Genomic DNA, 72,089 nt, shown 5'->3' on the forward strand with positions numbered 1-72,089 from the left:
CTAATGTTTATTTGTAGGGTTATAATTTTCATTTATACTCCTCATCCTACCACCATATCCCTTCTTTGTACCTCAACAAATCCTTCAAAACACTGTTCACCGAGAGTACATTTTTAGTTTGTTGAAGGCCACCATGTGCATTGTTCCTTGTTCAAGATGGGCCCCTAAAGGGTAATAATATTGGAAAGGGCCTCATACAACCATATTCTACCTTCCATTACCATCTCCCAACTTTAGATCACCTTTTTAGCCCTAGTAATGCTCACAAATTCAATCCTGTAGCAAAACATGGCAATCATGTAACATCTTGTAGCACAATGTAGAATCCCTCCAAACTTGACCAAAATTGTACTTAAATATTGATTTTTGTCTCATAGAACTTAATAATGCCTCTCAAGCTCTGAGACCATGATTGAGGAAGACCAAAGACCACTTAGGACTTCAATTTCCACCACTACACTTCATTTTAATGATTAGGGTTAGTAGATAGGTTCATGAATTGAATAACATAGTAATGATTTTCATGATTCATTTATGAAGCACCTAATGAACTCCATTGATATAATCTCTCTTTAATGTAGTGATTGAATGATTATTTCATGGTATTTACTTTATGAAATGTATATTACGTTTTCTTTCTTTGTTTTATGCTTCTTAAGCTAGGGTTTCTATTTCAAGCATTGTTATCTCCTATGCATAGATTATGTCTCCCTTTGATGTAATATTTACATTTTGCAATAGATTAATGTCTACATTATGCAAGTAGAGTATCTTTTACATTTCTAAAAGTAGGTTAGCATTTACATCTCTTCGAAGTAGAGTATCAGTTCCATTTCTGAAAATAGATTAACATTTCCATTTTTGCAAGTAGATTAGAACTTTCCTTTTATGCAATATCTTCTTCTTCCAAAATCTAAATTCAATTGATAAAGTGGTCTCTATATACCTTGGTTTAGTCCATTGCCTCAAGGAAACTTAAGTAGATCTTAGCCTACTGTGCATGTGGAACTACCACCTCTTAGGTTTGTATGAGTCACGAGTTTATAATTAAAGTTGGTAGCCTTGGGAGTTGTAACACTCTTGTTACAATATTGGGGCTCATCACTCATAACTTTGGCATACAATCTTTTTTTGGCATGCACAATAGCCTGGTAGAAAGGAATATTCAAGGAAAATGAATTTCAAATGCAAACACGAGGTCTATCATTTGCTTGTTTCCCCAAAAAATGTTGTTTAGGGCCTCAAACCAGCTCTGAAAGTTCACGACTGGAAAATTTTCCAAAAATAGAAAACTATTGAAATAGGAAACTGTGCTAGAAATTAGGAAATGAAAGGAAATAGTGTTGGGGGTCCTAGTGGAATAGGCAGGTGTCGACCAATATCCACTTGAATCGGTCCTCCCCCCTTAGGAAGAAATGGTCCCCATTGCGTTGAGTGCCTCCATGAGATGGGGAAACATTTGTTGAATTTGGTCCCTAGTGAACCACTTTCCTTGGTGCAGGAGTTGGTCAGCTTTGAAAACTCAATACAATGAGATCCTTTGTCAAAAAGTGTTTTGAATCTGTGTTTCCGTGATCTAATCAGTTTTGTCTTGTTGATACAATTTGGATTGAGCTTTATTGATGTTAACTTCTCAACAATGTTTGATGTGTCTAAAAATGGTGGAAAGTATGGCCAAAGGAATTCCACATTGCATATGGGGTGTAGCAAAAGGAATGGAGGGATACTTAGCTTGAAATGTTGTCACACACAACCTTGGTGATGGTGTAAGGCCCATATCAAAATGTTAAAAGCTTCTGATGCACTTTGGAAAGACATTCCCTCTGTAGATGAAAACACATTTTGTCACCCACTTGAAACATATGTGGCACCTGATGCTGATCATTGCATTGTTTATGATTTGCATTAGCTTTATCTAGGATATCATGAACCTATTGGCGGATGTGTTGGATGTGCTCAATAAACCTAGTGAATTATTTTGGACTATACATGTGAAAATTCTACCTGTGTAGTTGCAAGAGGCATGATAACATCAATCGGGCACAATGGTTGAAATCCTAGGCCCAATTGAAAGGAGTTCTAGCTAGTCAAGCTATGGAGAGGTATATTACAGTTGTGTTGAAAATATGGAAGACTCTACAATGTTATTGGTGATGGCCTTCTTGTATTTAATGTTCAAATGAAATTGTTGCATATATGTGGAATCTTTCTGATGGCATCATTCTGCAACTTACCTTATGTATGTATAAACTGACGAGGTCGGTGATCTATGTGGATGACTGTTTCCTTCCCCATAATGTAATGTTTCCACTATTGACAAACCTACACAATGGAATACATCTCCAGTATTTTTGAGTCATATTAGAGAGTGTCTCACTATTGTTGAGGGAAAAAGTCCCCTAGGGTCTTGGGTAAATACCCTAGCAAAGCGGGGGTTATCTACAAAGAAAAACAAGCATTCCATACAGCCATGATGCTAATATATACAAACTATGTGAAGCGAGGTGCACCTAGGGGTCCTTCATTTGGGTAGATCCAGCCAAGGTCCAAATCCTCTTGGATTTCCTTTTAATCCTTCAACCTGCAAACAATCAATTCAAGAAAGCATAGTAGTATATGGACCAAGCATCATAAGGAAATCAACTTCATAGCATATTGAAAAGTAGTTAGTTAGTTATACAATTGAAACAACCATTCATATGTAAATCATAACATTAATATCATAAGCATGAAGAAGATTCATATCACGAAAAAGACAAGTGTTTCTTTTATTATAGATAACTAAAATACAGTAAGGAATGGTTTCACCTGAGTCTTCCTTTCGCAGGCTCCAAGTGGAATTGTCCTCTTGATTCTTCCAATCTCAAGCCTTCAATAAGCTCCTTCCATAACTAACTCAAGGATATCTCAACTAATGGAAAGACATCATAACTCAAGGAAACAAGGGTTTTTTGTAATGGGGAAAGTGTTGGAAGCACAAGGATCTTTAGACCTGATCAGGGATAATCTCAGCAGAGTGATTTTTCTCTCTCCTTTCTCATCCTTTAGGCCTTCCCATTGAAGCCTTTTTATACTTCTCCCAAAGTAGTTTTTTAGTTGGGAATTCATTGGGAATAGTTGGGCCATGGGCACTAATAGGTAATCAACAAGTAAAACCCATGATCTCCACCTGAAATTAAGGAGATTTATTTTTTTTAAGTGTTTTAAGACATATATGTAGGTTGGGTATACACAAACCCATGTACACACGCGTTTAGCTCAAGGCAATGTCGCATATAGGGAGTAAAACACTGTTTTTTAAGTATTTGGACCAGGTCTGGAAGGAGGGGTTGCCTTAGGCCATGAGTGCAACATCACAAACATCAAGAGTGAGATTTGAAGCTATAACAGATGCCCCCTAATATATGAGGCCAAAAGGGGTACATGATGGCTGAAATGTATTACGTAAGTGCATGGAAAGGAAACCTGTCAAAAACTGAGAAGGACTTCACCATAGTTCAGCCTGCCAAGCCACAAAAGGGGATCAGAAAGAAACATTGTTTGAGGCAGGCATAACCATGCTCAGAGGAAGTAAAGTATGTCTGCATATCAAGTACAAGTGGATCCACTAAGTATACAAGTATAAAAGACTGGAAAATACATAATGGATCATCTAATCACGGTCGAGCAAGTACATGTCTAAATATCACATATAAGAATGTCAATGATGTTGAAGGATGAAGCAGATAACTGATATCAAAGACTGATCCAAAAAGTACCAAATGAATATGATGGAGTAAGATGGTACTACACTGCAAACTTAGGTGCCATCATATAGAATGTCGCCATGAATGAATACAACATATAAGGTGGAGTGGTATCAACTAGCAACAACAGGAGAAATTGTGAAGTGAACCAATGAATGCTGATGCAACATGAGGTCTTCACCGATCGCTGTGGTACATTTCTACACTATGGGAATAAATGATCTGAAGTCGACCATGTGAGAAATCGTTTGATTACTGGTCATTGATGTATACCATTAACAGATGCGAGACTACTCACCGATAATGATAATGAGTGTCAAGGTACCCAGTATAATCTAACAAGTGTGAATAGATGAGCTGGAGTCGAACACCTGTAAGAATCTATCAATCAGGAGACAATGATGGTTTCCCATTATCGATAGCGAAGGATCTGCCACTAATGACTACAAACCCCAAGGTACTGCCAAATGGACTCTAGATCTTTGCACCAGAGCAATGAGTCGTAGTCGATAGGGAAATATCTACTAGAAGGAAGGCATTAAGGCATCCTTCATCAATCTAGCATGAGTGTAACCCATAGGCCAATAATGTGGAACCTATCGGACGAAAAAAGATGTAGTAACCTGACCGAAGCACGTTTCCGGTGTACACAAGATGTGGCTAGCTCACGAAAGAAACCCTTTGATCCAACCAATAATGAAAGCTGACACAAAGGTGAGGTATCCACCAATAGGGTCAAATGGAAACCAAGGTATTGCGCGAATCCTAATGTGTGATAGTATAAGATGATGTCAAACACAAGGGAAACCACTCAGTCAAATATACATGATACTGATTGATGTTAAGCACAAGGTGACTTATCAATAATGAAAATAGGGCCAGGGTGCAGCTCTAGGCCTCTCCTTAGAGAAAGATGTCGTCGTCGATAAGGACAAGACCCTCCAGCAAGAAGTCAATGGAGACCTTCTCAAACTAGCATGAGTAAAGGATCAATATAACTGATGTGATGATAGACAAGACACTGACAACCAGGGATGGCCGACTGAAAAATGAGTTAAGAGACACTGTAGAGAGGCCGACTCAGGCTAACTTCCCTTGAACAAAAGCACGACTCAATGTGACTATGTGGCAGAATATGATGACTCTGTTTAAGTTCGTCATGCAGGAGCCATGAACGAACCCTCCATATGATTGGAAGAGATAACCAATCGAGGGAGAATTAACTCAATAACAAGGTTAAGGCGTACCTAAGTCAAACTAGATCTCGCCCGAACAGAGGAGACTTTGTTTTGAGTGCTTTGTTTAAGGGCGATAAGACTAACTCTAGCTGCCAACAATAAGTGGAAATATTGTCTCGTTCCCGCTCTTTTTGGAATATATGTATATATATCTATATATATATATATATATATATATATTGTCTTTTTCTTTAAGATGGAAAAAGAATAAAAGAATGCTATATTACAGTGGAAGGAACGAGTGTCGGTGAAACAGATGATCTAGTTCCTGGGATTGGAACAATTTTATGCTCAATGCAGGGAGGTGAAAACTAGTCAAAGACACTCAAAGGCATGTTCCTTCCATGGGTCAAGGTGTGTCAAGTTGTAGAAGTCAAGGGAATGAAAATTTGATTTTGCAATCATCATGGTCAAAAGTTGGCTTAAACACGAGTCCAAGTGGAGCCGTCTCAAGGCCAAAAGCTACAAATGGTCAAAATGCAATGCAGTAGTATAACTCAAAACAAAGGAGCCTCTAGGGTATAAGGCCAGAATGAAGTGAAGAAGCAAAGAGGAATGAGTCTTCAGCGCATAAGTCATGGCGGGACAAAAGAGGACTCCCAAGCCTAGGGATGAAAAATTAGCAGGAGTGCCAGGTGACAACAAGGTACTAACTAGGGCACCCATGATAAGGTAGGCTCTACCACACAAGTCATGATACTTCTAAGCAATAAGAAGGTTTTGCACCATAACTTGGTGGGGTCGATCCTAAGGCCAAAATGAGAAAGGAAGCTGATAAGTGCACAATGCAGGTGGAAAAACCTAACCTATATGCCAGTTTTGAGAACCAATACCTGTCAGAACAGACCAACCATAAAAATTCCCAAAGCAGAAATCTTCCAAGTTCTGTAAACATAAATAGGAACACTAGACAAGAAGTTAATACATCCCACATATAAACTTCATATAAAATCTTGTGTTTATAGAATACAAAACTTGAAAATGTGCACCTTATATATACAATATGGTACAGGGAACCACACAACCTTGTGGCTTATGTATAATAGTTCTTCTGGACAAACCACTTGCAGGGATCAGGCCAAGGATTCCTTTGGTAGTCAAAACTCATGGCTTCAAAGGGTTCCTCCTGTGAAGGCAAATCAAGTTATGAGAAATCATGAGAACTACAAGGATCAAAAGAGGGAATTAAGGGGTCCCATGTCCCTATAAGGAGAATCTCTCGGTCAACTGTTGTGACCAAGTCCCAAGAAGGAGAATAATAAGTCAAAGGATCCCTCTCAACAGCGATTGAACATTGAGGATTCAATGCCACATAATTCACCCGTGGCGGGGTAGAGTCTACTTGAACACTTGGAACAAACTAAGGGGTATTCTATAGTAAGGTCGAATTAAGGTGGTAATTATCAGATGTAAGCTGATCATTAGTGACAATATTCCCTTCATGAGGAAAACACATCACTCTAAAGAGTGAAGACACCACAACATTCATAGCATACACATAACCATGCCCAAGTAGCATATTAAAGTCTAAAGCACTATAAACCACCATCATATCGATTAAGATAGTCTTCCCACCTAAAGTAATAGGCAATTGAGGAAGAACACCCATAGATTCACCAAGTCTTCTATCATAGGCTAACAACTTACTCTAAGTTGTCAACAATTTTGGGGAACCCAAAGCTTACTAAGTCAAAGAGGATATAATACTTGCAGAGGATCCTTCCTCCACCATACATCGATAGACATTTATGGAATTAACCCTAACCTTTATTTGGAAAGGTGCAGTGGAAGGAATATGAGGCTCGACAAGACTATCCCAATCAAAGGAGACACTCCTAGAAATTGGAGGGGGAACATTCGAAGCAGCTAGAATTCCCCCTATACCAGAAGACTCTACACTAGAGATCAAACAGACTCTTTTGTTAGGCACTTCACCCCCAAAAAAAGGAGTGTAATCGGCCAGAGATTGCACTGGCTCAACCACATTATCAACCAATGTTTGGTGGGATTGATGAGAAACCATATCAGATCTAGGAGTAGAAGTACTTTCAGACTCCAACCATATCCTTTAAACCTCTGGAATACTAGGGCATAAATGAGTAAGATGGTCTCCCTTACATATCTTATAAGGGAACTTAGGTTTAAAAATTTTACGTCCAGGTTTCTTATCAACCTCCATTCTACCAACATGACTAGCAGTGGTTTGCAGAAAGTCCTGAACATGACTTATAGATGATCCTGACTCTTTGATAGTATGACTTGTAGTGACTAGACTTGTGCCCCTAACATGACTAGTAGCGGTTGAAGGCTCATATCCAACATGACTAGCAGAGGTTGAAGATGAAGTGCTAGTATGACTTGCAATGACTAGACTTGTGCCCCCAGCATGACTAGCAGCGGCTGAAGGCTCATCTCCAACATGACTAGCAGAGGTTGAAGATGAAGGGATAGAATTATTCTTCTTCTTTGACTTCCTCTTTCTCCTATTTTTAGATTTCTTATTACAAGAAGGAGGAGAAAAAGGAATCCAAGATTTCTCTTTAAAAGAAGATGAACAATTAGCACCCGTGTGATGCCCCTGAAATAAAGCATTCATATGAGAAGCTTCAAGAGCATTGGGAATATTCGGAGTGGACCACATCCAAACAGGTAGTCCAACATTCAACCCAGGAATATTCAAAGTGGCCATCAAGGGAGTACCAACGTTTCCAAAGAAAGGAAAAGCACAAGGATCCCTTTTTGGAAGGGTACCTTAGTTGGTTTCTAACGGAATATTGGCCATAGTGGCTGAAGACTCATCTCCAACATTACTGGAAGATGTTGAAGATGAATTTCTAGTATGACTCGCAGTGACTAGACTCATGCCCCCAGCATGACTTGTAGAGTCTGAAGGCTCATCTTCAACATGACTAGCAGAGGTTGAAGATGAATGGATAGAATTATTCTTCTTCTTCGTCTTCCTCTTTCTCCTCTTTTTAGATTTCTTATTACAAGAAGGAGGAGAAAAAGGAATCCCAGATTTCTCTTTGAAAGAAGATGAACAATTAGCACCCATGTGATGCCCCTGAAATAAAGCATTCAACTGAGAAGCTTCAAGAACATCAAGAATATTCGGAGTGGACCACAGCCAAACGGGTAGTCCAACATTCAATCCAGGAATATTCAAAGTGGCCATCAAGGGAGTACCAACGTTTCCAAAGAAAGGAAAAGAATAAGGATCCCCTTTTGGGAGGGTACCTTGGTTGGTTTCCACAGGAATATTGGCCATATCGAGTTGATTCTCAGACCCTTCCCTTCCAGGAATGTACAAATGACTTTCCAAGGAAGATAGATATGTAATCAAAACCTTTTCCCTTGAGAAGGCAAATCTACAAATTTTGAGAGAACAACAAAAAGCCTTTCAAGATCGACAGAGTGGCAAGTCAGTCACTCAAGATACAAAGTCCAAAAAGTGACTAGACAAAAATACCTAAAGCCAAGTATATACAAGGAGCCAAGAGCACTCAACTATAAAGTCCCTAAAAGAAGTCAACTAGTCAAAAAACTTCCAAGTATTTCCGCTCTGGGTGATGAGGACCGGACACCAAAATACAAGAAAGTGAAGTAAGGGGCCTTCCGAAGATGGTTTGGGATAATGACGGCCCAATCCTACCAACAAAGGTAACAGAGGAAGTTACGCTGACCTCCTAACAACAGCCTGTGCCGGTGCAAGCCCCCTAACTTCAAAAGGATGCCCTCCAGTAGTACCGTTGAGTGTGATACAATGTCAACCTCAGGTGCCACGGGATTCCCTTCCATAGCCACCTATGTAGATCCCTAGGAGAAGCAACTAAGGTTACCAACTCGTGTCAGAAACCAGGTGGAACAGTCTTGAGGTAAGATCCGAAAATTAGGAGAGGGGGTATCTCTCTTCCTTATCTTCAAAAACCCTCATGCTTAACTCCCAGATCCAGAGCTTTCCTAGTCTTCCTAATGCTATTGGAGTTACACTCACTATTTAGACTCCTATGTTTGGCAATTTAAATGGCCTTAGAGAGTTTTCTCTCCACATGCATAATCCAAGACCCTAAAATATCCTAAAACTTGTTGATGTGTCTAAAGTGACAATTATAAAAAAGTTTTAGTGTATTTTAATTAGCGCTTGTTTTTAAATGGGTTGTTCTTAATTCAAGGGATAAGTGGAAGTGAAACTTGTGGTGTTTTGACGTAAAATAAGTTAATAAAAACCGAACTATATGCAAATGCACTCATTTTGTTCTTTGATGAAAGAAATTTCTACTAGGTTCTGAGGAACTTCTAAGAAAGCAATAAATTTTTCTTTTCTTTTCTTTTACTCAAGCTTCACACTCACAAAAATTAACAAAACTATGGATGCCCTAAAAGATGCACAAATTTATCCTAATGCAATGAGTACATGCTGATGCAAAGCTTAAGATTATTCTAAATCAAAGAATGAGAGTAACTTTTTTATCAATTCTAATTAGCCACTTAAGATGTTTAGATAGAATATAAGTTGCTAATGCTCATTTTCGTCCAAACACTAAAAGAAAATTTCAAGACAAACAAAAATGCACTTTCACTTGCAAAAAGGAAACTAAATCAAAACAAGGTCAAAGAAAGCAAAAACCAAGTTTTCAAGAAGTTTTCTTCAAAAGCAAAAACAAAAATGACTTTTCAAAAGTGCTCTAAATAAGACTGAAACTTTATGATCGAAGAATAGGCAACAAAACACTTTGCAAGTTAACAACACAAAACAGGTGAAAACTCAACAAAAAGTGTGTTTCAGGATGCTCTTAACAATCAAAAAGCAGCAAAAAGAGCTTGGTGACAATGATCGCAAGATCAAGAAAGACAATTCTCAAAATCGTCACACAACAACTTTCAAAAAGAAAGAAAAGTAAATGGCCACAAAGATGCAGTTTTGACACACAAACAAAAAGATCACCAAAACAAGATTTTCCACAAAGATTGAGACCAATATTTCTGTCCTGGAAGACTAGAACATCCAAGATTCCCAAAAATAAATCTTGTGTGCTTAAACAAAAATGGTGATGCTTGCAACAAAACAAAACAAGACCAACACTTTCCACAACCGAAGAAAGTTTGAAATCATGAACTTTCTGTAAAAATAAAGACTGACACAGAAAAGTAACTGTTTAGGAAAGATTTAGACCAGCAGACAGATCTTCAGAAACAAAAATATTTGAAAAATATTGAAACTTTTAGGGTATACGCAACTATGTCAATACACAGTTGCATGTATATGTTATTCAGTCCACAGAAACCTGCATATACTCAGCTTTATATGGTGAAACTTGCGTACATACGCGACTGTAACCTGACCAAGATGCATATATAACATATCACAAGAAAAAACAAAAAAAAAAGTCTGAAGAAACTGATCAAACTTACAGTTCAAGTTCCTACAGGAACAGACTACCCAGTCACAGCAAGAAAATAAACAGCTAAGCCTTGATTGGGTTGAATAAACCCAAACTAGGAATAACAATACTATTGTCCCCAGTGGAGTTGCCAATTCTGTTGAGGGACAAAGTCCCCTAGGGTCTTGGGTCAATACCCTAGCAGAGCAGGGGTTATCTACAAAGAAAAACAAGCATTCCATACAGCAATGATGCTAATATAAACAAACTACGTGAAGAGAGGTGCACTTGGGGGTCCTTCGTTTGGGCAGATCCAACCAGTGTCCAAACCCTCTTGGAGTTCCTTTCAATCCTTCAACCTGCAAAATAATCAATTCAAGAAAGCATAGCAGTATATGGACCAAGCATCATAAGGAAATCAACTTCATAGCATATTGAAAAGTAGTTAGTTAGTTATACAATTGAAACAACCATTCATATGTAAATCATAACATTAATATCACAAGCATGAAGAAGATTCATATTAGGAACAAGACAAGTGTTTCTTTTATTATAGATAACTAAAATACAGTAAGGAATGATTTCACCTGAGTCTTCCTTTCAAAGGCTCCAAGCGGAACCGTCCTCCGGATTCATCCAATCTCAAGCCTTCAACAAGCTCCTTCCATAACTCACTCAAGGATATCTCAACTAATGGAAAGACATCATAGCTCAAGGAAACAAGGGTTTCCTGTAATGGGGGTAGTGTTGGAAGCACAAGAATCTTCAGACCTGATCAGGGATAATCTCAGCAGAGTGATTTTTCTCTCTCCTCTCTCCTCCTTTAGGCCTTCCCATTGAAGCCTTTTTATACTTCTCCCAAAGTAGTTTTCTAGTTGGGAATTCGTTGGGAACAGTTGGGCCATGGGCACTAATAGGTAATCAACAGGTAAAACCTGTGATCTCCACCCGAGATTAAGGAGATTTAATTTTTTTAAGTGTTTTATGACATATACACGAGTTGGGTATACACAGACCCGTGTACACACATGTTTAGCTCAAGGCAATGTCGTGTATAGGGTGTAAAACACTGTTTTTTAAGTATTTGGACTAGGCCTGGAAGGAGGGGTTGCCCTAGGCCATGATTGCTGCATCACAAACATCAAGAGTGAGATTTGGAGCTATAAAAACTATGACAGTCCATTGAATTCCCTTGTTAGGTGAGAAATGCACCAATAACATAGTTGGAGGCATTTGTCTCAATTTCAATTGAGTATTGCAGGTATGGAAATGTGAGTACTAACACAAAGAAAATGTGGTCTTTCATCTCAACGAATGCCTTTTGTTATGACTCACACCAAAGAAAATTTTCTTTCATTCCTTCCTTGGTAACTTGACTCAAAGTCTGAGTGATATGAGAGAACCCCAACACGAACCTTCAATAAAAATTGGCAAGGCCTAAAAAGTTTCGAAGCTCTATTAGAGTTTTTGGGGCTGGCCAATCCTAAATGACTTGGATATTAGTTGAATCCACATGCACCCCTTTCTCATTAATGATATAACATAGATATTGGACCCGATTCATGCCAAAGGAGCATTTCTCCAAGTTGGCACATATTTTTTTCTACCACGTGGTTTGAAGAACCTGTCGAATATTTTGCAAGTAGTCTTCCCAACTGTTGCTAAAGATGAGGATGCCATCCAGATATACAACCATGAACGAGTTGGTGAAAGGTTGCAAGATGTCATCCATCAACCTCATAAAATTTGTTAGGGAATTTTCTAAGCTGAAGGGCATGGCCAACCACTCAAAAAGGCTCTCCTTACTACTTTCCCCCATTGAGTTGGTCAAGAAGATCATCAATACATGGGATTAAATACAAATTCCTGATAGTGATTTTATTCAGTTCCTGATAATTAATGTAGAGTCTCCAAGTCCCATATTTCTTCTGTACGAGTATAATTGGGCTCCCACAAGGTGAGGAACTTGGTCAAATGTGCCCATTTTGTAGTAAGTCTTGGATAAGTTTCTTTTTTTCCTCATTTTCTAGAAGAGAGCGGTGGTATATTGGCCCATTTTGTAGATGTTATTCAAGAGTAAAATCGATCGAATGTGTGACTTGACAATGCAAAGGTACCCCTGTGGGTGAGGAGAAGATGGCCCTATACTCTTCCACGATCCTGTTAACTTGCTTCTGATTCACGGAGGAGCCCTTTCTAGGGTCTATGGATGTGACCACTATATTCCACTTACTTTGAGAGAGAAAAAAAAAAGGTTCCTTGGTTTGGGAGATGATCTTACTACATTTCTTAGCAGAGATTAGAGAAATGGTGGTAGGCGGGGCTACCTCCGTTGTCCTATATATTTTTCTGCCCAAAGTAATAATAATAGTGCGAGGTATGGTCGCATGCATAACATAATGCTTCCATAAGTATGGTTAGCCTAATAAACATCACAAAAATCAAGAGGAGAAACATCACACAATACCTTGTCCATCAAGGGCTTGATGTTGTAGGGAAGTCAACACTGCTGGCTAACACAAAGATCTCATCCTTGGTGGAGCCACCCAATGGTGTATGGTTGTGGGTGTGGTGTGGTTGATAGAACCAACCACTTAATAAAATCTACTTAGATGATGTTATTTTGGCTCCCACTATCAAAAATGAACTGCAACAGAGAACCCTTCACCCACATCTATGAGTGGAAGAGGCATTCTCCCTCCTCTGGATCTTCAAGCTCAATGTTCTGGACCTTGGTGGTGGCAACAGTGGCACTTGGTTTTGCATCAATAATGATTTTCCCCTTGTCATTCCACTTGTCATGTCATGGATCAAAGTTGGAACATGTATATAAATCTAAAGCTTTTAGCCTGGCCACCAATGATCGCTTGACATGACACACATTTTTGTTGTTGGCGTGGCTCTTGTGGAATTCACACCACTTTCCTATATCCTTTTTTGTTTTCATCGTGCTATTATGTTCTTCTGGGTTTGATGGGTTGTCCTAGATCACTCCACCTTGACTCTGTCCATTGTTATACAGTTTGGCGGTGCCTTTTCCCTGCTTCGAATTCGAAGATCCAAAGTCTCGCTTCTTCTGTTTAAATTTCTACTTGATCTTGACAATATATTGGTATGTTGCGCCAAGAAAGGAGATGTCCAAGAACTCCATTTCTTCGTGGATTTACTTGTGTGGGAAAAAATGGTACTTGAGTACCAGACTCTACTCAAAATCCTTGATACCCAACTTCATGCATAGGGTATGAAAAATATTCCTGAAGTTCAAAATGTCCTTGTCCCTTTCTTGCCATACTGTGGTCCATTTTATGTACTTATATTCATATCTCTCGATAGGGTAATATTGTTCCTTGATGGCATCTCAAAAAGAATTCCAAGAGGGTGTGATTGAAAGTGGAGAGGGTTCTTCCTTGTCCCTCTACTCGCAATAAGTTTCCCACTAGTCCTTAACATGGGGGGTAGCTTTGAGGAGTGAAAAAGTAATATTTTACCTATCATAAAAATTATGGACTGGAAAATATCCTTCTAGAAAATTTAACCATATATCTAGAGAATCTCAATCTATTTGGCCTTCAAAAATAAGAATTTCAAAGTTAAATTGTACCTTAAAGGGGGTGGCACCTCCGAAGTGACTGCTAGGTGGAGATGCCTCACTCGCTGATACCCATGAAAGGATATGGGAAAAATTATCCATCATCTTGTTCCTTTGTTTCTCGAGGGCCTCTTGAAGAAACAATTTGAAATGATATCTTTCTCCCTCTTCATTATTTTATTCCTTCATGGGAGGTCGTCAGTGTCGGAGAGGTCGGTCTTCTAAGAGCTCAACCAATTCAAGTCCCAACTCCTTATACCCCTACCTTGTTGGGGACATGCATGGAAAAACAGAGAAATAGCATATTGTCATGATACCATTGATCCACATTTATGAAGGAACAAAATTAAATGCAAATTTAAATAAAAACACTGAGATACAATCAAACAAAACTTCAATTGATAAATAACAACTATTGAAATTGTTTACATGTAGAAAGGAAACAAACTAGCTCAAGCAATGGTAGCTTATCTCTAAGAAGAGATGTGACAACTACATACCTTTTGAACTAAGTAACAATGAGGCTCTCAGGAATTTTTATCATTAATAAAACAAATTAAAATGTTAAACATACAAAAAGCTAACCCTAGGAGATGAAGCACCAAAATCTTGTGGGTCCCGCTAGGGTTTGTTAGAACGACAACTCCCCGAGGTCATAACTTTGGCATACGATCTCTATTTGGTGCACACAATATCCCATTAGAAAGATCCATTCAAGGAAAACAAATTTCCACTACAATTGTAGGTTGTAGGCCTCAAGTTTTCCCATTTCCCCAAAAGATGTTTAGGGCCTAAAAATGGCTTCGGAAGTTCAAGCCGTGAAAATTGCTAGAAATGGAAAACTGCCAAAATAGGAAGCTTTGCTAGAAATTAGGAACTGAAAGGAAACAATGTTGGGGCTCCAAGTGGAATATGCAGGTGGCCACCAATATCCACCTGAATCACTTTGTGTATTGAAGGTATACCATGTATCAATTTTGGCTATTAATACAAGTTATTGAATCCCTTCCTATGTACTTTTCATTTTGTTCATTATATGTGTGCTAGTTTATTGTATGAGCTAATCTACCCTCCACAAAAGGAAATTGTCCTTGTTTGGTGGTGACTGTGTGGAGGATACAAAATCAAGTATTTTTTGGATTGGGATCCTTGTGTGGAGGCGAAGCTCTATTAATCTACATCAGGCTCAACATTTGCCATCATCATGCGAGGGATCAGGTTCCTTATTCACACATCTTATGTAATGGATATGCATAGATGAATGACATCATATGAGAAAATAAATTTCTTGTTCGATTGATTTATTGTACACTCTTATAGCCTAGCGATATTTAGAGAAAAATTCACGAAGCAACAACTCCATGTGGCTATGAATTCATGGCCATAACACTCCCCTCCACCAACCTCAAAACTTGAATACACCAAAGACTATTATGCAAACTCACACTTCTTGATTTTTTCCAACAATTGGTTCTCTTTATTTTCTCTAGCACCTGCATCAAATGTGATATTTTCTCCTCCCATATAGCATTGTGTACGAATATATCATCCAAATAAAAAGTAACAAATGAATGTAGGTTTCAGTGTAGTCTATCATTCATTAATCTCATGAATGTAATTGGTTCATTGCATAGACCAAATGGAATGACTAACCACTCATACAAAACTCTTATGGTTTTGAAGGTGGTCTTCAAAGCATGTTATTATTTAACTCAAACTTGGTGATACCCTCATTTTAAATCTAGCTTGGTGAACTATTTTGCTTACTACAACTAATCCAATAAGTCATTAATCCTAGGTATAAGATAACTATTCTTAAGTATAATCGTGTTTACCACTTTGTATTTTATGCGCATTCAACAAGTCCCACCTTCTTGCACAAACTGAAGGTTGGCTCACATGGTAAGATACTTGGTTGAATAACCCTTTACTTCAAAAACTACTACAACAACTTCTTCACTTCATTAGCTTCTAGAATTAACTGTCTATGTTTCTTAATATTTGGAAATGGAGAGTCTTGCAACAATTAGATTACGTGCTCCACTTCCCTCTTCCCTCTAGGCTCTTGGAACACTCCCTTGTATGCCTATAGAAACTCTTCCAATTGTTGTCTCTATTCCTTACTACACCCTTTCAAGGATGCCTTTATTCTCATCGACTCTTCTAAATATTGATTTTCTCTTAAGAATAATAAAGCATTGTTTTTACTGGAATTGATCAATTTCTTGGTTTTATTGGCACTTGCGAAATATTCAACTTGCCCCTATGTGTGTTGTTGATGAAGGATTTATTTTCCTTGAACAAGTGGTACCAATTACATCTTCACATGAAGATTGAATCTCTCCTATATAGGGACTTCCAAACACAACTCCACATACATAAAGCAACGCTACATCCAATTTTTTTTCATGAATATAATCAATACTTATAGCAATTTTAATTGTGTCGTTTGTTTGGTTACCTTTCTCTTTGCCTCATTGTTGATAGGTACCAATGGATATAGACTAGGATGGTCATGAACCTCTAGTCCAATTTTTTATATCAAATCTTGTAATATACCCCAATATTTTTTTAAAATCTAACTATCCACCTTAAAAAAATATTTACTTTACGAATGGAAGAGATTAATTTTACAAATCTATTTGGTGTTATTACCTTTCTATAGTTAAATAGTAAATCATATTATAAGGAGGTAGTAAGGTAACCATGTTGCTTGTGTTTATTTACTTTTTTGACATTATGGATTTGTGTGTGGTCACTCTGCCTTCGAATATATTTATTTTCTCCTACAATTGTTTGCCAACGACTATGGTTATAAATTTGCTCCATTCTCGCCTTATAGATTTATTCTTATATATATAATTAACCAAGAAATATCTAGTGGGTCTATACACGATGGTAACATTGCAAGGTATTTTGAGGACATGTATGAAAATTCCATACATGTTGTGGGGACATACACTGCTTGGGTAATAGTGCAACCCTAGAATCTATGGTTCAGATCTATTAAGTGAATTCGATGATGGTTTTTGGAAGGATGGTAGTTATGTAATTAACCAACTTTTCCTCCCTCTTGCATTGTCTAGATCATCAACTCCTCACCCAACGAGTGTTTTCTCTACTATGGATGACGGTTTGGCTACACTTAGTTTTGTTTCTCTACAAGTTATATTTCTACCAAGTATACGTCGGCCATAGGCTCTAAATCATACCTTTATTTGTTCTGTTAAGAGATTTGCTATTTTATTATAGTTGGTATTTTTTTCTGGCAACTACTGGAAATGTGTTTCTATGGTATGGTAGGTACACTTTGTTCCTTTGTATGGAGTTGCTGCGACAAAGCTTGATGTCTTTGGTTGTAGAAAGTGATGAATTATTCAACCCTTCGCTCATGTCATGGTAAGAACAAAGTTTATCTTTCTTGGAATCATTTATTTAGGGTTTTACGTAATTGGGCTAACTTCTAGAATTGTTTACATGCACACTTGAAGAGTTCACCAAGTTGCTTTGTCCTCTGGTAGGTTTCTAACCCCAGCCCGTAATTTCTGGTGTGTTTGTTTTTTTTCACATATATAGTGGTTCTCATGACATATTTCCTTTTTTTGGTGAACATGGGTTTGAACCTTGCAACTCTCATGGAAATGGGTCTTTCTTTGGTTTTTTTTTTTATAACAGATACAAATTTTAATACTCTACGACCTCTCTCCAGGTACTGTCCAATTGTTAGCTGTAATGTATTGTGTGAGAGATATCCATATGGCTGTGATTTGTCCACTAGATAGGGTTCTTATAACCTATGTCAATTATGGTCAAAACTATTATTTTCGTAACTTATTTGGTCGTGGACCTCCACTCTTGTGATATGAATTTGGCACTGTAATTAGTTTAGCCAAATTTGAATTTACAATATTTTTTTTAAATGATTTTCTCCAAAGTTTCTATTGTACATACATATTCTTAATTACTAAAATTTAATGATCCTAATAAGGGTTTTCCTTTTTACTTATTTCAAGTGTGGTTTTCATTAGTTATTTATCATTATTTTATATTGTTTAATTATGGGTATCATGGTCAAGACTCGTCCAGTACTGTTCAACGACGCAGTTGAATTTTGTTTTTAAATTTCTTGTACTTCTATACATAATCCTCCAAGAATATTTCTTTACAGTTATTATATATACCCTAGTTACAAATTGATTGATGCATAGGGTTCGTTATATAAATTTATCGGTTTAACTCCTATAGCATTATGGCCAACAATTCTTTTATATATGTTATTGATTTCCTGGTTTTTTCAGTTGCATGTTAATAACTCTATTGTATTAACAACCCTTCTGACAGTATCTTTCTGTATATTTTTGAATTGTTTGTTCTTTGATACTCTATAAGCATAGGTTCATGTTGATAGTGTACTCATTTCTTGTTTGGTCCAAAGTAAGTTTCATTGTTGTACAAGTCACTAGCACAATTGGCTATATTGGTTACCAATTGTTCTTAATTGGCTATATTGGTTACCAATTGTTCTTCTATTGTGTAAAAATGATAAATAACTAATTCCTTTGAATGTATTATCAGTTATTTTCATTTCTATATATATATATATATATTAAAGAATAATTTTCTTTTCTTATTCTTTTCAATGTAGTTTTAAAATAGTTGTGGATTGCATTTATAGTTGAAGTCTTCATGTCTGGCAAAGGACAGACCTACCCTCTCCAGTTTTTCTTGTCGGACTTGTTTTCATATTTATTTTTTGTTTATGGTATAGTAAAAATTCCAAATATCCTTACTGTCTCTTATGTGTAAAGAGTCCAATGTTAAGGGGATTAATGAGTCTTTGAATTATCAGGTCTTTGTTCTTTTAAATATTTTTGTATTATGTTACCAAATTGAAATTTCTGAGTGGAACCTATTCCTAGGTCTTGTTTTTCCAATTTGTTTTCCTTGTCCTAAACTAAGGACTATTTCTAGGCTGATGGTTACCCAACTTAGCCTAGAAACTAACCCAGCTGGCTGATTTCAAATTCAAACTTTATTGAACATAAATTCTAACTGATATTATTTTTGTAAAAAGTCATTTCTCTTTAAGAACGATGTATCATAATTCCAACAATATTTATACAGATTATGATAAAAAAATGCATTACGGATAACTGATCTAAGTACTTGTTTTTATCAACTACTAGAACTAGTCACAAAATCACCAAGAAAGGGAGTGCTCCACCAAACCACTGAGTACAATACAACCCCCTTTAATCTAGTTTCCACTTATAGAACAATTATCTGACCAGTAATCTTTAAAAAAAAATCCAAGACTCTCCTTGATCCTTACCAAGTCTTCGTCTGGAATTCAATTGAGCACCAAGATACAATTTAGGATTCCATTGGCCAACCAGCTCAAGAATCCTTTTAATGAAGCATCCTGCCTTCCCTCAAAAATGTCCTATTTGAGGTTGAAATATTACAACTTGATTATCCTCACATGGACCTCCTCCAACCAGGTACCAAGTCTTCAAAGTTTCCTCATATTTCTTCCCTCTCACCCTCTTGGCTCCATTTTCCCATTTGAGATTATTTATCTCTAAGGAGAGGAATAATTGTCTTCTAACTATCTAGTATGTGAAACCCTCATTTAACAATTCTCTCTTGATTTTATGGTGGACCATAGTTAATATTATTTATATGAAAAATAAAATAAACACTTATGTTTATGACCTAATCATACTGGGCCTTCCATATGGTCCACAATCTTCCATGTCATTCTCATTAAAAGTAATTTAAATATTTGCAACTTACTGAGGGGTATTAAATATTCCCCCCCTTACAAGTGAAACATTACCCAAGGTATTTTCTTCTAGCCTTTCAAAATAGGCTAGGATATGATTCAGACATGAAATTTTTATCTTCATAGGTTGTCTCTTCTGGGCTAAAGTGCCTCCAATGCAATTTAACCTGGATGACTGTAACATGATTTCTCTCCGATCGAGAATATAGATAGGTTCGACCAGGAGCTGTCCATCTGGTTCTACCTACATTCACATTCATCAAAACTATCATTAGTTCACATCAATCATTATTTAAAAAAAACACACACACAGATGTGTGTGTGTAATCATTTCAAACTTTATTATAGGCACCCTCAATTGTTAGTTATGTATCCAGTAAGGGTCAACCTAATCAAGGGTTAGAAACTTGCACCAAATAAGAGTTAGCAACATCATTGTAAGTTCATCAATAATAGCAATAAATCATTTTTACTTATCCAATGACTATGCCAATTGGGAAGAACCCCACCTTGTGGTTCTGGTATAAATTTTATACCATGAAAATATCAATTCTATTTGTACTATTCATCAGGCATTAATAATATTTCATAAACCATTTACTAATCTTGTCTTTTATGATGTATTACAACTAGTGTATTGTTGCACGGGGTAACATTACTGTTCTTTTCTTTTAATTTCAAATGTTACGTATGCATTATTCATGCGTGAATAAAGTTTTAAGATAACTAATTTTTCCTCTCATGTTCAAGGCAGCTATATTATTGTGTACTTTTTCAAGGTATACTTAGTTATGCCCATCTTTGACGCAGGCAGGGCCTGCATTACCCAGGATCTTTAATCTCTGTGCATATATGTATGCATCTAAGTTTTTACTTTAATCAAAAACTCCAATTACTGGCAATCTCACAACTGCACCATTTTACATGCGGAAGTTTATCTTTCATGTGGTTCAAAACCATTCACCATTGGTCTCATACTTTCATTAACGCCATCATATATGGAATAATCTCAAATGCAATATTCATCAGCATGCAAATTCATAACCTTTGAAGCCTTCCATTTAAAACCCAATGACTCAAATCATTCAAATGCTCATCAACCCCAAACTTCTTTTTAGTAACTTCATTCATTATTTCCATTTAAAATCATCCTTTAGATATGACTGGATTCAATCAAGAAAATTAAATTATGCCTTTCAACCTCAAGTGAACATGGTAAACAACACCAATATCATTTGAATGCACAAAATTAAATGTTTCAACTAATCAAAGCACCAAATATATGTGCGCCCTCTTCCCCTTCAGTGTACCCAGCGGTCTCAATTCAATTTCAATATTTCCAGTTGACTTTACCAAGCAATTCAATTTGTCTCCATACATTCTTAACTTATTTATTTAATTCAGAGAGTGATGTTGTTCATACCTGTACACGCTGTCTCAAGAGTGATGTGGCATAATATTCTTGCCCCAATATCAACTGAAGACTTTAAGTCCTCCTTTCCAACGTTCATGCTATCAAAACATAATTGGTTAATCCCATATAAATCTGTGCTTTGCGTTGAGAGTTATCAATGTTGTGTTGTTACCGTTTCACAACACATTTTGCCTTTAACATTTTCACTGATCCTTAATTCAAAACTCAACGCATAAATACATTTGCCAATTAAATGCTCTAACTGCGTTAAGTTTGTTCACGCCATCTGCATCACGTTTCAACATCTCCACAATATCAATTGAAAATTATTGCATCAATTCTCCACGCTGCCCAGTGTTTAACGCCTTCTGCACCTGCGCTGCCCAGTGTTTAACGCCTTCTGCAACAGATTCAAATCACATTAAAATTACCTCTGTTCCTCTTACAACTTGCTTTTGAATCACTGCATTTTAAACTCAGATCTGCGCCCTTCACAAATCGATTCCATAATTGAAGACTTATCGCCCCATTTTCCCACATCGACCGGATAATTAAACTTTATTATGGCTTCTGCAAGCAATCTTTTTCTATGACAATCAATTCATGTAAGATTAGAATTCAAAACCGAGTGCCCACGGAATATCGATCCATGTACATAGCCAGAACGATTCACAATTTAATCAACACAGTTTCAATGCTTGCTCTGTGTTCATTGCTGTGCAAACTACTTTGTCAATTTACCACTCTAATCAGAGTATTTCACAACAATTTAAAACTGTATTTAATTGGATTTCAAACAGAGTTTGAACCACAACTCTGCGCCTTTTTCAGCGCTTCCAACAAATTGCAGATCGATATAAATTCCATCAACATACTTAATCGATTTCTGCAGATAGCAATTATAATATGGGTCCACTAATTGACATAGAACAGTGCTTTCAATACAATTCTTCACAAAGAGAACGCAGGCTTAATTTTATGTTAGACATTTCCATCATTCTCATTTCCAGCGCAGTCAATAACATTAGTCGGCTTTTCATTAATGCATTCGACCTTCATCACTTTCTGAATTTAATTTGTAACATAAAACTTGAGAGTGAGATATAAAATCGAATCTCTATTCCACAGATACATCCAATTCATTTCAACCTAATTTCGTTTTATTCATTGAGCACATGAATCCAATCTCACTCAAACTCAATACTGGACATACAGTAAAAAATCAAAGGCTGTATTGACACACAAAACTTACAATACAATCCTTTCCTAGGCCTGATTTCCAATCATTTGGCCCTTTACAATTGTTGAAGGCTTACAGCCCTGCTATTCAAGCCTCCTCTCAATCTCACACTCTCCAACTATCTCAATGTATTTTCCTCTCAAACCCCTTCCTATTTATACAATTTTAAAAAATGATCTTAATTAAATGCTCAATCCCCTTAATATCTTAACAAATCCCTAAATCTCTCAACATCCCTAAAACTTAGAAACTAATTCCAACTTAGGCTCCCTCATTAATTCTAAATAATCTAGAAACTAATTTCTCTCACATTTACAATTTCTCACAAATAATTAATTAATCACTCAAAATAATATTAATATTTACATGAAATTTTAATATTTCTTCAAAACATGAAACCCCCTAGCTTAGGTAAAATACAAGGTGTTTTTCGGAGATGATGCTCCTGCATCAGACTCCCCATGTAAGAAAATTCATGACCACCTGGTCATAAGTCTGGATATTTCCCCCTGGATCCCAAATTTTATTTTGTAATATTTCTTTGCTTGTCAATTGCTTTACTGCTATTGTTAACTGTTGTTGTCCTCCAGGCTTCCATATTTTGTGCTGTAGTGCTCCACTTGCTCTGCTCTTGCAATATTTCGTTGTCTTTCTCTTGTTGTCTTTACTTTTCTTTTTTTCTACTGCTGGTCTCTTCCGGGTTTCTTTTGTCATCAGTCTTCTGATACTTTCAATCTCTTGGTCCAAATAATCTCCCGGCTGTTGATTTATTGCTACCTGCTGAGCTAAGACGGCTTGCTTAGTTTTTACTTTCTCTATCTGTACTGTCACTTGCTGACTTCTTGCTTCTATGCTTGTTTCTGTTCTGACTTCCACCTGATCATCCATGCCCTCTTGTCTTCTGGAACAGAAAACTTCTTCTTCCTTCATTTGACTGCTCAACTGAGTCAAATGTTCTGCAACAATACCTGCATTCACAAAACACTTATTAGAATAAAAATCAGAAGGCATCAGTGCCTTGTCCTCCTTTGCTAGCACTTCAGTATGTTGTTCTGAATTCTCCTCCACTATCAGCACATCAGTATGTTGATTCTCTTTGCCCAAAGAATCCTTTGAAGAGTTCTCAAGACTGTCAACCAGTCTTTCTCTCACATCATCTGCTTCCATGATATCTTTTTGCACTCGTTCACTGTACTGAACTCTTTCTTTTGCCATCTCCCTGTCATACTCCGAATTTTTCAACAAATATTCTAGCAATGCAATTTCTCTGTGACATTGCTAAAGCATAACATCACCATCACTTACAGTCCCTGCATTCATACATAACTTGTCAGTTTGAAAACTACAAGTCTCAACAACTTTAATCGTCGGTTCATATACCAACTCTTCCCGTTGATCATCTTCTTCATTCACATGAACTTCCTCTTGTACTGTAACAGCAAAAGCATCACTCCTTTCTTCTTTAAAGTACTTATCTCCTGAGAGATTCTTTTCCATGCTTAATATGACAGTTTCACAAGATTGCACATCCTCTTCAACAAAACCTGTAATCACATCACAACTGTTAGCTATAAAAACACAAGAGTTCACATTATCCAGTTGATCTGGATCTGCCCAGTAATTCAAGAAATCATCAATGATCTCCTCCTATGTTTGATCAATGGAAACCTCCTCTTCCAACTCAACTGCTCTGAGTCGCGTACATTTCCACTGTACATCCATCATTTGCTCGAGCTTCCTAAGCTCTTCCGTTAACTGCATGTTTATATGTCGATCTCTTTTCTATTGTAGCTTCTGCCACTTCACTTTCTTTCCCTTCAGTGGAAAGATCCATCCTCTATTCTAGTTTTCCTGCTTTTGCAGCCATTCTTCTAGTACCTACAATTGTACCTTTATTACTGCAATCTCTCTTTCTCGAACTTCTGCAGTCATCTAATCTCTGTGGCATTCCTCTGAACCTCTTCTCTGATCCTCCATGATCATCTTCTCCATGAGTTTCTCACTCACCATGAGTTGTACTAGCCTTTACGACAACAATCTCTTCGGTTGTCACTTACCTCACCAAGCTCTCCTCACTCAGTCTTTTGGTAAGTACTTGGTTCACTGCTTCTGGAACCTTTTGAGCACTTTTCTTTGCTCTCTCTCTGGGCTATCTCTTCAACACACCTTCTTCTTCAGGACACTGCAATTTTCCTCCTTATCCAGCCTTTAGCTGAATGCCAGGTTTACTACCATCATCTTCTCTGCAACTATAAACTCTCATCACAAATTTCAAATTAGAAAAATCATCTCACCTCTTAAGATCTTGCATGATCTTTTCCTCCCTGCAATCCTGTTCACTTGTTTAGTTTGCATATCAAATTTAAAACTCTGATCTTCCTTTCATCATTCATCATACAGTCAAAAATACATTTCAGTTTTCAATAAAATATTCTCGTCCTCATTCAGAAAATAAACATTTTTCAATTCAATAGAGCCAAGCTCTAGTACCAAAAATGATGCAGGCAGGGCCTGCATTACCTAGGATCTTTAATCTCTGTGCATATCTATATGCATCTAAGTTTTTACTTTAATCAAAAACTCCAATTACTGGCAATCTCACAACTGCACCATTTTACATGCGGAAGTTTATCTTTCATGTGGTTCAAAACCATTCACCATTGGTCTCATACTTTCATTAACGCCATCATATATGGAATAATCTCAAATGCAATATTCATTGGCATGCAAATTCATAACCTTTGAAGCCTTCCATTTAAAACCCAATGAATCAAATCATTCAAATGCTCATCAACCCCAAACTTCGTTTAGTAACTTCATTCATTATTTCCATTTAAAATCATCCTTTAGATATGACTGGATTCAATCAAGAAAATGAACTTATGCCTTTCAACCTCAAGTGAACATGGCAAACAACACCAATATCATTTGAATGCACAAAATTACATGTTTCAACTAATCAAAGCACCAAATATATGTGCGCCCTCTTCCCTTTCAGTGTACCCAGCGGTCTCAATTCAATTTCAATATTTCCAGTTGACTTTACCAAGCAATTCAATTTGTCTCCATACATTCTTAACGTATTTATTTAATTCAGAGAGTGATGTTGTTCATACCTGTACACGTTGTCTCAAGAGCGATGTGGCATAATATTCTTGCCCCAATATCAACTGAAGACTTTAAGTCCTCCTTTCCAACGTTCATGCTATCAAAACATAATTGGTTAATCCCATATAAATCTGTGCTTTGCGTTGAGAGTTATCAACGCTGTGTTGTTACCATTTCACAACACATTCTACCTTTAACATTTTCACTGATCCTTAATTCAAAACTCAACGCATAAATACATTTGCCAATTAAATGCTCTAACTGCGTTAAGTTTGTTCACGTCATCTGCATCACGTTTCAACATCTCCACAATATCAATTGAAAATTATTGCATCAATTCTCCACGGTGCCCAGTTTTTAACGCCTTCTGCACCTGCGCTGCCCAGTGTTTAACGCCTTCTGCAACAGATTCAAATCACATTAAAATTACCTATGTTCCTCTTACAACTCGCTTTTGAATCACTGCATTTTAAACTCAGATCTGCGCCCTTCACAAATCGATTCCATAATTGAAGACTTATCGCCCCCATTTTCCCACATCGACTGGATAATTAACTTTATTATGGCTTCTGCAAGCAATCTTTTTCTGTGAAAATCAATTCATGTAAGATTAGAATTCAAAACCGAGTGCCCACGGAATATCGATCCATGTACATAGCCAGAATGATTCACCATTTAATCAACACAGTTTCAATGCTTGCTCTGTGTTCATTGCTGCGCAAACTACTTTGCCAATTTACCACTCTAATCAGAGTATTTCACAAAAATTTAAAACTGTATTTAATTGGATTTCAAACAGAGTTTGAACCACAACTCTGCGCCTTTTTCAACGCTTCCAAAAAATTGTAGATCGATATAAATTCCATCAACATACTAAATCGATTTCTGCAGATAGCAATTATAATATGGGTCCACTAATTGACATAGAACAGTGCTTTCAATGCAATTCTTCACACAGAGAATGCAGGGTTAATTTTATGTTATACATTTCCATCATTCGCATTTCCAGCGCAGTCAATAACATTAGTCGACTTTTCATTAATGCATTCGATTTTCATCACTTTCTGAATTTAATTTGTAACATAAAACTTGAGAGTGAGATATAAAATCGAATCTCTATTCCACAGATACATCCAATTCATTTCAACCTAATTTCGTTTTATTCATTGAACACATGAATCCAATCTCACGCAAACTCAATACTGGACATACAGTAAAAAATCAAAGGCTATATTGACACACAAAATACTTACAATACAATCCTTTCCTAGGCCTGATTTCCAATAATTTGGCCCTTTACCATTATTGAAGGCTTACAGCCCTGTTGTTCAAGCCTCCTCTCAATCTCACACTCTCCAACTATCTCAATGTATTTTCCTCTCAAACCCCTTCCTATTTATACAATTTTAAAAAATGATCTTAATTAAATGCTCAATCGCCTTAATATCTCAACAAATCCCTAAATCTCTCAACATCCCTAAAAGATAGATTCTCATCCCTAAAACTTAGAAACTAATTCCAACTTAGGCTCCCTCATTAATTCTAAATAATCTAGAAACTAATTTCTCTCACATTTACAATTTCTCACAAATAATTAATTAATCACTCAAAATAATATTAATATTTACATGAAATTTTAATATTTGTTGAAAACATGAAACCCCCTAGCTTAGGTAAAATACAAGGTGTTTTTCGGAGATGATGCTCCTGCATCAATCTTTGGCTACTTTGTTATTTTCTTTTAGCGCAAAACCATGAGTCCATTTTGTAGCATTCCTTCAATTTTGACCCTTTTTCATCTTGCATTATAGGTTGTTGATGGAAGTTATACACTCATATATATATATATATATATATATATATATCTATATATATATATATATATATATATATATATATATATATATATATATATATATATATGCTTCTGTGTAAAGTCATGATATTCCTCCCTTTTCATTCATATGCATATTAACTGTCTAACACTCGCTATGTTAATATAATATAGTTCTTTTCTTATATATAGATTGACAACATATTATTCACTCCATTCAACAGCAAGTTATTTTAATACATTTAACCTATAAGGTCCTATGAAATGTTAATAGACATCAATTTTTATCCCAATATGAGAATAACTAATTACCTTATTACACCACTCACACAGTAATCATGCTTGTTATCATCCTTTTTTTTTTTATAAGTTAAAGGAAGATTTTATTATCTGGTCCCCATAATGGTTCACAAATATCTCACCATAAAACATCACCTCAATTTTTAGGACAATTGCTTCAACTTACCACTTCCACGGTAGATATTGTCTTTGTTCTTTGTTCAAGTGGACCCAGTGATGTCCACGTTAAGTATCCATCATTGTTTCATACAAAGTAATGATCAAGGTTTTGCATTTCAACTTTTTTTTTATTCCTTTCTTTTTTATCTTCCCCAGTAGACAATTGAGGCTAAAATCATAAGACAATTCAAGGACATAACCCAAAATAGTGTGACATACTTAAAATCAACAAAAAATAAAAAGAAAATTACAATACCAAATATAACAACCGTACTTCTTTGACATGCCTCAACCCCCCACGTTTCTCACAACTCTCTTCTTCGGCTTTGTGTTATTCTATTTTGCAAATTATTGATCAAGATGTCTAGAGGTTACAGGTTCTCCCTCTTCCTCTTTTTTTTTTGTTTAGGTGCAACCAATTATGGTGTCCTTCCCCCCCATGCATCTTTGTTCCTATCAATTGCCTCAGCACATCATGTTAGTGTGGTAATCTTGACATAATTATTTTGTAAGCATATATTCATTCTAATCAATCATTTCACCAAACTTCATTTGGGTTTATAAAATTCATATTGAAGTTCGTTAAGGTACTTATCTATTGGTGGCATGCTTCCCTTTTCATGTCAATGGGAATAAGTGATTGCTTCTTCCAATAGGACACCGACATACTTTTTATCACATCTTTAATTTTTTTCTTAAAATTATATGCTACATTTCCTTAGTTACCTAACTCAGCTAGGTACCAATTTCTCATTTTTTTTTACCTATATCCACCATCAATCCTTTAATTCACATTAGGGAAACAAAATCCATTGTCATGTGTATATTATCACACACACACACACACACACACACACACACACACACACATATATATATATATTATAAATTAACAAAAGGGTATTACAACTAAAAACAAGTGATCATCATGAAGATAACACTAAACTTTTCATGGAGATTCCATGTGCAACACCCTGCCTTCTCTGCTAAACATACTTATTTGATGTTTTATAATTGTTTAAAAATATAGGAATTGTTACATTACTCCATTTACCCATTTATATGTCTCTTGAGTTATCTACACATATACTTCCCTATCATTACAAATTTATTGACGGTGTTGGAAAATCGTCAACCAAGGGGGTTTCACCGACGTGAAGTCCCAATTAGACCTCAGATCGTTTGGAGTAGGAGCCCCATCCGAAGTATTGAACTGACTACCATGTGGCCTTATAGATTTTCCTTGGCTACACATTTTAGCACAATAGAGTAATACACTGGTATTTTCGGATGAGAAAGTGAGTATGCCTTGTGAAATGTTCAACTGTGGAAAGTATCAAGGATCTTCTACCAAAAGGGAAGAGAAAAGTGGCACCTTTAAAGACAAGTAATAGTACTAATCTATAAATGGCACATAAATTATAATATACATATTAATGAATCATTGATCAACTAGCGAAATAGTTCACAAGGAAGTAATGATTGATAAAGTAAATACAACACACCTTCAACAAGATAATTACCAAAGCCAATGAAACAGCTCAATCTCCTTAGCACAGATGAAAACAACATACATTGTAAACATTCAAAGAATATTCCTACAATATTCAGGACATATGCATGAAAGCATGCTGGCTCAATGAGCTTTTGAATTAAGTAAAAGTTCCAAGATACATCAAGACAGTGAACACCACTAGCCCCAATAGTGGAGCATTAGAGAAATCAATCGCTCCTCCAAAACAACTATCTTCCTCTCCAATGCTTGGTAGGAGGAGCCAAGACGACAAGTCTTTTGCATGTACCATGAGGGTGTATATATAACAAATGGGGTGCACATTCACCTCTCTAGTAACTCTTGGAATACCCTCATGATTTTTTGACTTCTTTACGGCCTTTCGAATTCCTACATGACTTTTCACATTACATGGATGACTCTTGGACTTCCACTTTACATCACATTCCTCCAATATTGAATTCATATAATCTACAAAATGATGTGGCACATGATGACTCATGACATGACATTGATGACATGAGCTTCACGATGATATGGCAATATCAAGACACTCTTTGTTGCTACTTTCTTTTTGTATTCTTGAGAGATGGAACATGTTCTTCCTCTTCCTCCTCCTCATGGCTTGAAGATAAGGAGTCTTCAATGTGATCTTAATCTTCAGTCTTCTGTTGTACTCTGGTGTTCCTTCGTCTTCTCTCCTGATGATCATCTTATCTCTTCAACTCCATAGGTGTCTTCTAGCATGGTCTCCTTCTCATTTTCCTCCATCATTATCTTGTCATGATCAGATAAAGAACTTGAAACTAAAATCCACTCATGACAAGATGACATCAGTCTGAAAACTCTTAATCTAACATGTTTCATGAAATCACTTATTAGGGTAAGAACTAGGTGAATGATTAGGTGATTGACTCATGGATTACACAGTTCCATAGGCCAAGGTCCAAGACTAAGGCTTGGCACTACACAATGCACAATTCAAGGTGGTCAGGGTCAAATGATTACACAATTGAGGGGCTTAAGAGATCAAGGCAAGGACTTGAGGCTTGATGTTGCCCAATTCACACTGATGGAAGGACAAAATTATGGAACTATGCAATTGAGGGACTAAGGAGATCAAGCTTTAGGCTTGAGCATTGATGTTTCCCAATGTACAGTTCTGAGAAGCCAGGCTAGGTGACTGCACAGTTGAATGGCTCAAGAGCTCAAGGTTTAGTCTTAAGGCTTGGAGTTTCCCAATGCACATTTATTATATGAGAACAAGCTAGGAGACTATGCAGTTGAGGGGTTCAAGGGATCAAGGTTGAGGCTTGAGGATTTAAGTTTCATTGTGCTTAGTTTTGGAGGGAGAATAGTCTCATGGATTGTGTATTTGCACAGATCAAGGTTTCAGGCTAGAAGGTTGAGGCTTGACACTGCACAGTGCACAACTGAGGCTGAATGGGAGGAAAAAATTGTGCAGTTCTAGAGCTCAAGGGTCAAGGTTGGGCACTGTGACTATGAAACGCGTAGTTCCAAGAGGCAAGGTCATGGCTTGAGGGTTGAGACTGAACAGTGCATAGTTTAGGAGGGTTGAGTGATGCCATGTTGCTCAGTCAGGAAGTTTTCAAGACTTGGGTAAGTGTGGGATCAGTGAGACCAAAGTGAATAATGATGAAACTTAAGTATGATCACACATTTAAAATAGTTGATGAAGCAACATTGATCACTCAAATACATGAACAACATACTTCCCTCAATGCGAAAACATTGCGACAACTTCCCCTAAGTGCAACATGAAAGATACACTTTGTGACGAAAGTGATGACACTTATGTGACAGTGCATGAAACTTTGTGAATGAATGTAAATCATGTCTACATGAATAGTAGGACTCATAAATGCCAAATTTACCCCTTGAAACAAGTAAAAACTCCATTTATTGTGATAATAAACACTTCCCATGCTAAAAGATGACACTTGCGATATGAAAAGAAAAGTGTGAACAACACCTATAATATGCGAAAAAAAATGAAAGTGACGCATGTCAAGGCCAAGATAACATGAAAACAACACTAATTAAGGTCAAAGAAACTGAAAAAGATAGTCGAAAACATGTAAGCGACACTCACGAAAGCAAAGGGCTGCAAAAGCTATAGTCCGGAAAACTCACCGAAATTGAAGTGCAATTGCAACCAAAAGTGAGAGACTATCGTTGAAAGTGGACATTGACTGTTGAACTAGGTGGATCATCACATAGGAGCTATCTCGATGGACTGCTCTATTCTTGTTCAATCTTTCATAAAATAATGTGCTCATGAACTTGTTGCAAACTGAGCATGTGTGAACAAGTGGCCTCGACATTTACAATCTAATAAGGGAGCTCAAAAACTTAACAAAGCATCAATCAACCAAGAAGTTTCTACAGAACGACCGATCGCAAGACCCATAGTGCTCCAAAATTCAAGTGCAGGAAAACTTTTAGAGGGTGTTTGTCGTAGCGAAAACAAAATTATAAACTTCTCTCTCTACTCACTATCTAACAGCCATAAGATATGAGTTACGAAGTAACATGTGTTAATACATAATTCATCCAAACAATTGTTTGCTCTCCTAGGAGCCCAACATATCATTTGTTGTAGGTAAGGATACCCCAAAAATATTTCAATTAATACTTATGTAATGGAATTTATTTCGGTGTGTTCATAAATTTCCAATTCTTATTTTCTAGGAAACACAATAAAATTTGTTATTATTTTCCCTTAAATAGGCCACAGTGATGAACCCTTCAGCTCTGATACTGTTTGTAATAAACCCCAATATTTTTTTTAAAATCTAATTATCCACCTTAGAAGAATATTTACTTTATGGATGACATAGATTAATTTTACAAAGCCATTTGATTTTTATTACCTTTCTATAGTTAACCATATATAAAACATATTATAAGGAGTTAGTAAGGAAGCCATGTTTCTTGTGTTTATTTTTTTGGAATTATGGATATGGGTGTGGTCACTCTTCCTTAGAATATATTTATTCACTCCTACAATTTTTTTCCAACGAATATGGTTATACATTGGTTCTATTCTCACCTTGTAGAATTATTTTTACACTAGTCTTCTTCTTTTATTGGTTAACGTCCACTGAGACCAAATTGGTCTATCGGACCTACAATTTTCTTAATTTTTACTTGTCTGGCTCCTCGTCTTTCTTGGCGAGATTGGTGTTGTAGCTTTCTTTCTTTTCTCTACGGTCTTCCAACTTCCTTTGTCTTGCATCTCCTTCATCTCTTCTGGTTCTTGGGACATTGGTGTCTTAGCTTCGCGATCTATAGTCGGAGAAGTTTGGTTTAGGAGATCTGCTTTGATGTTAAATGAAGGTTTATTTTCTGTGGTATTCAAATCCTCATAACTGTTGATTAATTAATTAATTACTCAAAAATGACTAATTAATTACTACAATTAGTACAACATGGCTAATTAATTACTAAAAAATGACTAAAATTTTCATATAAATGACCATTTTTCAATCGGTGACCAGTAGTAGCTATTTTATAGTATCTTATGACATGACCAACTTTTGGTCGTTTTGAGCTTAGTCATTAATTGGTTGTCTCAATTTTATGGTATACTAGTATATTTAGTCATAAATTTGGTCATTGATTTAGTCATTAATTGTCACAATTAATGACCAAATATATAACAAAATATATTACTATATGATCACCCGAGAAAACCAAATAATGACCAAAGAAATATGACCAAAATGTTGGTTGTGTTATAAGATACTGTAAATTAGCTACTAATAGTCATATATATTCAAATTTTAGTCATTGTTTGAAATCAATTAATGACCAAAAAAATATGACTAAATGTTGGTCGTGTTATAAGATACTATAAATTAACTACTAATAGTCCTATATATGCAAATTTTAGTCATTGTTTGAAACCAATTAATGACCAGAAAAATATGACTAAATTCTGGTCGTGTTATAACATACTGTAAATTAGCTACTAATAGTCATATATATGGAAAATTTAGTCGTCCTTTGGAATCACAAATTTACCATTTGCAGTAGTCATTTTTTTTGTAGTTTCATATTTATTATATAAACGACTAATTTAGCAGTTTATATTCATTTCATTTAGTTGTATATTCATTTTATTTGTGTTCATCATTAATCAATATAAATTACTAATTTAGTAGTTTTAGATTGATTTTATGTATTCATTATTAATCAAAATAAATTAATTAATATGATTTTGTAACTAAATTTTAAAAATGTCATACAATGTGCATGTTCATCTAATATGAAAATATAGAGTTTCATATGTTAATTACAATACTAAACAATATCAAGTGCATCTATAAATAATTTCAACCACATAAATTATATTATATGAAATGTTAAAGTATTACAATATGAGTTTCCAACTTAATATTGTTTGAACTACAATTTACACATGAAATGATGTTTCATCACTTCAAAACATTATCATTGTGTTGCCAAGGCATTACAGGTGAATTCACCAACTCTGAAGACTTGACCATTAGTCTCTATGTGTGTGTCTTATGTGGGATATTGAATCTAAGAATATCACTAGATCGGTTCTCTTCTCTCTCTCTTTTTTCATTTGTCGCTCTAGTGTTATTGCTCTCAGCCTCTTTCTTCAATTCTTGCTTCTTAGTGTCAATACTGAGTTCATTTTCTGAAAACAAAAGAAGATACAATGTCAAGTGTAAGACATGAAATACAATGAAAAATAAAATATAAACTAAAGTACACTATAAAGAGGTTATACGACATATACCTCAACATCAGTAATGTCAAATCCATTTTCCCCATACAAGCAAGAAACTTGAACAAGTTTTCTTCAATTGGGTGATAGTGGCCGCTATAATGTGGCCAGATGACCTATATAAACAAAGAAAATAAAATGTCACCATATAAAATAACACCTTAATAACTTATTATTCAACCTTTAGGAAAAGCTTAGGCACAATCATGCCAACTAAGTTACATGCTAAAAAGTTCAAGTTGTAGATAACTTGTGAAAACAAATAATCTAAGATGTGATGTTTAATCCTTGTCATTTTATTTGCAACAACATTTCATTTTCTAATGCATGAACTTGGTCAAGTATATAAACAACATGTGCTCAAATAACAACATGAAAGTAAACTTTTCTGATAGTCATGAAAATCTTTTAACACAAAATAGTTATAAGGATTCCAATCAATATTGTGTAATACTAATTTCATCTTCAAGCTTTAGTTGTTGTTTAAATTGACATGATACCAAGTATTTTCAATTTCATAGTTAAAAGACAAAACAAAACCATAAGAAACATTCAAAATACAATCAAACAATAAAGAGAGGATATCATTGAATGGACATTGCAATTATAAAAAAATTGTTTACCTATCCATCGATGTCTTGTTTGGCATTCTTAAAACATTTTCTTTCCCAAAATAACCATGAGGTGAAAGAATCACAAGATTAAAAACCATAGGAATCCCTACTAGAAACATTTCCAAAGTTGATGGCTCAGGTGCCTAGAGGACCTCTAACAGCAAATGAATCATATCCAATACATGCTCTGCATTGTCTCCCCATCCTTTTTCCAATCACATTTCTTGTAACATGCCCACAACAAAGTTAAGTAACAATCAAAAAAAGACATTGACATTTGTTTTTATCTTTTCTATCTATAAAATTTGAATCTGATTTGTTTCGAGAACATATTAATTCATATTTAAAGTCTTCCTGACATATGAGAAGGTACCAATCAAGCATGACATCAGAAAAATCGACCTCAATGAGGTCCTCAAACAATTTCTACAATATATTTTTCTTGCTATGATATCTTGGGTATAAAAAAGAACATATCTGCAAAATAAAAATCCATATATTACTTATGTTCAAACTCTGTATATGGTGTATTCTTAGGCAACTTTTTAAGATGTTCCTCTGCCTTTACCAAAGCAAACTATAGCTTGGTTAAACTCAGTATCCTTTCATTCAGCATCAATTTCTGCAAGATAAATGTCACACATTATTCCTTCCCATTTCTCAACATGCTACATATGATAAATTGAAAGTCACATAAAACCAAGAGCAAACCCTTTTCTAACCAAAACAAACAAACAATGCCTCTAATAAAACTTCATTCTAATATCAGCAGATGAAAAGAGAGTGGACCATTTTTGCCGCTTGACTTTGCCTATTTTTGTTATGAAAGTGCTCGAACTTCAGGAACCAACAAATGTGAGGGAAGTTGTAAATTTGAAAAAAATTGTGTTGACCTTTGTAGACTTCTTCAAAATGATGTGAATGATGCCATTTTCAGATGTGGTAAATATCATAATAAGAAATGGCCACATTGGATGCAGAGATTAAATATAAAAACTTGTGGACATGGCATGTATTCTAATAAATTGCATTGCAATGACTACTATGGGCCTCCATGGGTTACAGCTCCTCAATATGTTAGTCTTGATGATGAAAGAGAGATGGAAATGATAAATGTCGGTGGTCTTAGTTTGTATGGTGTATATCTTCAAACCAAGGTCGTCATCTTAATGAACCTAGGTTCTGACATGGTAAACCTGGATCTGGTCCTCGCCCAAGATGTGTCAAGGATATTTTCACAGGAGTATCACAATTTATCTAGTAAATAAACAGTCAAATTGTATATTAAAACAAATCAAAGCGAACTTCTCAAAATCCTCTTAGGTGGGTTATGGTCAAGTGGTTAAATCAAAGCACTTTCAGTGCACAAAACTGGGTTCAAAGCCACCCGAAGACATGTTACTGAATTAATATGGCCAACGAAGTTATCTACCTCATCCAAAAGTGGGTGGAAGTCTTAACAACCTTGATGGCCCATGGTTGTGGTCTGTCTCAACAAACGAGGAAAGATGCAAGTATTGGATGAATTTAATGTGGCCAACAGAGTTATCTACCCCATTCAAAAGTGGGTGGAAGTCTTAGCAACCTTGATGGCCCATGGTTATGGCATATCTCAACAGACGAGGAAAGATGCAATCTTGGATGAATTTAATGGAAGAGATACCCTTGGCCATGGCCTCTAAGAAAAGGTAGAGCCCAATTCATTAACAAATTTCCATTTTCCAACTGCAAAAAAGAATATCACAAGATCCTGAACTGGATGGAAAAATACCTTTGCTATTGTAGCCGTCAAGTCATGCATGGAATGTGCGGCCTCGTATGATTCAAAGAAAGATGCTTCTTCAGACTTTTCTATGGCACTTAAATACACCTATGCAAAAGTACATTAAATCAACTTTGAATATCATATGGAAATAAAGCAGAAATATCAACTATGGTGTTAATATCAATCCCAACAAAAAATTATTATTGGCTAAAAATGAATGTGTTACACACACAATAGTGTCAGCTCCTTTTCTTGCAGAAAAAAGACAACCAATTGGATCAATTGAAGGTTGAGCACTGATGCTAACTAATGTCCACGACAAATTTGGGCAAGCCAACACACCCTCAAATTATTAATTCAATCAAAATGGGAAGGTCTAAGCCCTCATCCAAAAAAGAGAATCAATAAAGAGAATCATTTCTATCTATAGTTCAGATATTGTTATTTCTGGGGTTTATTTATATTCTCATATATTTCTGGGTTAGATCTATAACAAGTGGTATCAGAGCACTTTCTTGGGCAAAAAAATCGAGATTTTTTTTTATTTTTTGCAGGGTATCGGGGGCGACAAGTTTGTAGATCAGTACAATATGTGTTGGTGCAAGATCTACAAAATTTAATTGCATATCTAGATTCTATGTGAAAAAATACCCGATTTCAAAAAAAAAATCAGTCAAATCGGAGTTCGTATGAAGGAGATATCGCTGATCTAAAAATCAGTGGTGTTGTAGACAATTTTTCGGGGCAGTGAGTTTGCGGCACTGATCTAGACGTCTTGGTGTAAGATCTACAAAATCTAATTGCAGATATGGATTCTATTTGAAAAAATACCCGATTTCAAAAGAAAAATCAGTCGAATTGGAGTCCGGATGAGGGAGATATTGCTGATTTAAAATCAGCTCTTTTTTGCAGAAATTTTGATGACAGCGGGAGAGTTGCAGCACAGATCTGAAATTCCAGTGCCTGGATCAGGATTTCTACCACGCGATATCTCCCTCATCCGGACTCCAATTTGACTAACTTTTTTTTTTGAAATTGGGTATTTTTTCACTAAGAATATAGAACATCAGGACGTCTAGATCTGTTCCGCAAACTCGCTGCCCCAAAAAATTGTTTGCAACACCATTGATTTTTAATCAGCGATATCTCCTTCATCCGGACTTCAATTTGACTAATTTTTTTTTGAAATCAGGTATTTTTTGACATAGAATCTAGATCTGCAATTATATTTTGTAGATCTTACACTAGGACATCTAGATATGTGCCGCAAACTCGTTGCCCCGAAAAATTGTCTGCAACACCACTGATTTTTAGATCAGCGATATCTCCTTCATCCGTACTCCGATTTGACCAATTTTTGTTTTTTTTAAATCAGGTATTTTTTCACATAAAATCCAGATATGCAATTTTATTTTATAGATCTTGCACCAACATGTATAGATCTTATCTACAAACTCGCCGCCCCCGAAATCCTGCAAAAAATAAAAAATAAAAAAAATTATCCACTTTTTTTGCCCAAGAAAGTGCTCTGATACCACTTGTTATAGATCTGATCTGAAATTATAAGATAATACAGATAAACCCAAGAAATAAGAAGATAGAAATAGATAAAACTTCTTTATTCATATCAAAACCCTTAAGGTAGGGAAACACCATACTTTCTATAGTATTTTTGGGTTAGATCTATAACACGTGGTATCAGAGCACTTTCTTGGGCAAAAAAGTGGAGAATTTTTTTTATTTTTTGCAAGATTTTGGGGACGACAAGTTTGCAGATCAGATATGTATGTTTTGAGGCAAAATCTGCAAAATCTAATTGCATATCTAGATTCTTTGAGAAAAAATACCCGATTTCAAAAAAAAAATGGCCAAATCGGAGTTCGGATGAAGGAGATATCGCTGATTTAAAAATCAGTGGTGTTGTAGACAATTTTTTGGAGCAGCGCGTTTGCGGCACAGATCTGTACGTCCTGGTGCAAAATCTGTAAAATCTAATTGTAGATCTGGATTCTTTGTGAAAAAATACCCAATTAAAAAAAAAATCAGTCGAATCGGAGTCCAAATGAGGGAGATATCGCTGATTTAAAATCAGCTCTTTTTTCATAATTTTTGGTGACAACGGGAAAGTTGCAGCACAAATATGAAAATCGAGTGCATAGATCGGGATTTATACCACATGGGAAGATGTAGAATGATTGTTCCATTTATGAAAACAGGTCATAATATGGATTCTTAGCAATATTGACAAAATTGTGGCCATTTCAAATTTTTGCCAAGTGACTTTTTTTTCAAAACCTTCTTCATGGCGGTTCTATATTTTACAGGAAAAGATAAAGGTCCTACTATTAAAGAATACATAAAAGAATACAAGAAGTTATGGAAAAACAATTGGAAATGGTTTGTAGTGCAACTATTTAGAGATGATGCAGCCACATGATGGGGATTACTTAACCAAAAGAAGTGTTACAACCTCCCTGATGAAGAATTTGAAAAATTCCTTTTAGACCGATGGTCTCATACTAGAAAACAAGATAAGGAGAAACATAAGGGGTTATTTCCTACTGGTATATCTTTATTGCAGGTTCATGGATTGATTCAGAAGGAGAAAATCGTTGTGTCTATAAATCCTAATTGCAAGCAAAATATTATAAGTGTTAATTTGACAAAAAGATTGCAAGTTCCAGCAAAACACATTGAAACCGCATAGATTGATAATGAGGATGTTCAAGTTTATAAAGATTTGAAGATTTCTATGGACAAGTATGTATTGCATTCTAATTTTTATGCTTCAGATATGGCTAATGTGGATGTTGTTTTGGGATACCCTTGGATGGAAGAGGCGGGTACTATCAATATTAATGTGCAGAAGAAATTCCTAAAGCTCTGGTATAAAAAGAAGAAAATTACATTACAGGATATTTCCATTAATAAACAGGTAGAGTCCAAGGAGGCTGAAGCAGAAGATGTTCCAGGGATTGACATATCAGATGATGAGCTAGTGATGATCGACAATCAAACACAAACAGAGGCTAAAGCAGAAAAGGTTATAGGTGCTGATACATCAGATGAGGGCTCAATGGTTGAAGTAATATTGGAAGAGAAGACACCACAACAGGCACCACAACATGCACCAGATCACAATCAGGCTCCAGTAAGGGGTGAATTAAATAAAAAGACACCGTGGGTTAAAACTTCAACATATTATCACCCACATCACCCCGCAAGACAACAACCAAGAAGATGGCAACCAATTAGCCACAAGGACAACAACCCCCACATGACAGATAGAGAGGAGCAAAGATCCACCTACTACACATCAACACAGAAGAGCTGCTACGGTCAACTTCCATCTCAAGCGAGCGAAGCACCAACAAGATCGAGGGTTCACCTTTCTCTTGGATGGCTAGATGCACGTGCATGGTAACAGTGGACTATTCTTTTGAGTAGATCTTATTATTTGTGTTCTTCCCATGTTTCGGAGATGAAACATGCTAAGGGGGGTGGAATGTTATATACCTAGGGGAGATAATATGGGGTACAAAGGGAGGTACCCAAGGTAATAATGTAATAATGGGATGGGCCATATTAATAAATAAGGTGGTTAACCCATATCATGTAAGGAACCACAAGTAGTTAGTAATAATGTAATGGGCCCATGGTATTAGTTCGATGGTATGAGGGAACCGTAGTAATGATCCATGGTATTGTATGTATGAGGCCTATATAGAGGCTAAAGACTCCACATGGAGGGATGTAAAGGATTATTGTATGAACATGCATATGGTTTGTGGGGTTTTCTCCTTCCTTAAGGAGTGAATGTATGGTGTTGCCCTACCTTAAGGGTTTGATCAATAAAGAGAATCATTTCTATCTATTTCGATCTTATTATTCTTGGGTTTATTTCTATTATCATATATTTTTGGGTTAGATCTATACCAGAAACAATATGAAATGAATGGCCTAAACAAAACCCCACCCATATCAAATATTGAAGAGCTCGGTTAATAATCTTACCGTTACCTAAAACCAAAAATGTTTCACAACTTTTTAACTAGATTGAAGCTTGGCCAACCATGTTTGGAAATTCCCATTTTCAAGAGCATATGCCTTATAAAATTTACAACATATGACTTCACAAAACTACATTGCTAATTAAGTCAAGGTGTTGAGCTACTTTATGCCTCAAAAGAAAACACATGAACTGAAATAATTATTCTGAAAGGAAAAAATAAAAAATTCCAATCAAAATTTGGCACAAAGCTTCACTTAAATCTCTACCAAATTGCATATCCATGATAGATCCTTCAAGTCTTCAAAACTAGAGATAACCCCACCTTCGCATGGTTGTGAAAGGCTTTGGTGTCCACCTCACCAGAAAGAGTAACAAAACTTTTAGGCCTCTACTCATGCTGAAGTAGTGCAGTTGTCGTTCCATAATTATTGAGGCACCCCTTAATTGTTGTTGGTGGGTCCAAAGCATGTTGAGTTCCTATGGTGAACATATTCGTGTTCCTTGAAAAGATATGTGATATCTCTCCTCCAACAACAATCCTTTTTAGAGGACTAACAATGTGCAAGTAAGATGCCTTCAAGGTATCACCCTTACTAGTTCTACAAAACATGAGTCACTTTCAGTATGACACCAAAAAACTTTCTATGCAATGCTTCATAAAAAGTTTGCAATTGCCCCTAAATTTTACAAAAAGCCCACTAAAATTCACTATTTTAGTTTACAAGAATGGCAAGGACCAAGTCTTACAAGGTCAAAGAAGAAACAAAATCAAGCTTTGAAATACTCAAGCCTTCATCATATTTCAAGAAGTTTCCTTATGCAATGTAGAAAGCAACTTCACCCCCTACAAAAAGACTCTCATTTCCAATTACTCCTGAGAAATGTGTTATTGGAGATGGTGTCAATACAATGCTTGTACTGACCCCTACATAATCATGCATATATTGAAGCTCAACCTGTCAAATTTACAATATATAATGTAAAAAAGAGTTAAAGTGTAATCCGTTTCACAAAAAAAAATTACAAAAGTATTTTTATCACTATAAAACATGAATAATGTTGTTAAGCATTGTGTTTATCACAACATACCAACATGAAATTCTACCATGTAGATAACCTTGTGACTATTGATGATCAAAATTAGGGGGCATGTTGAAGCCTGACTAATATGGATGTCTGAGTAAATGTCTACAATATTACAAAGAAAAAGCTCCAAATAGAAACAAGAACAAGATGTTTCGTTGCAATGGTTCTCACATATAAAACCAGTTATTATTTTTCATATCCTTCCAAATGGCTTATTTCAAACTACAGAACTAGCAATTTGATCCCTTCTAAGGTGAGACTGAGTGGAAGAGCACACTACAAATGAAAACTACAACATATTGCAAATATATGCATTTAGGAAAATGGCACAATTGACACAAATTTCTAATCACCTTAATTGTCATGTCTTTCTAAATGGTAAAAATGAATGCCACAATAACTGAAAGAATGTTTTAACTTATAGAATGTAGCAATGTCCCAATTAATACAAAGTACTGTAGGTTGTTACTTTACAAAAAACACCTACATTAAGCATGAAAATTGTTCAAAGCTAAATATGATGTCAAAGATAGATTTGATTGTTCAAATCCTACAATTAATAGAGACAACATCTTGCACAACTAGGTTTTCACTCTCAAGTTCTCTATTCTTAGGGGTAGCCATGACTTCCCTAAGGAGGGGTGGCTCCCTCTCCTCCTTTGATCCATCCTTTGAGGCAGCCACAAAAGCTTTCAAATATCTTGTGGCAGCTTCTTTCTCAAAAGCAAAAGAACCATAACATCAGCCAAATGATGGTTTGTTAAGAAATGGAATAAGTGCTTAAAATCATTCCATCAATCCAAGGAGAAAAGAACTTCATTGCTACCTCTAAAATTTGTGCTTCGAAATATAGATTCAATTATCAACTATAAACCCCAAAGTTACTTGACAACATCACCCATTGTCACCTTGGTGATCATCCTTCTCACATAAGGCTAGCTCTCCTCCAACATAAGGGAGGAATCCATGATAAGGCTTGAGGTAATGTCATGGATCTATCTTATCTAAGTCATATAAATGAATGCATATATTTTTCATGCATTGATATATATATATATATATATATATATATATATATATATATATAGATATATATATATATATAAATATATATATATATATATAGATATTGATAGATAGATATAGTCAAAGACAAAAAAATCAACATCATAATTTTTTGCAATGTCAAACCTCAAACAAAAAATCAGCCCAAAAAAATCATGGGATTTGGAAAACAATTGACACATCCCAATTTTTTTTAAATCAGCAGAAGTCGAGAAAATATCAACAAAAATGGAAAAAAAACACCAATCCAAATTTAATCCTCTTAAAGCGTCAATTTTGGTTTCTTTTTACTCAATTGTCTTTAGAGCTATTGGGGAATGAGAGAAAGGTGTTTACCATCATCAATAACCAAGCCCACCATTGTTCCTATCACCATTGAAGTTTTTGAAGTTTTCATATTCTCAAATCCCAAGTATTTCTTCAAATGCCACCCACCTAACTAGTTTTTTCCTAGACTTATGCATTGTAAGGCTTTCATAGTGCATGATCCTTGCCTCAAATTATCATTTTATGCATTGTAAGGCTTTCGTAGTGCATGTTCCTTGCCTCAAATTATCATTTTTTATGGCTCATAGAACCAACTCACCTTCCATGAGGACCAATTATAAAGCAACATGCATTTGAGCATTACAAAGAACAATTCATTTTTCCAATCAATGTGTGATGTTATTGCTATTGCTGGCCTAGGGTATAAGTTCCATAACTACACGTTGCAGTAGCCACTACTTCAAGGAGAAAAGAATGACATCAACATAGATAGAAGGAAATAAAGAAGTCATGGGAGGCCATCAGATGCATGGTGATATCTGATGATAGGACGACCCTTATAATGGTAGAAAAGACTATGGTATGCACTTTATCACTAAGGCAGCATGGTTTCATGTGAAGAAAAAGTTGAAAACTCCAAGAAATAATCTAGAACAAAAGGGACGAGGCATTTGAGTGATTATAATCAGCAAAAATGAAAACAATCAAGTAAGCTTCAACAAAATCTAGAACTAAAGGGACAGACATGATAGCAAGGGGGAATATGGCATGAAAATAATGACCGCAAAACATATCTACTTGATTAGGCAAACTTAATGTGACTGCACTTTCTGTATTTGAATGAAACAAAGAAATTCAAATTAGATGAAAATGACAACATTATACTTTGTTTTTTGAATCCAAAACCTTTTTCATTTAGGTTATTTCATTTTAGAACAAAATACCTTGAAAAAGAACTTCAAATGTGCATCTTACATTTCAACAATGAACAATAGAGAATACGTCAAATGCATACAACATTGATCCAAGATGTGATTTATACAGACTATCTCTCTTTATCATCATAGTGATCTTGGTACCAATCTCAAGAGAGCATCCTTTCTAAAAACGACAATTCTGGCTAAAATATGCACTGCTATAGCTCATTTAAAAGTTGTAATCTCACCCAAATGAAAGGGAGTAACATCCTTATTTAATGTTGCATGGCATCCCTATCTTCATTGAAATATATATAATTTTGTTAATCTGTTGTTCCATATACCTTTGCCAGGCTATCTGACCATCCATCCATCCAAAAAAGTGACCCCTTTAAATGAAAAGGGGCAATAAGAGAATATCATACTTGGGACCCATTTCCAAAATACACTGGCAACCCTGCACTCCCGACACACGTGTATAACAGTCTGTTTTGTGATAAATCACATGACAACAATCTATTAGACCTGAGTAGTGGAGCCAACCTTTAAGTGTTAGACTGCTGTTGAGCACCAACCATTCAAGCACTCTAGTCTAAAAGGAGTGGGATTTCCAGATGTCTTGACACCTCTTAAACCATCTGTCTTTATTGTCTTAAATAGCTTGCCTTTTTTAAGTTGAACTGCAATTGGGTGATTTGGTCAGAAACCATCAGACCTTGTAATTGGGTTCTTTAGTTATACTATCCATGATGAGCTTCTCATAGGATCATTTCCAATCATTGTAAAACAATCCCTGGACATCCAGGTTCATGTTAAACAGACAAGAACCAAAAATGATGTTATAAAGTTCTGTTAAGATGTGATTGTCCCACAGACTATGCTTTCCTTTGAAATATTTTGTTGTAAAACAAAAAGAGCTAGTTAATCAAGGCCACTCAATGGTATTTAGGATCACCTGGATATATTAATCCTAAACAATAAGCATAACAAGTACTAACCATAACCATCTAATGTTTTCACTCACACTTATTTGGCTTTGTAGATATGGAAGCCTAAAGACTCAATCCAATACAAGAATAAATCATATGTTTCACTATGAAGCTAATATTTATTTATCACTTGGAAACCACTAAATTAACTGTAACGATACTCTTTAAACTCCAGTCAATATCCAAAATTTGCAAAGAAAAACAAATGGGGATCACCCAGATGATGCTACAGAAATTATTTTACAAGTTACAGACGATTTTGGCATCTCCTACTTGAGGCTAAAATATGTTTTCTTTGTATTAAAGAAGGTTAAAGTAGATCTAACTGAGACAACATGTAATGGAGCTATCTGTGTTCTATTTACAATAGTTTAATTGATTGGCCATATGTTTATCATATGTACATGCATCTCAATAGAATGTCCAGAAAGAAAATAAAGACCTTACCTAGAAGTTTCTGTACTCTGAGTCTTTCACATAATGAATCACAGAAATGGTTACAGTTCTTTGACAACAAATCATAGGCATAGCCAGGCCACTCCCTGCTAAGTTCTTTCAAAGTCTGATTCACCTTAGTAGCAGAAAGATGGGTGTGGCCAAGTAATATGCTTTCGCGATAAGTATACATAGGATTCTATTTAGGAGGACAGCTGAAAACCCCAGTTCCATTCTCACAGAATCCAAAGGACCATTCCTCACCATAAACCTACAAATATATATATATATATATATATATATATATATATATATATAAAAGGTACTCCATTCTGAAGAAAAAAATTCATACCTAAAAAATTATATTGATACACTAAATTGGCTTTTCCCAACAAATATTCAAAATAATAATTCTTTAAACCTCAGTTAGCATATAATCAGAATTATTCATTTCCAAAAATCCAGTAAAATACTATACAACTATCATTTCTTTATAGAGACACAGTACAAAAGAGCTTTTTAAAATCATACCATTTCTACTGACGTAATACTCCAAACCAATCCACTAATTACAATGATAATCCACAAATGCTTCCTCCTGTTACCCCCTGGTTATGGTTCTGCTTGAAAAGATCTAACCTACACCTATCTAGAGAGCAACAAAATATTGTTCTTCAGCCAAACAGCAAGCAATCAATTCAAACTAATAATTATGATTTAAACTACAAGTTCAAAACATTTAGCAATAGATTCTAGCTAAAGGTGTTGACCCTCTATATCAAGCATGTCCTTTGTAAACTCATTTGACCTAAGAAAATAGGTTTTATCAAAAATCGCACATAACTAGGATCGCACTTTACCCTAGTTATGGTTCTGCTTGACAAGATCTAACCTACACCTATCTAGAGAGCAAAAAATATTGTTCTTAATTGAAACAACAAACAATCAATTCAAAAAAATAATTATGATTTAAGCCACAATATCAATTCATCTATCAATAGATCCTCGCTGAAGGTGTTGACCCTCTATATCAAGCATATTTTTTGTCAAATCATTTGACCTAAGAAAATAGGCTTTATCAGAAATTGCACTTTACCATGTGTTATGTTAGATACCTATAGTAATAGGTTTCATATTTCATGATTGGCAAGAGAAAAGCCAAATATGCTCTGCTCTGGTATCCCAAAGATCCCATATTTCCTAGAAAGCAAGAGTTGGGTAAAGTGTTTCAAGTATTGAGGACCTTATTTCAATTTTTGTGGATGATTCAACAGTCTAATCTGGATCATGCCATGTTTCAATTTTGAGTTGTAGAATAGAGAAAGAGGTCTGTCCAAACAGCTTAATCTTGGCAGACAAGTAGTTCAGGTAGAGAAGCAAAGGTTCCCAAAAGTTTAATCTGGGACCTTGGAAGACATAAGGGTAGAAGTAGATAGAGAGAAAAGGAAAAAGCCAAAGAAAAGAAAAGGCAATTGAGGGTTGCAAGTCCAAGTGCCCCTCCAAGAAGAAACAAAAAATGCTAGGCAAAATAGTTGGGTAGGCAGTTGTGGTTGCAGAAAGAATATGATCACCATTACACAGGCATCAATAGGTCTCTTGCCAAGGCAATAAATCTATCAGCAAACAAAGTGGTGAATTCCATGAACTCACAGCAAAGAGGATCACTAACTTCTTTTCTTTCCCTTTCTAGTCCATCACTAACACCCCCTTTCTAATTCCCCTCCTTCATTCATATTAACTCCTAATTCTACTATATAACCTCCCCTATCTTACCCCCACCCCTAATAATACTAACACTAAGGTGTATAAAACCCCAAATCTTATGTATATTCCCTCCCCTAGGCATAATAGCCGTGTATTGTTCAAAAGGGACCAAAATGGCATCTGGCCACTTTGGTGAACCTATTCCACCCTATTCCCCCTTTGCTGCAAGTTAATTTACCCTCAAATCACCTCTGCATTGATAAAACCCCCTCTCCAAACCCCTTTTGCCTATAAAAACCTTTGCAAAGGTTAATACCCGCCTCTGGCACGTTCCCCAATCCTTCCACATTATTGGTTAAGCGAAACATTTGAAAAACCCATAAAAACCTATAAACTTTAATCTTTTCTGCCCGCAGTATGAAGCGCGCATCTTTTTCCTCCGCCAGCCGTCGGATCAAGCCCATCAGATCCGACGGTCCACATCAATATCGGAGCGCATCCTATGGCGGCACTTTAACCTCCGGGAAAGTGACGTTGCGCCTTGTCACGCCTCCTCCACGCGTCGATCGATGAACCATCTCGGAGCCGGGTCTGACAGCTGTTGCGCCGTACCTAAACCGCCCCGAGAAACCGCGGCGGTTTGACTGCCACCTACCTGTCGCTGACTCGCCGCCACGTCCTTTTCCGCTTGTACCTGCCTTTGTTATTGGTCCACCTCACTGCTGACTGGGTTGCCACCTCACCGCCCCTTTGACCATTCACCCACTGCCACGTCGCCCGATGACGTCAGCTGACGTCACCTCACCATGACCCACCAATGACGTCATGCTGACGTCAGCAGAAAAAAGCGCCAAATTGGTAAAATAACCCATATTTGCCAATTTTCCCGTGTTTTTACCACTTTCACTGTTATTTCTGCTGAATGCTCTGCATGACCGTTTGCACTCTAATTTTCGCCAACCAGTCTATTTAGCCCGGGCGACCTCCTCAAGCAGCAACTGTGCACCTTTGCTTCAACCTCTGCTCATCGAATTACAGGTATTTAGACCGTTTCGCCCTCCATACGACCTTCATTAAGCTTGAAATTGCTCAGAGGGAAAGTAGAACCATAAAAACACTATTTGCACCATTCATTTCCATTTGTTCATCCACCATTGTCATTGTGAGGGCCAAGAAGTACCTGCAGAGCTTTAGAAACCTGCAATTCACATAAAACCTCTGTAATTCTGTGTTTTCCCGGCAGAATTCCTAATAGACATAATTCACCCGATTGGAGAGTTCAGTTAGACCACAGAGAAGTTCTGTCACTAGACTCCAGTAGTATTTCAATTGCTATTGAGAGAATTCCCCTTGGATACTCAAAACATCAACTGTTTCTACAGAGAACTGCCTCCAGACTGTGTTTTTACCATTCCACCTGTCCACCTGCAATTCTTGCAACTTGAAGAGCTATGGAGGCCCCTATTGCACTGAATATTAAGCCCATCAATGCTCCTCACCAGGAATTAGCATGGAAAGCCCTGGGAGACATGGACTACCAAATGCTGGATTGGTTCCCCATGGGAACCAAGTACAATATTCAAATGTTGAATGAATTAAGAGCCCAACACCTCAGTGGGGCAGATATCTTGGGGATTTGGGAGTCAAATTTGCCCATATACAACCTTCCCCAAGTCAATCCTATGCCAGAGCTCATTTATAGCTGCCAGGAATGCTATGACCCCAGCCAAAGAGCAGTCATGAGCCCCACAGGCCTAGTCCTGTTCCAGATCACCCCAGAGAGCATAAACCAGATGCTGTGCTTCAAAACAGCCAAGAAATTGACCCCTCTATCCATGCAGAATCTGATTAACAGAGGGATCAAGCTGTCCAGTGACCAGATTGTCAAAATCAACCAACTGTTTGTCACACCAGGCTCTGAAACAGTCAGGACCCCTCCTATTGGGTACCAATATCTAAATGAGTTGGGCAGAATGTTGGTGGATCTAATTGGCTATGTCCTAGGATTCAGGGGGCTGGAAGATGTAGATGAAAGCATAATGGCAATGCTGTCTATATTTGCCCCTGGTAAGCCTCCAGCTGTGCAGTATGATTATGCAACTTACATAGCAGAGAAAATCCATGAGCAGTTCATGAATTTGAAAAGGGAGAGACTGTTCAGGTACTCCTCCTATATATATCATTTATTCCTTTTCTACCAGCCAGCTACCTTCTCTGTTCCTTTGAGGCCACTCAATGCCCAAGGAATCCCAAGATCAGTTGTTTTATGGACCTCTGTTTTTCATTCTACCTCAGTATCACCCTATACATACTGTGAGTTTATTGATTTATTTGTTCATCCAGCCCTAACAGCACTGCAAGGTACTCCTCCTCCTAGATTAACCGATGATATGAAGAGGATTATACATTTGAACAAATCTTACAATATTGGCAACTGGTACTTCTACCAGAACCACACAGTCATTAGGATATATGGCTGTGAATTGAACCCATTTAGGTTGCCGAGGTATGTCCCCATGAGGCTATTTGCCTTAGAATATTTCAGGCAGTTTGGGAACTCAGATTACCTTCACTTTCAGAGTAGAAACAAGAAGTCACAATTGAAGGTAAGAAACCAGCTAGGTTCCTTCCTATATAACAGGAAAGAGAAAGGGTGGAAAGAGGCAGACAGCATCCTACAAGGCCTCAGATTGCAGACCAGTTTTGAATGGATTCCCTATGACCCCAATCATTCTATCTCCCTCAGGAGAATTAGATACAGATTGGGCAACTATGCACATAAAAGACAACCTGAAATTGAAAAGTATGCCAATGCACTAGATTGGGAAGAGGGTACACTAGTAGAACAAGTCACTAAGGAAGAATTACTTGAGAAAGAAGCTAGGAATGTGCAAAAAGAAACTGACTTGGAAACTTGTGGACAGGTGCCCCTCTCCTACAGAAAGCAAATTGGAACAGCTGCTAAATCTTCAGCAGCACAGCAGCAAACTACTGAGAAGACACCCCAGGCAGCAAGCAAAGACAAAGGAAAACAGGTGGAATAGCCACCTATATTGACAGAAGAACAAGTTGACACCTTGCTACAGCAGCAAGAAGAAATGGAACAGCAAGAACTGGGGCAGCAACAAGAAGAAGCACAGTCCAGTGAACAGCAGCCCTTGCAGCAAGAAAAGGGGACAGATCTACCTAGTAACACTGAGCAGCAGCCCCAAACAGAGGTGCCTCCCAGGACAGACACCAATGTAGACACCTCAGTCCTCCAAACACCACAGAAGGAGGACTTGACCAGGAAAAGGGAGAGAGAGACCCCCCACACCTCATCCTTCATCAGAGGAGAGAAGAGACAAAGACTGAATGACTCCCAAGAGGAGGACATAGCAGTAAGGCAAGCCATGGGCATGGGCCCACCCAGTGGAGAACTTTCGGCCAGCTCATCTCAGCGTGGACATGACATGACTATGGGAGGAGAGGTCAGCTCCTCCGGACAACATAGAGAAGGGCAGTCAAGTATAAAGCAGCAATTCATTGACATCAAAAGGAGGAGTGATCCCATAAAAGTGCAGTTGTATGATCACTTGTTAAAACTAGCTCCTAGCAACCAGCAGAGACTCATGTCTGCTTTCGATGTGAGCGAAGGCAAAATGATAATGAGCCACTTCATGCCCACAACTTTGCATCCTCAGTCCACCTCGGACTATCTAAGAACCAACATGGAGGTTCTTGCCAAAGACATACACCCTATGGACAAGATTGAATTACATAAGCAAACTGGTGAAATGGTGTATGCCTCCCTGGCAGATGAGACATTGGAGAACTACAAACTAAAGAGTAGCCTGGATAACACAGCTTCTCAGCTGGAATTAGAAAGAGCATCATCACAAGCCAAGGACAATAGGATCAAGTCCTTGGAAGAGGTAATTATAGAGATAGGGCATGATCCTAAAGATGTCAAAGGCATCCAAGAACTCCTGAAGATAAGGGATGCAGACATGGCGGCCCTAAGAAAGAAAATCAAACTCCCGGCCACCATCCATCCACAAACAGATGAAGTTGCCCAGCAAAGGCAAGAAAAGGATGCTACAGATCTGCTGGTATCCCTATACAAAGAGCTGGTTAGGACTCAAGACCAGCTAGGACAAACTGAAGCTGCAAAGGCAACACTACAAGAAGCACTGAAGCAAAGAGAAGAGGGCCAACCCTCCCAGCCTCCTCCTGTGATAATAAATCTTGAGGAAGTCCCTCCAAAGACTACTCCTCCTCCTCAGCAAACAGAAGCTACAGCACCAACTACAGCGCCATCCACAGCAACAACAACTACAACATCGGAACAGGATACTAGTTTAGACATGCAAAAGCTGCAAGCTGAGATCCAAGCCATGGAATTTCAAATGAAAGAGCTGGATGAACTTAAGAAAACCTTGGCTAAGGTAAATGAAAAGTTTGACAAGAGCAAACAGAATGAAGCAGCCAAGGAGAGAGAGGTAAAAGCTCTTAAGAGGAGAATTGCTGAACTAGAGAAAGAGCTTGCACTAGAAAAAGTGACAGCTGAAATGAAAGCAGTGATATGGAGCAACATTGGGCGGTCCATTGCCAACCAGTGGCAATATATTGAGACCATGGATGAGCAAATGGTGCTCATCACTAAAGCAAACAGAGAAATACAGAGAGCCAGGGCAAGCCTTGGACACATGCCAGAAGCTGCTACTAGGATGATCAATATTCTGAACTATAAGACTAGCTCTCAATTAGCTGTCATGGGAATCACCAACAGGACAGAAACAATTGCTGTAGCCAAAAGAGTCATAACATTGAGGAACTTGGTTGGAACACTGGAGAGGAGGACACAGGATATGCAGACTGAAATCAACAGATTCCTGGAAAAATTCGTGGCACTGCAGAACAGAGGCCTCCCCAGCATTTTAAGCAGTGTAGGAAGACTGCTCACCCTAGACAATTACAATAAGAGAATTGATGCCCATGCAGTAGCAGAGATTGCAAAACCGCCCAGCACTTCAGCAGAGCCAGGGCCAGCCACCGGGCAGACTATGTATGACAGGGTGGAGAACCTATTTTTCCTCATGAATGAAGTTGAGCATCTGTTTGATACACCACCTAATTTCTTCAAATTCACAGAAGCAGATGAAACTCTAGGGGCAATCTTAGCACACCAACTGCCCACACAGGATGTCTGGAGAAATTTGACACAGACAGTTTTGTCAGGCCAGAATCAGTAGCGCTAATTCTCCAGGCAAATGAGCATACATGCGCAGGCACAATTTTGAAGAAAGATATCTACAGGGAAGAGGCAGAGGCTGAGCCAACTCAGCAGGACCATTGACTCACCACAAGCAACAATCACAATCACAGGTGACAAGTCCAGGATACAGCGTACAAGCCTTAAAGACAGGTCCTCCAGCATTTATTCAGAATATCTCGACCGACTTAGCTGTTTCCAAAAGCTAAAATATCTTCTGACAGAGCATTAAAATGCCTGTACTCTGTAATCAATGCTGTATTAAATTTTGGTCATAATATCTTAAGTAGTTGGTAAGAATGTAAAATCTAAGATAACTCAGAACTTAGATATTTTGTAAATCACCGCAAGTATATATTCACCCTTCACAGCAGTTGAAAGGGGTTGTTGTAATTTTCCTTTGAAGAGCTCTCGCTCGTTGTAAACTTCCCAGAGAGAAATAATAGAAAAGGAGAATGGAATTTCCAAAGCATGGTGTATTTGGTGCATTGTGATGAATGGTGAATGTTGCAGGATTCCAGTTGTTTCATAAAACAATAAGTCTTCTCATATCTCCGTATTACATGTTTTCAAGTCTTTGTTCTCTTTCATCGTTTCAGATATTTTACACTTAATAGCAAAGTAGAAGAATAGTTCAGGACTTAATCCATGATTACCCTGAACTCAAACTGAGCTATTATCTATGTTTTCCTCAGATATAGTAACAGAAGTGTAATTCTTAGTTGCTGCACTTTGCATCTATATCTTTCACTGTGATAGACATTCCCAGGGATTCAAAGTTTGCCCCTGTGACATCTGTCTTTTCTCGTAACCAGTTTGGTGGAAACAGTTAACAACGAGTGAAAATTCTTGAATGCTTTCATTTGTTTGCCTTACCTGTTTCCTGTTTTTAATCAAAATTTGTTCTATGAAACATCCAAATGGCCCTGTAAGTTTCACCAGTTCATCTCAAAGTTTTTCTAGACACCTACAGCTACAGACTCCATTGCCCAATGACATTTGACTCTCTGAAAATCACATCACAAGAGATCTGAAGGATATTCTTCAACCAAAACATAAACAAAACCAGTGCATAATAGCTAGCCTAAAACCCTATCATAAACAGTTACAAATCATAAAGAGAGAGCCCTCTCTGATCACAGTTTGGCTAGAAACAGTGATCCAAAGATTGGTTAGTGGTTACCCCGGCCGTATTCCCTTGGGAGTCATAGGGAACAACCTGGGTGTTAACATGTTACACTTCAGGATAACTATCCCTAGAAACACACTCATTCAGGTGTGATGTAACTATTTGGATGAGCTCACCTGCTCATTTCTTCTGATTCAAGCCTATTCTTCCAGTCCCTCCATCAAATAGATATGCCAATCTGTGTCTCAAGAGTTTCTGCCATGGTATATCAGCTCCTATGCCTTACACCTCAAACGTTATGTGCACTTGAAGATGGTACTTCATGCATGATATTTACTTTAGTTGATATATATGCTCCCTTGTATGTGGATATTCTGCTTAGACATGGTGAAGATGATTTCTTTATCAAGTTGTGAACATAAACAAACTTAGGGTATGATCTAATAACACATCTTAACAATAAAGATTTTATCATTTTGTTTCGTGCACCATGGGTAGACATAATTGTCCTTAGATAAGTATCACCAAAACTTGGGTGAAGTTGTACTATAGGAGATCTAGTTGGGTTATATCTAACACTTTCCATCTTTCCCCTTTCACTCCCATCCAATCTCATAAAAAGATATTAATCCCACTCCTGTTTGACTCATCACATGTAATCCAACAGGGTCTGATCAAGCAAATTGAAGAATAATCTAAGCCAAAGTTAAATAAAGCCAAAAAATTTAAAAATGGCTAGAGGTGAAGAGCAAGTAAAATGAAAAAATAAAAAGTGAATATCTAAAGACAAAGACGTTGATCAAAGAAAACATACAAAAGGGGAAGTAAATAACGTGTTGAAGTGGTAACTCTAAGAAAAGCTCCCTCTAAAGAAGACTTAAGATTCCTAGCTTTAGAAGGCTAGTTGGACTAGTGAATAAACCTTAAACATCATTGTATATGACTTTGCAGGTCAATTCATGAAGTCCCTTTCCCCTTCCATAAGTTAGTTTGTCATTTTTACATATCTCTAACCAAGTGACCTAGAAAATACTTCTAAACTTAGGAATTAACATATGTCATAAGGGTAAAGTTGTCCCACCATGGTAACTTAAACAAATTGTAATATTAGCATATATTATGATGCTACTATAAGTCATTACTTATTAAATGTTGCCTAGTAACTTATTTTGAGACTTGATTTATCATTATAGGTCGAAGCCCTCACATTGGCATCTATGCAACATGCCTTGGGATCCATGACATTACCTCAAGATCCTTGTACTTGTGATCTCTCTTCATTTCTATTTTGGCTTTTGATAAAGGAGAGATCTAGAGGGAGTACCCTAGGCTCTACGCTGCCCTAATGGAGAAGCTCTAACGCTGACCTAATAAAGCCCTAACACTTCCCTAGCATTCATGAAAGAAATACCTCAATGCAATCATGAAGGAGGCTTCTAGAAGTGCAGCAAGGAGAAGTTCTAATGCTGTTAATTTTCCCTAAACACAGAGATCCTTATGTGACCTAAATGTTATCCTGGAGGAGTCATAGAAGACATCTAGGATGCAGTCAAGGAGAGTATCTTCGCAGCAAGATCTGGCCTTCTATATGCTACTCAAATTCACAGTCAATGAGGGTTTATACACTATCATGAGCTGGTGTTATAGCGTGCCCTAGATGCTGTCAAGGAAGAGATTTATATGATCTCCAAGGAAGAGATCTCATCCACAATCTAAGCGCAGTCAAGAGGCACTCATACGCAGCCTAATCTAGGAGCCCTAATCCGTAGTTTGATGAGGCTCCTATCTACCCTAGCTGCAGCCCAATAAGGAGGTTCCATCCTTTACCAATCAAGGATTTTAAGCTGCATTCAGGTGTGCCCTCTTCCACTGTCAAAGTAGGGCTAGTGCTGCCCTTGTCCCAGTCTTAAAGGAGGACATCTTGGCTACAACAAATAAAGGAGGAAATTCATAATTGAAGGAGCCCTTATCTATGTATGAAAGGACCCTTAGATGCTACAACTAAACCACATCAAGGGTAATTACATTACAACAAAGGATCTGTGATATTGTCACATTGTTGTAGGTGGAAACATAACTATTTGGGCATGTTAGTATTTTTCCTAAGGTCTATTTAAAGAGAATAAGAATCTACAGTAAGGAGGTGCTTGTGACTGTTGTTTGTACGTTGACTGGTTCATTGTGTGAAGGGACAAGCACAATGATATGCTACCTGAAGACTGTGTGTTAGGCCGCATGCCATAACATCACAGTCAATTTCATATGGATATTTGAAGGCTCAAATCATTAGCATTATAAAACTTCTAAGATCTCAAACTATTGGAGGGCTATATGATGTTGCTACAGCATGAGGTTGACAGAACTATTGTGATAGTGATGGATGCAGCATGGTTGGATACACGATGGATGCAGCGTGGATGCAACATGGATGGATGCAACATGGTGATGGAATCACTTTGGAGAATCAGTTGAAGAATGAGATATGATAAGTGTGCCTTCACTTGAGTGCTTTAAATTGGCATTGACATAAATTTTGACACTAATTTCACATTGAATAAGCTTCTAGAAAACCCTTACACCCTGTCTTTTATCTAAATACAATTTACCACTTATTATTTCCTCACACCTTCTTCCAGACTATTTGAGCAAAGGTATCTCCTACAAAAACAAGAAGCACTTCTATTGTGTGTGAAGCATTGTGATCTGGTTTTGTAGTCACAACCAAAAGACAGTTGTGAGCAACAACATTGTTGCACACTTTATTTCTTCACATTTTCTTCAACAACTTTTAGGAAAATGTGTTTTCTACAGCTACAACAAGCATGCTCTGTGCATTTTGGACAACATGGATATTATTGGAGGCTACATTTAATTTTTCTTACTCAATTATCCTTTCTTCTTGTGCTATTTTATATATATAGATAGGCAGACAGATATTGTTTCCCTATTTCATTTTTTTTTTGTCTTTTTACTTTTTTGATGGGGGGTGAGGCAGGGATCATCTTTCCAGCATGTACCCCTCTCCCAATACCATGCAACTTCGCTTCCAAGGATTTTTGAGATTGAGACTCAAAGGCTTTCTAAGAGATCCCACAATCAATCTCCAAGGAATTTGTCACACTTCAAAACATAATTCCAACTAAGAGTGACTTTTTAAGTTGAAATTGAGGCCCTTCAAGGTTGATTAGAAATTGGCTTCTAAGAGTTTCATTTAACGATTTCACAACTAGGGATCTTTATTCTAAAATATTAACATAACAATAATTCTCAAATGTTGATGCATCACTAGGATAACAAGATTAACACATCCAAAGCGTTTCCACAATTTACATTGAACTGAAACTCAATCAAGAAAGTATCCAACAAAATCAAGAAAGAAAAAGGAAACATATAATAAATAATGTAGACAACTGACTGGAAAAATACTAATAATACCTGTGACCTGATTCCCAAGGCTTCTTAACGCTACTTACAAAGGTATGTTCTAAGAGAACTAAATTTGTCACCACTACAACTCGTACCACCAGGTAACCACTATATCCTCTCTGCCAGATATATGCAAAACAATATAAGATTACCTGCAATGCCCTTCCATAAATTTTTCCATGTTTTCATCATATGTAGGAATAAACACATTGTTGGCCAAAGACACCATGTAATCCAGTGCAGCCATTTTAGATGAATGATTTTGGAATGGCTTTAAATCCATAGGACTAAGAAGAGTCTCCTTCCTCACCTGCAGATTTTTGTTGATCAGCATGAGTGCATGACATAAGAAAATCCAACTTCAAAGGAAAATGAGTTGAAGTGAGTGAATCGGTCAACTTACAATATTTGGATAAGTTGAATAGAGGGCAGGCATCCTTCTTTCTCCCCCATAGATTTCTTCAGCAACAATACATATCTAAATATTTCTATCAAAATCAAAAGCTTTCAGTACTAATGGAGTCTCCTCTGGTGTTACAGGACACAGTCCATCCTTCCTCTTCATTTAAGAAATTATGACCTCCTTCCACCAAGGGTAGTCATGCCTGTGAAAGAAATACAACAAGATAATAGGATCAACATTGTTAACAATAAAGATTTTGACTTGACCGGGAAAATATTGTGATTTCCAAACATGTAATATACCTCAGTCTGGTGAGTTCCTCAACTTATTCATCGATACAGTGAAGAGTGCAACCAGAAAAAACCAATATATCCATTTCATAACAAAGATGAAGAGCCACAAAAGGACCATGTTGTTGCAATATTTAAAAAAATTGACCCAATTCATCAATTTTTGAAGTGAAAAGAAGAGTGTTGTAATTCACATGACAACATAGCTTTTAAACCTCAAGTAGTAGGCTATTATTTGTCAGATGTGCATATGTCTTATTAAAATGCAAAACTTTGTGCTTTCTTATAAGGGGAAGGATTTGTATCATGGTAGGAAACTTTGTTAGTATCCTTCTATGCAAAGCCCAAAGTATTAAAGGATAGTCTTCGATACTCAACCTGATGCAGGTAATAGGACATGTTTGACCATCTCGTAGGAGGCATGGTGAAGACTACCCCATCTTCTACCTTTGCCTCCCATCTTCTGCCTTTGCCTTCAGCTTTGAAGGAAGCTTCTTTACTATCTGAAACTTTCCTCTGAGAGATGTGATAAACCAATCCACATCAAAAATGTCTTCAAATTTATTGTTCACATAAAATTAAAGATTATTTTTTGAAAAAGGAAACATGAAGGATAAACCACCCCCACAAGTAATTAATGCCATGCAATACCCAATGTTGAAATCAATCAATAAAACATACTGAAGATCTATTAACAGATAGGAGGAATACTGAAGTTAAACACCTGGGATCTTCCCAAAATGAAGCCTTGTCCAGCTTTGGGACAACCACAGTCACATTGAGATAATTGTAACCATGTCACATATCTAACATGAGAAAAAGATTGACCTTGATCAAATGATAATATATCACAAAACAGTCACAAAAGAAAATGTAGCAAACATAGTGACAACATGAAGTAAATAATTACAGAGTTTGGAGAACCATAATCAAGGCCCTAGCTAAAGGAAAATCGTGCATAATTCTAAAAGGTGGAGATAAACCAGCTTGCATATTGCAGCTCACATCTGATCTAGGCCTCCATTGCAAGAGACCATTAGGTATCCATTGCTTTTATATAGTCCTGCCAACAATTTTCATACTCAAGAATTTCAGTATAATATTCAAGATTTTCTCAAATAGATACCAAAAGGAGGGAAAAACTAAAATTAACTGAGAGAAGAGAATGTTTTTCTTTCCACACTGATGGCCAGAGAAATTTGTCCTTACAAGAAATAATGGAGTAATTACTCTGAAAATATTCGATTTCATTTGAATTTAAAGGTACAAACCATATGATGCCTAAAAAAATTCAAGTTTACTCACAGTCTAGGTCAACAACTATTACATCATCTGGAAAACCATCAAATTTCAATTAGCTTATCTAAAAGCTCGAGAGTTCTTTGTGCTAGAAAGAAACAAAGAAGTTAGCCATTACTCTAAGTAGCATTGTTCACCTAGTATGGCATAAAACACTTATTTGTTTTCAGTTTCAAAAAACTTAGTTACATAACCTAAGCACCATTCAAGTAATTTGTTCATAATTTACTAATTGTGGTTTACTTATGGGGAGGATGGTGTTCTAATCAGTTTCATTGTTTTCAGAGCTCATTGCTATCATTGGAAGACTATAAGTTCATGTTAAAAGTTTAACTTTCCAAGGCAATATATCTAAACCTGCTCATCTAGAAGTAGCTAATAGTTAGGAACTCCATAAACATAATGGAGTTTCTATTTATCTATTGTGATATCATACCTCCTACAAGTGCACTTAACAGTAAAAGTCTGCAAGTATAATCTATGTTACTCTTGGTGCCATTAAAGCAATGCAAGATTATGAATCTTGATAATCGAAAATAGTAAAGTGGATGACATCAATCCGAAACTAAACGAGCTAGGGAAAACAAGAATGGATTTTCACCTCTCATCTATAGAGGGATTTTCAAATTTCAAACTTAATTAGGTATGTGGTGGACAAAAAAGCACTTATATGAAGGGAAATAAAACTTCCATCAGTTATAACTTCCTTTGAGGTACATGCTCAGCAAAACCAAAATACCTCACAAGCGTTAGATCCCCTGAAGATAGTGATTCAATTGCACCTTCTAATACAACTAACTTGTTGCAACTTCACTCTAGTCACTAGCCATGTGTTTGCTTCTCATTCCTTGTTCTTAAGATAAGGACTCATGGCGTGAAGGCAATAGCTGGAATAAATTTTGGTAAGGTTAGATTCCTAATAAGAACTAAACTAAGATTACAGAGGGCTTATAGTGGAGAGGGCTTATAATACCCATTAATGAGAGTATTATATGTTACAATATGAGACTGAAAGCTCTCTTCCAAGTTACCTTCTCTGCATAAAGCATGAATTATTATATTGAAATTAAAAGCATTGGGAGGTATTTGTCTCTTACCCATTTCAATATAGATTTCCCAACACAGATTGATGCAATTGGACTTCAATAAACCATTCAGAATGCTATTGCAGGCAGCGATGTGAGGAAAAAAATCAATAACTTCCATTAGCCTAAATATCTGAGCAACGTCCTGCGCCCTCCCACGCTGGACATAAGCCTTGATGAGCATATCAAACACCACAGGATTCCAATTGCACCAGTTTGAGGTCTCTAGAAGCCTATCAAATACCTCATTGCAGGTCTCATGACCTGATATTGAGTGGCAAATCAGGGTTATTACATCTGAAACATTCTGGCAAAGCTCAGAATATTGACCATGACACACCAGCTCTGTAAACTGTGCCTTACTCTGTTTTTCCGTTCTGCCCAGTTGAAGAATTCGAAGGCCATTGCTAGTTCTAATTGTGTCCTCAACAGAACTTGTGTGATCATCAATGGGGGTAATGTGGAAGGCACTGAATCCTACTGTAAGAGATCCCATCTGCCCCACCTGATATCTTCGTAGATTTTATTAACGAAGTTACCGTTGTGGTGGGAAAAATGTCTTCTACCTAGAGGCCTCAGAGTCCAGCAGGCTATAAGGAAATTTTGTACAAGGAACGCTTTTGCTAGTCTAAGTGATGAATTGTGTAGGGACCCAAAAGCGGCAGAAAATAATGTGGGTATGGATTTCGGGGGTTCATATAACATGTCTTTGCATAACTATAGATGGGTATCACTGGTGTAATGTATCTCAAGAATGTTATATGTTGGTGGCAGGAAAGAATTCGATAAGGTGTAAAAATTGTGGAGGTCCTGGGGTTTTTTGAAAGAGTCCATGCATCGTCTCGGTCACTGCATTCTACGCCCTTCAAAAGCAACACATTTTGATGGAAAATTTTATGTTGTGAGATGGTTTTAGGCAAGACGTCAAGCAGCTTGGACGAGTCCTAGATCTGGGTGGCACCAGTGCTACACACAATTCCATTGTCCGAGATCTGATCATGCTTTAAAATCAATTGCCGCTCTTTCTATTGCAAAAGATTTTAAAATCAATTGACGCTCTTTCTGTTGCAAAAGATTTTGCAATTGCAGTTGGGTTTTATATGTGGGTTTCCATGTGTTAATTATATGTGGGTTTTATATAGTTGGGTTTTATGTGGTTTCCAAGTGTTAATTATGATAAGAGGGAACAACTAAAAGTGAGCGAGAAGATTCGTTGGGTTGAACATCCAATTCTATAGCAAAAATTAAATACGATAATAATATTTATAAAAAAAAATTATACATAGTATTAATTTAAAATTTTAATAAAAATAAACACAATATTAGTTGTATATAAACTATTTAATATGTAAAATTTAAGTTTTAATCAATGTAATTTGTGGTTCTATGCAATGATATTTATGTGTGTCAAAGAGTATAATTTTTTTATGTGGCCACCATTTTTCATGTATTGAGATAAATTAAAAGACTCAACATTAAAATCATGTCAAGGTTTCTTCTTGTTTCAACATAGACATAGAAATGTATGATAACATACCCTCTCCTAAAACTTTGACAATTATTATTTTTTTTGAACTAAGCTTCCTCCTATTACAATGAGGCCAATTTCCCACATTTAACATTATGAAATGTTATGAACAATGGAGAAATTTCTATTGGGGCCTTTATCTTTACTAATATTACCACATTTTGCACAGTGGGAATAATTCTCAAGGCCTTTACCAATGGACGTGAAAAGGTCCTTAGACTATGAATATGGGCATCATTACTATTCTTTGCATAATAAAAATTAGTATGGGGTAAGGAGAAAAAGGTCTCTACTTCTGAAATGAAGCTTCTCATGCTCAAGGGCCATGAATTTGACATTGAACAACCACATAGATCATCTATAAATAATTTTAAGGATAATATGGGATATCAATTCTATTAGGATTTTTTTCACACCATGTATAGGAGTCAAGGAATGTACCATGGGTAGGGGAGGTAATCAAGGGAATTAGGCCTTACAAGAAGCTTTTTGGTCTCAAGGGTTGTGAGCTAGACTTAAAAACCACATAGATCTTCTTTAATGAATCTTTGGTCTTAAGTCAATATATGGACACCATAAGAGGAATTTATCACCACATATGGGAGTTAGTGTCTATGTTATGATTAGGAGAGGAAAGCAAGGGCCTTAGTCCCTAAATTAATCTTTCTCATGCTCAACTTCCATGAACAAGACCTCTAGCTGGGAATATGGGCATTTAGTATGTTTTACATAATAAGAATGGGTCTCATGGCCTTTACTATGGCCAAGGAAGGAAATTTTATAAAAGGGACTTAAGTCCTAAATAATTAGTGGTCATTAAAAAGGCTTCAAACCACCACATTAATTATATTCTCTAAGGGATATTCTTTGGCCTCTATGAGGGATGTGTCTTCCATTAAAAGGTTTTGCACATCATGATTGGGTCTTGGAGCCTCATCATTGGACCTTAATGAAATTAGGGGGTTTTTAAATCACATACGATGCTTACAAGTGTAGAGTTGGTCAAAATAAGAACATAAGGGGCTTAGGCCTTATTTGAATCTTTGATGATTAAGATTTGTGAAGTAGTTCTCAAAGAACCACACACGACCTCTATAGGGGATCTTAGGCCTCTATGGGGGATCTTTAGTGTCATTGGTATGTTTTACATAGTAAGAATTATGGGTCTTAGGCTTGTACCATGGCAAAGGAATGAAAACAATGGCCTTAGGCCCAAAATGAAACTTCTTTAGCTTACACTGCATAAAAAATACCATAAAGAACAAATATATAAATCATCTTTGAGGGAATTTAGGCCTCCATCTAGGATAAGAGCTCCATTATGAGGTTTTCCACATAATGTATGGGAGTTAGGGCTTATGTCTTGACCAAGGAATGAAAAAGGGCCTTAGGCCTAAAACAATTATTTCTCATGTTTAATGTTCATGAACAAAATATGATAATGGGAATATGAGCACAATTAGTATGTTTTTCATATTAAGAATGGGGTTTATTGCCTTTACGATGAATAGGGAAGGAAAATAAGATCCTTAGTCCCTAAACAAAATTTTCTAGTAGTTCAATGGACATGAATAAGGCCTCAAACCACCACACATATCATATCTAATATATATATCTAGCCTTCACATGTGACGTTATGGGTGTTATTTGAAGGTTTTATGTGTCATAGTTAGGTCTTGGGACCCCTAAGTTTGGCCTCAATATTATTAGGAGTTTTTTTGCACCATGTATGGCACTTGGGGTCTTAACCATGGTAAAAGAAGAATCATAAGGTGCTTGGGTCATATTTGAATCTTCCCATGATCAATCTTCTTGAACAAGTATTTAAGAATTATGTCTCTCTTTCTTGTCCCTCCTTCCAAAGAGAGTATAAAACTATTATATATTGTAAACATATACTCTATATTGTATAAAATTGTTATAATTTTAGAATTATAGATGGATTCATGGACCCCTTTAAGGGGGTTGTTGAATCCATCTACCTAAATAATTTTAACATTGCAGACAGATTTAGAGACCCTCTTAAAGGGGTCTCTAAATTTTAACACTATAGATGGACTCAGAGTCCCCTGTGTCTCTAATTTTAACACTACAGATTGATTCAAATAAGGGGATCTTAGAATCCATCTCCAGTGTTAAAATTTAGAGACAAAAGGGTATTCATAATTTTAACACTGTATATGCATTCAAAGACCCATTTGTCTCTAAATTTAACATTGCAAATGGATTCAGAGACCCCTGTAGTGAAATGTAACACTTCAGTATCAAAATTGCAATTTTCCATTTTTGAAGTGACATAATTAAAAATTACTAATATAAATGAGTAATTCATATACTTGTTGTACTTGTTATTTGGTCATATTTTTATTTTTGGACTATAGTAGTCATTTACGTTAATCATTATTAATTTTATCACTTATTATCTAGTCATATATTTTAGTCCTTGACTAAATTAGTCATTTAAGTTAGTCACTTTTAGTTTGGTCACTTATTATCTAGTCGTATATTTTATCCCTAGACTAAATTAGTCGTTTAAGTTAGTCATTTTTAGTTCGGTCACTTAAAATTGCTCAAATTTAGTAGTAATTCACTTGAAATAATTGTGGTGACTAATGTTTTTAGTCACGTAGTCACTAATTTCATCATTTTCTACTAGTGGCATATATATAATTAACCAAGCAATCTCCACTAGGTCTATACACTATGGTAACATTACAAGGTCTTTTTGAGAACATATACAAAATTTCCATATGACATAGTTATACAACATATGTATTGTGGGGACTTGTACTGCTTGGATAATAGTTCAACCCTAGACTCTACGGTTCAGATCTATCGATTCAATATGACGGTGGTTTCTTGAAGGCTGGTAGTTACAGAAGTAACAACCTTCCCCTCCCTCTCACACGGTCTCGCTCATTCTACTCCTCATCCAGCGAGGGTTTGCTCTGTTGTGGAGGAGGGTTTGGCTAGGCTGAGTTTTGTTTTGCGAGTTAGATTTCCACCAAGTACATATCGGCCATAGGCTCAAAACCATTCCTTTATTTGTTCTGTTAAGATATTGACTATTTTCTTCTAGTTTGTATTGTTTTTTGGCAACTTACTGGTAATGTGTTTATGTTGCATGGAAGGTACACTATGTTCCTTTGAATGGAGTTGGTGCGAAAAAGCTCAATGCCTTTGGTTGCAGAGAGTAATGGATTATTCAACCCTTCGCTCATGTCATGGTAAGCACAAAGTTTATCCTTCTCATAATTTTTTATTTATGGTTTTACATCTTAAGGATTCAGGCTAACCTCTAGTAGAGTTTATGTGCATAGGTGAAGGGTTTTCCAAACCGATTTGTGCTCAAGTAGGTTTCTAACCCTAGCCCATCATATTTGGTGTGCTTGTTTTCTTTTACACATACAATGGTTCTCATGACATATTGCATTGTTTTGACGATTGCAGGTTCCTTGCAACCCTCATGGAAATTGTTCTCTCTTCATTTCTTTTGCAGCATATACAAATTTTAATTCTTTGTGAGCTCTCTCGAGGTATTGGTCATGCACCGAACCCATTAGAGAATTTTTTAGGTCTAAAATAGGCCTCCATAGGAATATTATTAAATAATAGTGGAAATAATAAAATAAGATCATATTACCTCATTATGTTTTGGAGGGAAAAAAGAAAAACTACTTTTTCAACTTATATCCCTATATTTTTACTTAAATTTTTAGTGGGAACAATCGTTGGATGCGGAATTTAATTTTACACCTAAGGATTACCCATATTGCATACTTTAAATGGAACCTACTACATGAAAACTATGAAATACATGAAAAAATGTTATTACAATCACATTTTTTTCATGTATTTCACATTTTTTGTGTAGTAGGGTCCATCAAAGGTATGCAATGTAGGTACTCCTTAGATGTAAAATTAAGTTGCACATGCAACGAGTGCTCCCACTCAAAAGTTGATTAAAAATTTAGGGAGATAAGTTGAAAATACGAGTTGAATATATATATATATATATATATATATATATATATATATATATATATATATATATATATATATATATATTATCTTTTTACCTTTTTACTCCAAAAATGGTGAATCATCCCCCATGGTTGACATCATGATATTGAATCCTATTGGTTCCTATAAAGTTGATTTTCTTTGTACATTTCTGTTTGGGTAGGGATTGCTTTTAATTTTTTTTTGAAACAAGACGCCTTCAAAGGTTAGATATTCTTTTCCTCCGTACTACTTTTTTTCTTTTCAAAAAAAAGTAGTACGGAGGAAAAGAATATCTAACCCACATAATCAAGAAGTATATATTATTATTAAAAAATAATATATACTTCTTATAGGGTTAGGGTGGTGTATATTCTTTTCCTCCGTACTACTTTTTGTTTGAAAAGAAAAAAAGTAGTACGGAGGAAAATAATATCTAACCTCTTCTTTTGTACTACTTCTTTCTATAGCTGGTTTACTAAAATGAAGATCCCAAATTGCATGAGAAATGGGTCTTACATGTAAGGGATCGCGTACCCATGCTTCAAAATTGCCTTGCCAAGCCACCTTGAGGGCCATTATTGAGCTCAAAATTTCTCTAATGCCCTGTCTTCTCTAAATGTTAGTCATGATGTATTGTGTGAGAAATCTCCATACAACAGTTATTTTTCCACTAGAACAAGGTTCTTATAAACTAGGCTAGTTATGGTTGAAACTATTATTTTCATAACTTATTTGGCCATTAGCTTTCACATGATCTGAATTGGGCATTTGAATTTTTTTAGCCAAATTAGAATATACGATATTGATTTTCAAATGTTTTTCTCCACAGTTTCTATTGTACATACATATTCTTAATTACTGAAATTTAATGACCCTAATAAGAGTTCTTCGTTTTTATTATTTTAAACATGGTTTTCGTTGGTTATTTCTCATTATTGTCTACTATTTAATTATGGGTTTCATGACTGAGACTCGTTCGGTACTGTTCGATGACCTAGCATTTGAATTTCAGTTTTAAATTCCTTGTACTTCTTTGCATAAACCTCAATGAATATTTCTTTACAATTATTATATGTATCCTAATTAAAAATTGATTTATGTATAAGGTTTGTTATATAAATTTATATGTTTAAATCTATTAGGATTCCAACCCACAATTCTTTTATATATATTGTTGATTTCTTGGCATTTTTTATTGCATGTTAATAACTGCATTTTATTAACAACCCTTCTCACAATATCATTCTCTATATTTGTGAATTGTTTGTTCTTTAATACTATATAAGCATAGGTTCATGTTGATAAGGTACTCATTTATTGTTTGGGCCAAAGTAAATTGTGTTGTTGTATATGTCACTAGTACAATTTCTTATACTGGTTACCAGTTGTTCTTCTATTGTATAGAAATAATAAAAAGCTAATTACTTTGGATGTATTCTCTGCTATTTTCATATATATATATATATAAGAACAATTTTATTTTCCCGGTCCTTTCAATCCAATTTTAAAATAGTTATGGATTGTATTTATAGTTGAAGTTTGTGAGTCTCACAATGGACCTACCTATGCTCTCCATTCTTTAATGTTGGGTATGTTTTCATATTTATTTTTTGTTTATGGTATAGTAAAAATTCCAAATATCTTTACTAATTTTTTGTGTAAAAAGTCTAACATTAAGCAGATGAATGAGTCTGTGAGTTATCAAGGCTTTCTTCTTTTAAATAATTTTGTATTATGTTACCAAACTAAAACGTTTGAGAAGGACCTATTCTTGGGTCCTATTCTTCCAATCTATAAATTTCACTCTCATAAACTAGGGATTTTTTCTAGGCTACTGGTTGCCCAGCTTGGCCTACAAACTAACTCGATTCATTGATTTCAAATTTAAACTTTACTGAACATAAATTCTAACTGATATTATTTTTGTAAAAGAATATTTTCTCTCCAAGAACCATGTATCATTAGTCCAATAACATTTATACAGACTATTATAGACATATTTGGGCACTACAAGCCCAAACTCGTATGTCCATAAACTAAGGACTCCTTAAGTCCCTAAAAGCATTGCTTCATACCCTAAAGGATCATGGTCAACTGATTACATCATTTCCCAGAAGTTCCACCTGAAAAACTACTCAGAATGGCCAAAATTGGACCATACAGACCGCTCCATGGGCAAGGTGCGATGCATACTGATTGCCTAATTGGCCAGGTGCGATGCATACTGAAATGGCCTTCTATGGGGTGCGATGAGCGAGAATAGACAAATGGCAGAGATAGTTTGCAAGGTGGATGATCATGGAATCTTCTAGAAACTTCTCATGTGACACGTGCCTCTCTAAATTTGCCCAGGGATGAGTAAGAGATCATTGATCTCCAAGTGGAACCAAGAACTATCAATGGAATGACACTAATCAAAAACCTAGAGCTGACTCACACCCTTGCAAGACATCTATAAATGGATCCCTCATCTGAGAGATCTAAGAGGCTGAAATTTTGTATTTTGTAAGGAAGTGTTGTTGGTTTGTTGTTGAGAAGAGACATTGCATTGTTGGGTGATTTGCTTGTTCATGAGGTGAAGAGGGCTTCTACAACTGGGAGGATGATGCTGGATCAGACAACTAGGTTTTAATCCTCTCTTACATTACTATTAATAAAGTTCTTTGAGTTTTCCTCCATATAATCTTGTATTTGTGAATCTTATTGTTTATGAATGCAATTGTATGGTCAATGTGTTTCTGATTCCACATTGTTTATGATGTTTTAGATAGAGATGCTTTGATAGTTTGCTGTTACTTTGACTCTATAGGTACTCTTTGAAGCGGGACAAGTAGGAGAGGAGTGGCAAATTCTATCAAGGAAAGGAGAAATCAAGATAGGATCAAAGCAGAAGATCCAGGTTGGTCCTCTTTTCTTCTCTTCCATCTATCACACTTAAAGGAACTCTTGAAAAGCTTTCATTGTTTGTTTCTAAGATAGCTACCCATCTTAGTGGGACTAGCAGTTCGAATCGACACTAGTTTTCCTTAAACAAAATGGTGACTCCACTGGGGAATGAATAGTTTGTTTTGTTTGTTTATTGTTTTCTTTATAAACTACAGACAGAGCCTGAAGTTAGCCAGCTAGCCTTCGAAATGCCTTTGCTATGCAATTGTGAAGTAGATGAATGTTGCTTCAGTTAATCTCTGGGTTGGTTTATGAACTGAACATATGAATTATAAAGCATTCTAAGTGCCCTTGTGGTAGCTCAGAATCTCATCATATCTTACCCTTATGATTTATGTTTACTATCCATCATTACGTAACCTAAATCATTGAACTTAGCTACAAATTTTGAGCAAAAACCAAGCTTAGTTTCACTCCCAGGCCCATCGCACTGTCTGTAGTTGTGCAACCTGGATGCATCTCACCTCCCATGTGTTGCAGGTGAGATGCATCCCTGTTTCCCTGTGTTTTAGGCGCGATGATTGAGTGATATTTTTTTCTTCTCTGAAATTTGGTTTTTTCTCCTTGTTTTCAGCTTTATTCAGTAGTTTTGCTGTTAATGATCAGTACCTTCTTGCTGAAACCTTCTTCCTTCACATTATTTCAACCTCCATTAGTTAGGAATTGTAAATGTTTTTGTGTGTTTGTCAATCATTTATAGTCTTCCTTTGTCGAAAGTAGCCTAATCGAACTGTCGTTTTTGATGCAAGTGTCGTAATTGTCATTTTAAATCAAAAGAAGAGTGTCGTAAAGTCTTCCTCTTCTAGATAGTTGATTGTACTTTTGTCATTGTACTTGATTTGAAATTATTAGTATTTGAAGTGTTGAAAACAGTTTTCAATTCGAAATCGAAAAGTGTCGTCTTAGTCTTCCTTTCATTTTGAAAAGAAAATTGTTAGTACTGTCGCTTTGAAAGAAAATAGTTCAGATCTATACTTAGCTTTCCTTTTGGCATTCACACATTAAGAAAGCGGAAAAAAAAAATACATGCATGTGCATCTTCATTTTGACTGCATGCAAAATTTGATTTAGGAAAGTGCATTTAGTGTGTGCTCTATGCTCTCTGCTAAAAGAACATAAACGACTCTTTATCATTTTAGATTGCATATTTAGGAATTTCGCATCTAAATCATGCGATGAACCTTGAAACACAAACTTATAAGCAAGATCAACTCTAAAATAAACCTCAATGAACATAAAAACGTTTTGGAATCTAATGCAACACATCTAGAAGTCTAGGCTAGAGACGTGTTCCGGCATTGTAAAACCTGGTAACTATCGTTTTCATCGAAGGTTGGATGATTCCTCCTCTTTGATATGACAAGTGCCAGTACGGACTTGTGCTCCCCGTACCGTCGAGTATATATTGGGAGACCACAATAGGTTGATATCCTTTATCCTTAGGAAGCCATGTCTGTTGCCCTATCGATCGTAATGCACTGAACACAACATTCGGGAAGATCGACTGTTGTACATAAGTCCTTAGTAATTTCTCTATCATTTATCACCAAGGTGTATTTTGCAGTTTTATGACAGATTTGGTAAACCCTTTGTTTAGACTTCCAGAGCAGTCAATTTTGTTCCTTTTCGACTCCTTAAAAGAAAAGGTCCATCTGAGCACTTGTCACTTCAGGCTCATTAAAAATCGAAGGCGACTAGAGTCACCTTTAGCTTTTTCTCGACTCTTAAAAATTGAAAAAGCAAGTCGCATCAAAGTGTCTTAAAATTCATTTAAATCGAAATAACTTTTTACCCTTTAATTTTTGAGTTGATCAAGTAATCCACAATCATGGAAGAAATTCAATCAAAACCCCATCATTTGTGGAGATTAGTGAGTGTACCATATTTGACCTCAGAAATGAAACCATCCCGGGCAAAGAATTCTCATTTAACTGAGTCGAATTCACCTGATTTATTTGAAACTTGTGTTTCAACATCGTCAGAGACTATAGTTACTCCAATTATCTCTGGTACATCTGCCTTTACAGAAAGAGTTCTGCAGTTACAAGAGGACATTAGAACTAATCCAAGTGTAATGATAGAAACTTGTGTTCCTAAAGCATCTCCTCCTAGGACTGATCCAAAAACTGAATTTCACTTACTTGAACATCTAGAAGCTGAGTTCCAGAATTCAGAAGGTGTCACCCCTCCAGTATCTGTTACTGGAGAAGATACACTTTCTTTGGCTCCAGAAATATTTTATGGACCTGACGGTCTTTCTCTTCCACCTAGATTGATTATTGTAGAATAGATAGAATAGGATCTTCCACCCAGTACTCTAGTGCATTTTGGAACTGGGATCCACTTACATCCTTCTACTATAGAAGTTAGTTCTTTTTCATCGCAAGTTCCTGTTGAATCGCTAGGAAATCTTTTGGATAGACTAAATATGTCTGAACAACCATCAACATCTAGGACTATGTCAACTGACACAGCTACGGTGGAGCTTCTTGCTGCCATTCCTACAATGATTGCTGGTATACCATCTGTTCCGGATAGTTATCAACAACAAGCCAGAGTCCAATCAGGGACTGTTTCGACGACATGGTCTGCTCCTATTTCTTCATCCGGAATCTCATCTGGTATTTCTTATGTTGAAACTCAACAATTTGATCCAATGTGTCTTCAAAGGCCAATCTACCCTTTAAGTATTGGATTTCCACCATATGGGGGGTAGTGTGCCTTTTCATTGTTCCCTCCTAGAGAACAACCACATAAGAGTTTACAACAAAATTCAGGTCAAACTGGAATTACATCCAATGGTTGGGTACCAACACTGCCTCAACAACCAAGGGTTGTATATTCAATGCAACCAGTCCATCCTGTGTCGAATATTCCCACTACACCTGCTATTGTGACTATATCGCAAGTGTGGAGCGATAAAAAGGTGTCTTGTGAACTCCTAATTACCTGACATTAATTATCAACCCAGGGACGACTTTTTATTTCAAGAGTGTACTCTGTCTGAGGCGGCTATTTACTTAAGAGTAATGTTTTGCAATATAGTGCTTAAAACCCACAAGTAAATGAATGCTTGAAAAAGAAATCTAATTGGGACAGCAAGAAACTGAAAATGTCTTAAACTAAATCATTCATTCAAACAACCATCAATCGAGGATATGGTAGCAATAACTCAGTCCTCTAGAAATCGATGAAAAAAAGAATTAGAGTATGGATCATGGATCTGGGAGCATAATAGTGTCTGCTGTGTCTCACGACAGCCTTGATCCTCCTCTCACACCAAAGCAATAAATGCAAGAAAAAGGAAATGGCAAAAAGCAGCATGAAATGAAATGGACAGCAGTAAAATGAAACAGCAAGAAAGAAACTAAGTCTCGCGAGTTCAACACTCTCAATTCTTGGCATCAACTTATATACAAAGAAAGAACAATTGTTTATACAATTAGGCAGCTTGATCAAATGAAACAGCAAATCATTATAAACAGGAAACGTCAATCATATATATATTTTGTACAGCTGGACAGTTCAATCAAATGGAACAACAAATCATTATAAACAGGAAACGTCAATCATATGTACATAATCTGAGATAATTACCAGTAGTCCATTACTCCAATCATCTGTAGCTGGAACATTCTACTTATGAATTCTGTAACTGAAGTAAACAGCTTAGAACAACACTATGCGATTAATCCTGAAAGTATGATGTAAACTTGTTACAGAGATTTACAACAGGAAAACTACGGATGAACAAGTATGGAACAACATGTAAATATATCAGAT

At 36.3% G+C, this 72,089-nt stretch overlaps 2 pseudogenes; both read right to left on the reverse strand.

The window, feature by feature from the left end:
* Positions 1-40,770: 40,770 nt before the first annotated feature.
* On the reverse strand, positions 40,771-41,437 carry LOC149259294 (mitochondrial outer membrane protein porin of 36 kDa-like; annotated as a pseudogene).
* Positions 41,438-56,898: 15,461 nt separating this feature from the next.
* LOC149259295 (rhamnogalacturonan I rhamnosyltransferase 1-like) lies at positions 56,899-60,323 on the reverse strand (annotated as a pseudogene).
* Between the last annotated feature and the right edge of the window lie 11,766 nt (positions 60,324-72,089).

This window comes from Pinus tabuliformis, chromosome 6, assembly GCF_031772625.1.
Source record: "Pinus tabuliformis cultivar Carrire ecotype Pingquan chromosome 6, CPIR1, whole genome shotgun sequence".
In the NCBI taxonomy this organism is placed as follows: Eukaryota; Viridiplantae; Streptophyta; class Pinopsida; order Pinales; family Pinaceae; genus Pinus; species Pinus tabuliformis.